At 31.1% G+C, this 72,089-nt stretch overlaps 1 protein-coding gene and 1 long non-coding RNA gene across 2 annotated transcripts; both read right to left on the bottom strand.

Moving 5' to 3' along the window:
* Positions 1 to 5,088: 5,088 nt before the first annotated feature.
* Positions 5,089 to 10,134, bottom strand: LOC145325570 (uncharacterized). The gene is made up of 4 exons (XR_013881518.1): positions 10,065 to 10,134; positions 8,867 to 8,928; positions 8,360 to 8,399; positions 5,089 to 5,140 (listed from the first exon to the last, which is right to left on the bottom strand). It is a non-coding gene; the product is annotated as an uncharacterized LOC145325570 (long non-coding RNA).
* Positions 10,135 to 10,166: 32 nt separating this feature from the next.
* On the bottom strand, positions 10,167 to 53,821 carry LOC145326610 (uncharacterized). The gene is made up of 22 exons (XM_080169981.1): positions 53,731 to 53,821; positions 52,250 to 52,345; positions 51,734 to 51,809; positions 38,920 to 38,989; positions 38,502 to 38,548; positions 37,978 to 38,047; positions 34,565 to 34,589; positions 32,046 to 32,105; positions 30,870 to 30,940; positions 30,242 to 30,289; positions 29,724 to 29,820; positions 28,136 to 28,172; positions 27,084 to 27,127; positions 23,733 to 23,853; positions 21,894 to 21,960; positions 21,254 to 21,309; positions 20,675 to 20,780; positions 19,950 to 20,011; positions 12,244 to 12,276; positions 11,562 to 11,649; positions 10,619 to 10,684; positions 10,167 to 10,190 (listed from the first exon to the last, which is right to left on the bottom strand). Exons 1-22 carry the CDS (start codon positions 53,810 to 53,812, stop codon positions 10,167 to 10,169), a joined length of 1,446 nt encoding a protein of 481 aa, XP_080026107.1. The 5' UTR covers positions 53,813 to 53,821.
* Positions 53,822 to 72,089: the final 18,268 nt, after the last annotated feature.

Here is a 72,089-nt window from a genome sequence, read left to right on the forward strand (position 1 = left end):
ATTTGTTTTATTTTGTAAGCAAATAAAGGTTTTTCGTTCTCTCCAGAGGCAAGGATTCCTAATAATCCACGCGTAAAGATTTTTCTTCATTCCGAGAGCAGAGATTCGTAGTATTATATGTACCTAGCGATTTCGGACAGGGCAATTTTAAACCTTGAGAAGTATTTTATAGCAATTATTTTCCTAGGTACATATATTTTCGTTCATGTTTAAATATAAACTCTATTTTCTATGAGATAAGAATTTATAATAATGAACACGATGTATGATATTATTAAATTATTGATTATTATTTATATGAATATCACAGAATTAATTTAAGATAAACTATGCATATTTTAAATTAACCTTTCCTTCATTTTTATCGCAGATATTAAAATAAAAGCGGTTATTAAAAAAAATTATGATCAATAATTGATTCTTATTTTATGAAAATTGAGAACATTTTTTTTAGAAAAAAGCCACATTTTCATATGCCTATTTTATGCCTAAAATAAGAATCAACCGAAATGCGATTAATTTTTATTCTATTTCATATGCTCAAATTTAATTTTATTGAGTTTAGTTTCTTTTCAAAAGTACAATTCATTATAAAACTTACCTGAAAAGTTCACCAAAAAGAATAAATGTGTCGAGGTTGCGTGATTCGATATTTATTCTAAGAAAAAAATCAAGTATTTTTTTAGCAGATTTTTTTTAAAAAATTATATATGAATTTCAATCAAGTAAAACATTTTATTCAGATCAAGGAATGATTGAAAATTCATATTTAAAGTCTCATATTTTTTTACAAAGAAAAATTGGTATTTTTTTCATAATTCCGATGAAAATTCTAACGAAGATATTATTATTTTGCTATTCTTTAAGTATTAAAAAGTTTTATTGTTGATTAAGATAGTACAGTTCTTATTCATTAAGTTTGAAAAACTTTCTGCCCAAGGATTTTGAAATATTTTTTCTTACTACTCTTTTTGATGCTTAACAAATTTAATTTTAAGTACCTATAAATCTTAATTTTCTTGTCTAAGATTTATTTCGTTTTATTTACCATTATTGTTTACATTTCGACCTGATTTCGTAGGTACTTATTGATTTATTAATAATGATTTATTACCTATTGATTATGAAATGATTATTATTTAGTATAAGTTGTTATATTTACAACATCATGATTAATAGGATTATCCATTTTAGGATTGTGTATGTGATCTTGTGAGTGTCATGTGCCTGGAATATTGTATGGTACAAACCAATCCCCATCCTTCTATCCTAAAATGTGAGGTATTATGAGTCCTAGTGAGGAGTATAATATTGTGTATGCATTTCACGGGGTTTCATTTAGTTAGGAGCAAAAATTGTCATGTTTTTCGGGATGTGGCTATTCTCATGTGATTATGGTGAGTTGAGTTTAGTGAGAAATGTTGCTAGTGCTCAGCGCAAAAAAACCTTGAATCTCGTTAAGGAAGTTAATTTGACTTTCAAACGGGGGGTGTGTCTTAACCTCTTTTCGAGGAAGCTTTGTGTTTATCAAGTTCGAAATTAATTCCTTATCATTATCCCAAATTAAGCGCAAATGTCGTCTTGTTTGACTTTCCTTTCATAAAGTGACGCGGTATAGATTGATATATGTTGATGCGCCACGTTTCTTACTTTTGAATGAGATATTAGTGTGTGAAGATTTCGGAGAACAAAATTGGGCCTATCATTGGTCTCATAGTGCGTGAACAACCCTAGTATACCAGGGATTTGAAACCATAAGAACTTCAGGTAGAATTTGTTAATTTTATTAAGAAGAATGGTGTATAGGACGATTATATTTAGTTTAAAAGGCTTTAGCCAGCTAAGCATGAAACTTAATTATGATTAATATATGTTTTAGTAATTTTTTATGTGCCTTTAGTTTTGCATTTAACAATGATTTATTAAACCAAATAATTTTCCTTTAAAGCCAAAGTTTCCAAAGATTCTTAACCGTAGAGAAAATGATTTTTAAAAAGCAATTAAGATTACGTGGTTATAAATAACTGGAATTATGAATTAATTGATTTTGTAATTTCAGGACTTTGAAATAATTTCATCAATAAATCTATAATCAAACCTGCTGTTGAAACTTGATGGTTCCTGGTATTGGGGGTTTGTATGTTCGCCAACAGATCTCGAGAACTTCCCGCTAATTCGGAAGTCATACTCAACCAAAGTGTCATGGTTGAGACAATATGGAACACCTGCCAAAACTCTAGGCCAGGGTGATGTAATAATTGAGTAGCTTCCACGAGAATTGCGGGTCAGCTTGTAATGTAACATAGAATACAATCAGCTGTGCGCGAAGCTCACCAATCTAAGATTGGCCAAAGGATTCTCACTTCCAGTCTCCATGTGCATCTGAGTCCTAACTTCAGAGAATCATGGCTACAACAACAACCATCCAGCATACACAAACTTTCACAGAACACTGCCAGCAATAGTAGTAGAGATTATCTTGAGTTGAAAGTAAATAAAACAAACATTTCAATGATGTTCTCCATTTTTAGACAGGAAAGACTTCACAATTTTCAGTTTTCTTCAAAATGTCCAGAAAAGTGTGTCAAAGATAGATGCCAATAATGTAAATGTTAGGCCTTGCAAGTTCTACAACTTTGTATTTATTGTTATTGTTGTAGCCCTGATTCTCTGAAGATAGGACTCAGATGCACACCGAGACTGGAAATGAGAATCCTTAGGCCAATCTTAGATTGGTAAGCTTCTCGCATAGCTGATTGTATTCTATGTTACATTACAAGCTGACCCGCACTTCTCATGGAAGCTACTCAATTTTTACATCACCCTGGCGTAAAGTTTTGGCATGTGTTCCACATCAAGCCACACTAATTAATGGCACTCTCATACAAGAAGCATAGACAAGGGAAAGCATGGTTAAAGCTGCTTGATATGTAGAACTTCCTACAAATCTCTCTCCTTACAAACTTAGGGCATCTCAGGGATGGTTGTGCGATCATAATCTGACAAATTACAGCAGCATTTGTCAATGAAGTGCAAAGTCTATGCTGGGACTTGAAATTGGTTTCTCCCAACCACAGCATAGTGCGCTAACCATCACTATTGGCAAACCATCATAGGCAGGTTCAAATTTTTGGCTTAAATTCTGTTAGGTCTTCATTGGTTTTATTTTTGTGTCTGATGTTCAGGTCCCCCCTAATATGAGTCCTTCTTGTCAAAAGATGGGCACAACGTTGCTATGCGCTGTTTTATCTATTTTTGATTTAGATATTCGCCGCCACTGCAGTTTGTCTTAGGCAGATGCCCTTCTTACAATTATTGTTAGGCTTGGCCAGTTCTACAACTTTGCTTTTCTTAGTCAAGTCCGAAAAACTGCACCTTAAATGTCTTTTCTTGTTAAAAACAAATATGTCTATGTTTAACAGTTAATAACGGTCAAAACAGCAGGTATATTTTTATTGATTCAGTTAGATCTTGTTGGCATTCAAGGAATGTATCATTGTATATTCTAAGGTGTGTTAGACACTTTTTGTTCACTAAAACATGTTTTGAACAAAAAATTGTATTAGTTATTTAAAAAATTATTGAAAAATCAGTGACAACAGTAATTTGCATTTTTGGAGATCTTATAGAACAGCTAGGATTTCGGGAAAGATATTTTTGGAATCGGGGGACAAAAATGTATCAGGAAATGAAAAAAACTGAATGCGCATGTTTTTTTTAATAAAAATTTTATCCAGGACAGGGGTGCCCGGAATAAGGTTAGTTAAATGCCAAGTGCGGGCATAGAAGTAAAAAATGGGGTAAAGAACACCCTATATTTCCACTTCACGCCCACAATTTCTGTAGTCAAATTTTAAGCATATAATTATTTCAACATAAAATTCAATTGGCACTTATGTTTGCATTTTCTGTTGCTGTAATCTCAAGTTTAGACATGAAATTTAGTTTGTTAAAATTTACATTAGGTATAATTCTGGAACAAGTAATAATAAATAGAAAATATTATTTTTTCCGTCAACATTTAAAAGATATGAGATAATTTTGATTAATGAATGTTCCATTTGTTTTAACATTTTTTTGTTGTTGAAATTTTTACTCTATTATCCTGTTCCTGCAAGTTTTCATCTTTCACCCTATCCCTATCTCCTTGCTGTTCATATTGTGTACATATAATTGTTCTATCCCTATCTCCCTGGTGTTCATATTGTGTAGATATCATTGTCCTATCCCTATCTCCCTGGTGTTCATATTGTGTACATATAATTGTTCTATCCCTATCTCCCTGGTGTTCATATTGTGTAGATATCATTGTCCTATCCCTATCTCCCTGGTGTTCATATTGTGTAGATATCATTGTCCTATCCCTATCTCCCTGGTGTTCATATTGTGTAGATATCATTGTCCTATCCATATCTCCCTGGTGTTCATATTGTTTAGATATCATTGTCCTATCCCTATCTCTCTGGTGTTCATATTGTGTAGATATCATTGTTCTATCCCTATCTCCCTGGTGTTCATATTGTGTAGATATTATTGTTCTATCCCTATCTCCCTGGTGTTCATATTGTGTAGATATCATTGTCCTATCCCTATCTCCCTTGTGTTCATATTGTGTAGATATCATTGTCCTATCCCTATCTCTCTGGTGTTCATATTGTGTAGATATCATTGTTCTATCCCTATCTCCCTGGTGTTCATATTGTTTAGATATCATTGTCCTATCCATATCTCCGTGGTGTTCATATTGTGTAGTTATCATTGTTAAAATCACAGTTACAGAGTCCAAGTGTTCTACGGTATAATTTATTTCAAACTTTTAAGAAGATGTTAATACTATTTTTATCTAATCTAAAGTAAATTGGAAAGTAGAGCAGTGTCAATCTGTATGAAGCTTAAAATCTTGTAACCGCTAAACTAGATACATTTTACTTTATGGGTGAGACACCCCCTTATTTTTTAAAAGATTGGATCGGAGGGGGGGGGGTGAAACATCTAATCCCATCTCGGGTCGAGAAAAAAAATCTTAAAATTTACTATCGGCTTGTTATTGCTGCACTATTTAAGTACATTTTTATATTGAATGTTTGAAACTATCCTGTTAACATTCTGTAAAAGAGCTTCGCCCCATTCTGAAGGAATCCTGAAAATAATTGAATTTTTAATTGGATGTACGGAGTTGCAACGAACCTAGTAATAGTGTCTAACTTTTTATCTTTGTGACTTAACAAAAATCCATCTCTTTTTTAGGGGTTTCCTTTCCCACCTCCCCTCTCATCCTTCGATTTTTGTTACGTCACAAAGATAAAAAGTTAGACACTATTACTGGGTTCAGTTGCAACGCTTTCTAAATCGTACCTAACTTCTTTGCTTTTAAAAAGATGCATAAGATTTGTCAAAATTATTAACGCACGGGACATTGGCTTTTTTCTTTTATGCGTTACTTATGGGCTGGATTATCCTTGTTTGTTGTAAGACTTCCATCAGATTATTGTACCATAGAAGCTGTAAATTAAGCTTTATATTCGAATGAGCAGAAAAATATCTTAAATTATTATCATAGAATAAGGAGGAATAGAAATGAAAACCTCAAATATTTTAGGGAAAATTGAAGAAAAGTTGCGCTTGCGCAATAAAAACATAATATGAAACTTGAATGGTACACATGTCAAGTTGGGACAAAACTGAAATAATATCTTTTTAATGAAAATATATCGAAAAGTATTAGATTTTTCCTCTAACTTTATGTCTCTACTGCATAGAAATTAAATTTATATTTATCTAATATTGTTTACATTTCACCACTGTCAATGTACTTTATGACGCAACTTGATAATAATTGAAATAATTGAAATTAAAATACTTAAAAATATATAATTGGATATAAACATCTTTTACTCTCAGACCTTAAAAGAATTAAAAATCAGCTGCTAAGGATTTTTTGTAAACAAATTCATGCGCAACCCTAATACAAATGCCGTGATCATTATTTCTTAACCAAATATTTTTAAAGTCATTTTTTTACTAAATTCGTGTTGAAATGAATTTTTGTTTAAAGTTTTGCTCATACTATAAGGTTTTAATCCATTGTGAATAGGACAAATATGGCTGGACGATTGGCTGTATGGCTTTTAGTATACTATTAAAAAAGGCATTTATTTTTCATATCATTTCTCGATAATATCTGAAATCATGTGATTTTACTACAAGCCTTGTAGCCATTTAGGGCTTTCAAAAGTTCCAATTTTATTTCAGGCTAGCCAGGCAGAATCTTCTACCTGGATTCTATTCTATACTTTATCTTCTTTAATTATTATTAACTAATTAAATGCGTTTCTAAAGTCAAACTGTCGCAAATTAAACATTTCCCACAACCCCCTTCTTTGTTTTTGTTTCAACAAGTGACAAAAACAACAAAATTTTTAGAGGTGTGGTTGATTAGTCTTTTTTTAATTTTGGATGTTATCTCTTTTTTAATTACACCAGAAAAAGGAACAGACAGAAACAACCTGGATATACTATTAGAATTATGAAATTAGATTTACTAATTCTCTATTTGAAATGTTTTTTTTTATATCTTATTTTAATAGCTTTTACTGCAGAGAAGATACAGCTAAAGTATTTATACATTGTGACATTTTAAATGTTCTTGAAAATAGCCAGAAAAACAAAAACTATTAATTATCCTTATAAAGTAACTGGATGTTTGTTTGTACCGAAGGATCTTGGTAACCGCCTTTTTTTACTTTTTCAAAAATTTAATTTTAAAAAATGGGTTTTGGAATTTGAGTGCCCCTGGCTTCTCAAAGGTCTATTGAAGGTTTTAAACTACTTAAAACTTGACCCCGCCCCCCTCAAAGCTTCATAGAATGCTCTGGGGGCGTAGTGTATAGTTAGTTCTAAAGTATCTATAGTTATCAAAGCCTTTGAATAAAGGTTAAACTATTCTATTCTATTCACTACCCTAGAGAATAGGCTAAATTCACAATGTTCGCTGTATTGCTGGGTATACGCGAGAAGGAAATTACTTAAATTTAACCATTACATTGCTGTCTTGGAATTTAATTCCATTGCTACATATTATCCCCAGGGAAATAGTCAAATATTCAGATTTTTTAGATTTATGATTTTTTTTAGATTATCCCACAAATATGTGTATGTGTTTACATCCGGCAAAAGTATGAAAAGTAAAATTGCCGATATTGGAGTTATATTTGACAATTGTATAGATTAGGCGTACCGCATATGTTTCATTTTTACAAATCATGGATTTTCAAGTTTTAAGTTTTAAATTATAAATAATCTGGCAAATACACAATTGACAAAAGTTTCCATATTTTTGTCAACTACATAACAAAAATTTAATATGGTGTAAATAAATCCCTTATCTTTTTAAGCATTCGAAAAAAATATACTAACTAACATTTGGGAATTCTTAGTTTATGTCCAGGGAAGGTTGCAAGGCTTCATGCCAAAGGTGGCGATTTCTTGAGAAAAAAGGTACTAAAACAATTTTCTCCTCTGATTAAAAAGTGTTACATTTAGCCTTTAAAACATATTGGAATGACTTAAGGATTGACGTCACGTGGCTGATTTTTGAGTGGCTTTATCCCCCTACTATAATTTCCCTGCTTTTTTTTGGATAAATAGTTTAACTTGTTGAATATCTTTTACTATTCCTAATTATCCCATTCAATGCTGTGCGTATTAAGATTATTTGAATGTAGATTTAATTTTATTGCCGCATAAGAAATTAATTTCAGTGTCTTTAGGATATGAGAAATAGTATTTAATTAAAATCGAATTTTAAAATAATGTTTTTTTTTCCTAGCGGGCAGATTTGCAATTATAGTTTGGTCAAGGTATTCCCCTCTCCATATGTGCATTTATATAATTTTAATATCTTTAGTTATGACGCGTTTTGGGCAGATATCTCCGAGACGTCAAGCGAATGTGCTACGTGTTACATAACAGTCGCTGTTAAAATCTTTTGGTTAGGTCAACATTAAATCAAAGTAAAAGAGTAAAGAGGAAAGAGGAAAGGGGTTTAATAACAGTTTGTTTCCCACCCTGTGGACACTGTGCCGACTTTCAATTTTTTCTTTAAATATCAATCAACAGCGTTATAAATATCAATACATCCAAGTCACTACAAAAGAGAAGAAAGCTATTTGCAATTAGACGAAAAAGGTCCTCAACACTGGATCCTGGTAGTTGTATTAAAAATATATCTATATTTTTGTATTTATTAGATCAACTACCCCATAAAATAATTTTAAAAATCAAGTTTTTCCGTATTTTCTTTCGAATTATTTTAAAAAGCATACTTTTTTAGCTTAAAACTCTTAAGAAATAAACTTACCTTTTATCAACTATATAATTACTGTTAATACAATCATCACCTAAAATAAAATATTCTTTTTACATTAAATATTGTTTTTTTTAATTTTCTGCATTTTAACTTTCAATTACTTGCTTTAAATACAAGAAAACTAAAATAAGATCAAATAATAATTTTATAATCTATTGTATAACCTTATCTATATGTTGGTAAGTATGTACTTAATTCAATAGTTACTTTCATTAAACAATCAATTAAATCAATCAATTAAAAACCCGTTGTGTTAACCCTGAGGGTCCGAAGGCTTGGGCTAGCTAAACTAATATTATTTCTAAGATTTTCATTTTAATATCAGTGGAAAATTTCTGTAATATGATACTATACATTATTTTTCGGTGTGGCTGAGAACTGGTTCTAATCCAGCGGTCACTAATCGGTTTCGAAGCCATATTGGAATATAACAACTATCATTTAAAAGTTCAGTATCATTAATAATTGAGTTGGGTCTAAAAAAAAGGCAAAACTTACCCCCAAATTCACAGACTCTATAGTGATGAAGGAACCCCACACTCGTTGGGACATTAAGTGTTCTAAAAATTAATATTATTACTTGGATCTTACATCAGATTTTCATGTTCTCTAATAAAGAGAAACTCGCAGCAGGCTAACAAGACGATTCTCCCCTTCCAATAATTCAATAAAGTTTCTGAGCCAATGAATAATGAAATCTTTGGATACCAGTGTAATTTTGAAATATTGTCCTAAATAGCTTGTAAAAAATTGAAGGCATAAAGGGTTGTGGATTTATTTATGTACCAAGAAATTCTCTGAGTTTGAAAAGTTGTAAAATAAATATTCTTTATAGTGAATGAAGAAAGTTTGATGCGTCTTGAATTTAAATTTTAACAAAAGAACACACAGACAAATGTTCTAAAATAGCAGGGATCTAAAGGGATAAGGCAATGGCCGATAAACTGATGTACATCCGCAATGATGATACACAAAAATCCCTATTCTATATAGTTTAGAGTAAATGCTAAAATCTATAAATGATAATATTGGTATTGAATTACTCTATTACAAATCTAATCGGTTTTTTTAGAACAATTAATCCTGTTCTTGCAAAAATAAGATCAATGTCTGAAAAAGTTTTTGAAATATGTACTCCAGTCTTTACTTTATCGCAACCATACTTTTTAGTTCAGCTAGTTAGATAGACCAATTTCTCATTTCGAGAGAGAAAGACTTACAAATAACTTTATTACTTATAAAAAATACCATTAAATAAAAAGAATAGTTATTTATCGCATCGTTTATTGACAGCTTTTACAACAACAACAAATCAGCAACCTATAATAAACAGCAGCCAAGAAAATTAAATTTTCCTCCAAGCGTTACGGAATAACAGACAAAGTTAATTATAGAGTAGCTTCGCTATTATGAAGAAATTGCGAAAGAGTAAGCTTGAAAAAAAGGTTATTTATCGAATCGTATCACAGACAGCTTTCCGCGGTTAACAATACGATAAATTACAGAATTCAATCCAGTTTTGTTAGACCTTGGGGCCTAAGTCCCGGTCTAACAAAACTGGAATTAATATTATGATTTTTCATTTAAATATTTTTATAAAATTGTCTATAATACGATAATTTAAGTATGGCTGGGAACCGGTTTTAATCCAGAGGATATTAATCGGTTTCGAAGCCATACTAAAAAAACTGCATACCTTCCTCTACTAAATTCCCAAATAAAATGGTTCCCTGCTTCTTTCACTAGTGTTGGAATACAGATATACTACAATTTCAAAGATTTAAAAAATTATTTTTTTCTAAGCAAAGATGACATTGACCACCTCCAAATATAGGGAAAAATGTAACAATAGCCAAATCATGCTAAAAAGCTTCATAATGATGGGAATGTTGAAAAAAAAGTTTCAGCCTTCTATTTTAAATATAACCCGCGAAAATCACGCTTCCCCATTTTCGTGTCTTGCGGACGGACAGACGGGCGGAATTTTGGAATAGCATCGCTACTAATGAGATGAGAACACCTAAAAAGCGAAGGTCAAATAAATATTAACAATTTAATGACTATAATGACTCACTTATGACTTGATTGCTTATTTTATGACTATTAAATTACATTACTTTGACTGCAACATCTATGACTTAATTACATTTCAATTAGTTTATTAGTATTTTTTTATTTATGACTACTCATTTTTTTCTAATTTATGAATTTATTTTATAAATTGATAATGATTTTATATCTTTTAAATACTATTTTTCTTAATTTCTTAAATCTTTCCTTTGATCTTTGTTTGGGTGGATGAAACTTTTCTTTTCTCTGAAATAAATACATCGACATCGTTATCTAATTGTTATCTAATTGTCTGTCTGTCTGTCTTTGAATATGTTCGTCTGTCTGTTTGTCTGTCTGTATGTTTGTCTCTTTGTCTGTCTGTCTGTTTGTCTGTTTGTCTGTTTGTCTGTTTGTCTGTCTGTCTGTCTGTATGTTTAAAGTTTGTCTGTCTGTCTGTCTTTTATATTTATATGTTTACTGTCAGTAGATGCCTCTTAATTGAAGTAACCAAATAAGCCCAGCCTAAGTTTCCCTCAGCCGAAGCCAGACTTAGCTGCAATAGCAAATTTGCTATGTGATTACTGATTATCTATCTATTTATCTTTTGATTTTATTGAAAAATAAGTTATCTACATGTCATCACTTAGTCTGTCTGACTGTTTACAATTTATCTATATTTCATGCATCTAGGGGCGTTGCCCCATGAGGTTTGATCAAACCAATTTTTCGTATTTTAGATTTAAAATAAAAAAGAAAAAAAATATTTTTTTTTGGGGGGGGGGAGTAGTCGACCCCACTATTTTAATTTTAGTTTTAAAAAGAAATTTTTTTTTTTTTTTTTTTTTTTGGGGGGGGGTTATTTTTCATTTTTGGGGGGGTTAGGGGTGTCCCACCCCCCAAGAAAATAGTTATAAACCTTCCCAGGAACTATGAGAAGCTACCCTGTAAAGGAGAACCCGATCGGTTCAGCGGTTAGCGAGATCCTTTGCTACAAACAAACAGACAAACAGACACACAGACAAACACAGAGACAGACAGACATCGTTCTTCTTTGTATTATAGATTAAGCCTTATTTATGTATGTTTTCTGTCAAACTGTCAATTGAATCTACCTTTATAACTTTCTATCTATCTATCTTACCTTAGTTTTGGTAAGAGCTGTGAGATATGAATTAGAAGTAAGAGAAGTATCATCAGACCAACCAAGATAGAAGAACACATTTTGAAAGCTAAAAAAAAACGAGGATAATTAAATTCATTAGTAACACAACTTTATTAAATCCTATAATATGTAGTTATTTATAGCATCGTATTATATGCAGCTTTCCGCGGAATTTAATATGATATTGATTTCATGACTTTTATTTTAATATTTGAGGAAAATTGTCTGTAGTAAGAGGCTATACATGATTCAGTATGGCTGAGATCCGGTTCTAATACAGCGGATATTAATCTGTTTCGAAGCCATATTAGATAATTTCTTACACTTTAATATAAGTTTAGGGTTTCTTACTTATTTCACATATTCCGTTAAAATATAAGGCTAAGAAAACCCTTCTAGGCTAGGTAGAAAATTGTATAGGATTTGGTTAGTTTTTTTTCCAATGCTACATCCTGCCGTAACTTGTAGCAATCTGACTGCTTTAAATAGTTTATAGAATAATTATTTTTATTCTAAAAACATTAATTTTATATGGTAATAAATTGAACCTGTTTATTCAATTTCTATAATCCACATTGTATTTCTAGCAACAGAACGGAAATATATTTTAACGCTTATAGTTATGAAATGTCTCTAATGGAATTAAACATGCCAACTATACCTGTAAGAAGAAACATGGGAAGGTGGTATTGGCTTTCCTAATCATTTATATAATATATTTATTTTAATTACAAAAATTATATATTTTTGTTTAAAAGTTAGGATTTTCTACACTTATGACCTGTACGTTCATTTATACGTCCAACACAGTTTACTATATTGTCATGTATGTTAAAAAAATCTAATGGAATTTAAACGATGCATGAACATTCCTGTAATAATGAGGTATAATCTAGAAAGCTTGGCTCTTACAAGAAATTTATCACATCGTAATTCAAACAGCTTTCCGCGGATAGAAAAATAGAAAATTATAAGATCAATACCAGTTTTGTTAAACCCGAGCGAACAAAACTGATATTAACATTATGATTTTTCACATGATGATATTCGTAGAAAAATAGCTATTATTTTTTTGATACAACACAAGATTTTTCAGCATGGCTTAAAAACGATTATAATTTAGTGGATATAATTCGGTTTCAAAAGCATACTGAAAATTGTATTATTTTTCATAAGGTATTACAACCATAAAAGTTAAATTATTTTAAAGGCCTCAATGTCATATCTCCGTATCCCTGAAAATATTATGCAGCACCAGGGAATAATATAAATCAATTTTCATATCAAAAGGTTGTGGCAGAATGTTTATAGGGTTGGAGGGATAGATAAACGGATGATAAATAAAAAATGCTGAATCGAAAAGTACTTTACCCTGTACCTTTCTTATATTTCAAAACTTTGCTTTTTCAAGTTAGATTAAATAATGTTATGTAAAGAGTAAGATTTTTTCTCGTATTCATTCGAATCCGGTGGATAGGAACCGGTTCTCATCCATACGAAAAAACTATGTCTAGCATCGTATTATATCCAGCTTTCTACGAATATAAAAATGTACAATCAAAAGATTAAAACCAGTTTTTTAGCCCGTGCCTTCGGCACCTCGGTGCTTAAAAAAACTGGTTTTAATCTTATAATTGTACATTCAATATCCGCGGAAAGCTGTTTATAATACGATGCGAGAAATAACTATTATCTTCCTTTTATCTATCCCTATATCTTTGCCAGTAGCTGAGGATGTATGACTATGGTGTATATTAGACAACAAATATTTGACCTCTCTTTGACCTAATAAAAAATTGGGTGGGATGTCTGACTGTCTGTCTGTCTGTCTGTTTCCTATCTAGTACAAATGGATGTAAAAAATACGTTGATATTATGAAAGGGGGGCCGGGATATTGTCGTCAATTTAGCTTGCTAACATGGATCTCGTTATTGGTCAGTTAGTTAATCCTGTAGGATGGGGTAAAATGTGTGGAGGGGGAGAATCACTTCATTGGAGAACAAGAATATCTTTATTTAAAAGGGCACTCTAATTTTCACTCTAATGTAGGATAAAGAACAGATGGAATTTATGTTTATTAGAGGTATAAAAATATGTATTAAACATATAATACAAGGACAATTGCATCCAGTAATCGATATATTATTAAGTGGATGTTTCACCAGATTTTCATGTACCTTGTGTAACCCATTCCCTCCCCTCAGACTGGATGAACAAACTGACTAATAAATGAGGTCTATATTAGCAACCTAAATTAACGACAAATTTTTCCTTTTCACTATATCCACGTTTTCTGACTATTCGTCCAACAGATGTAAAATTAACAAATTATTTTAATAAGGATAAAAAGACATTTAAGCAGATAAAAAAGATTTCAAAGAACAAAAATACTAGAAAAAAAGATAAACAACTATGGCTGTCACAAAAAAAGTTAACTTTGCATAAAGTAAAATAATCACACTACAGGTTTATATGCGCCCAGGGAGGGATGGGACATTGAGCTTTTTATTACACTAGTCCCCATAGTTTCGTAATAAAGTTTTCTTATTCGTTGACTTAACAATTTTGAGGACTTCTAAAAGTGACATAGAAACAAGAGGAGGGATAAACAGTGGGGTTTAGTCTTTCTATAAATTAACTGCGATACTAATTTAATTTATAGATGATGTAATTTTGTTTATCATCAATGAAGGATTAACACGAGTTAAATAATGAAAAACCAACAGATTTTTTAAATAAGCTTCTATTTTATAACTTTATTAGCTAGTGCAATATTTTATAAACATAAATATTGTTTAGCATACAACAGTTAAGCCATTGCAATCAATTTTATAGAAGAAGAAAAAATAAATCCCAAATTAGTTTTCAAAGTTGAGAGATAATAGCCTAAGATTATCCGAAGACATTAATTTAAAACTTGAGTAGCCTAAAACTATCCCGGAACCTGTATGAAGCTTCTCAATCGGTTTAATGAGTTGCGAGATCTTAACTCAAAAACAAACTATCCTACTTTACAACATTAGATAGTTTACTTATAAACCAAAATTGAATTAAAAATAGGCTACAAATGTATTATTGACGTGCATCTGACATAAATACGAAATCTTAAGTCTCGATTTCAAGCTCCTAACTGAATAAACAAAATATAGAATGTAAAAAAATGTATATTCAAACACAGGCACCCATAAATTTGAATTTGTAAAGCCAACTGCTAAAATTGCTTGAATCTTTTTTTCAAAAAAAAAATGCAGAATGAAACTCAGTTGTATGTCGTACGTCGGTCATGCTAAAAAATACATAATATATTTTTTTAGATAGAAGTTTGACTTTGTACTATGTATCATATCCTTATTTAATAGTTATTTCTCGCATCGTATTATAAACGGCTTTCCGCGGATATAGAATGTACAATTATGAGAATTAAACTAGTTTTTTTAGCCCCGGGGTGCCGAAGGCACCGGCTAAAAAACTGGTTTTATTCTCATAATTGTACATTTTTATATTCGTAGAAAGCTGGATATAATTCGAAGCTAGACATAGTTTTTTCGTATGATAAGAACCTGTTCCTATCCACCGGATTCAAATATATACAAAAAAAAATTACACATATTTCAAAAAGTTTGAACGTTATAACATAATCCATAACTTCCTTATTTATTTACTGATTTAAAATCATAGATAAAATGAATAATGATAGGATAAAAATATTTTACATTCAGTAATTTGCAAACAATACTTGCTAAAAATATTATTTTACTTTTCATTAAGAAACCGGTTCGTAATATCATGTTTTAAACATATGATGAAACACACATATTTTATAAAAAAAAATCTAGCTTTTTTTCTTTATCCTATTTATTCTAGACCTACTTGGTATGTAAATCTGTAAGATTACTGGAAAATATTCTGACTCAATATTAGTTATAAACACTTCATATATTCATTCAGATTTACATTTTATATATTTTTTTTTTATTTTTCTTAAGAGAAAAGAAAATGAACGATAAATTGATGTACACGTATCCACGAATATTGAAGTAAAAATTTAATATCCGTGGAAAGCTGAACAGATTAAGTTGTGGATAATCCACGGATATATTTACTGGTCCCGTGGTGGTTTTAAGCTATTTTTCGGAGGTGACACACAACCATTCCGAAAATTGCCCCCCGGCCCCCTCTCTATTTTTTTAGTATTTTTATAATTTATTTTAAACAAAGATATGAGGGGAGAAGCCCCCTTTATCCTTATGTGAAGCCCCTAGAAGTTTGGGTTGAAGCCACTAAATCTACAGTAAATAACAGATACATTCTTGATAATAAGCTGATGTTCAACACAAAATCTGATTATTTATCTAAAAATAGAAAACTTCAGAGTTCTAAAAGGATAAGACAATGGCCGATAAATTGATTTACATCCCCAATGACAAGACACAAAATCATCCCTTCTGTTGATTACGAATAGGGGTTGAAACGTCTAAACACTAAATTCGAACCAACCTAGCAATATTCAATAAAAGTCCTCAAAGTTGTTAATTAAGAAAACTTTAGGGGCTAGTATAATATACGGACCATTATCCCCTCCCTCCCAGGTAGAAAACATATTTTGGCGCATTGATATTTGTATATTTAGCCGCAATATTTATAGATTATTCACTTTATTGAAAGTAATAATGGTATATGGATATTCAGAGATTTAAAGGGGTAAGAGAATAGCCGATAAATTGATGCACATCACAAATAATGATGCACATAATTACCCCTTCTGTAGCGTAAAACTTGTTGTTGAAACGTTTAAACACTCAACTTAATAAACCAACTTATTATTAAGTATACGAAAAAGAAAATGTAATTATAAAACTTTGGGGACTACTTTAATAAACAACGCATTGTCCCCTCTCTCTCCGAAACAACATCTATAAATGCTTAACATTAGGCTGTCAAACAAATGAGCCATAGAAAGTTATATTGACTTTTATAATTAATATTATTTATAAGTCTTAAAAAAACACACACTTACGTCAAAATGTAAAAAAATATCACAAGCTTTTTGGTTATGATTGGTTTTGATTTCTAAATCAAACTGTTTAATTGAAAAGTTTGTAATCGATAGGAAGTTTCTAAAATGCCAAAACTAATTATTAGATCTTTTCGTTATAAAATGACCGACCATAAAATAATCTTAAAACACAGTTCCATTACAGCATCCTATATTAATATTTGTATTTTATCCATGACAAAATATCAATTAGTTATAAAAACATGAAGACTAATATTCAAAAGTTTTTATGTGTCTTTATAATACTTATCCAAACATTTTCCTTTTTACCACAATAAAAAAGTAAAATAAGCACATAAGTAGCGCAGAAATAATAAACCAACATCTTTGATAAAGTATGAAGTGCAATTTTGCTTAAAGCAAAATTATGTTATTTTTAAACGTTTTTTTTGTTGTTCTCCTTGAAAATTTTTGTTGTTCTTAATTTTGTGTCATATGAGGACATATAACCTTTTTCATTTATTAAAGTTTTCAAGGAAGCTATGATTATTTTTTGTAGCCAATTTTTTCAAATTCAAAGTAAAATTCAAAGTTTTAATTAAAACCTATCTTAAAAATTTATATAGAATATATGTGGATATTTTGAGAGGAGAAAAATTGTCGTCAATATAGGTTGCTAACATGGACATCATTAATTGGCCAATTGGCTCATCCAGTAGGGGGGGGGAATGGGGTACAGAGTTGATGTTGGGAATATTATTTTACCCAGCTACAAGTTTCACATTATTAGAGTACATGATAATCTGGTGAAAGATGAAGTATTTTCTAATGCTTCATTTGTCAAATACAAACCAGCTGCACAGATAAAAAGCAATAGCTTTAACTTTTTTATCCAAAATGTACGTACAAAATCACTTAAAATGACAATTTAAAAATTTAATTTTATAAGAGTTGCTGCACAAAAAAAATCTAGGAAGAATTTGTTGCTCAGGCTTTCTAGTGCAGAATTTACTGGTTTCTGATTTGTATGACCGGCTAACATTACAGGTTTTTACTTCTTGATGTTGGATAGCTTTACCAAATATTTCTTTAATACCATATAAGATGTAATACCCTCACCCAAAACGGTCAATATATTATTACTTGGAGGTTGCACCCAGGGAGTAAGGGAGGGGACAATGGATCGAATATTCAATTTTTAAGTAGTCTCAGACTTTGGGGACTGGCTTAAAGGGAATGTGCACGAATACAGCAGATTCTTACTGATTTTGGGGACTTGCGCATCAATGCCCCGCTAACTATCTGAGCTAGTTTTGAATATGCAGACAGAAAAGTTTGTTATTTATCGCTGGTGTTAACAAATATTTTTTCCCAAGAAAATGTCTTTTCATGTATAGAAACTCTACTGTGATATTTATGTATTAAATAATTTAAGAACTGCTTGAATTTTGGGGTCAGTTATAAATATATTAGAAGGGTTGAGGGTGGTTTAAACAAGATTTTTCTAGTGATTAATTACAGAATGTTTACTACATTGTGATGTGTTGATAATTTAATTTTCAAGTAAATGATTTTTTTCTTAGAACTAATTTTGTTCTAAATTAGGTTACCATGATCCCCTTACAATTTTGGTAAAATTTTCTTGAAAAATCTGGTTTTCGTTGCTTTTCAGCGAACCCTCTTAAATTGAATTAATTGCCCATTGTCCCCTCCCTTACTCCCTGGGTTGCACCAGACTTTCGTGAACTCAGAAAGTGATGCTCGCAGCTGCTAAAAATAACGATACCCCGAATTCACTACCTGTATTCCCTACCCTCACCTCCTACTGCATGATCGAATTGAGGTCCATATTGGCATGCTAAATTGACTACAAATATCCTTTATCCATTACTCAAACTTTAATGGAAAGCTCTATACGCATTACCTATTAGTTTGTGTTTTTAATATAATTACTGATAGCCACAGGAATCAATAGTGCTTTTTAGTCGTAAATATATGAATATTAGCTAAAAAAAGAAGGTGCAACATGATGAGAGTGAAGCAAGTTTGTTCTGTTGTAATAATTTACTATTAGCTAATGTGATATATTGACGACATTGTATGGACACCACTTGTTATTTGTGGATGAACTGAATTTAGTTTCCGAAAGTGTGCGTAGCTTCCGCGTCCTATCTCAATATTTGCTACTAGCTAAAAAAGCTTCAAACTTCAAAAAAAATCTAAATTAAAATAATTAAAATAATTGAATGTATAATGTATAAATCGTTTATACATTAAATCGCTTTTTCATTTGACCGGAGTCGCTGAAAATAGGGTCTGCAATAATTGGGTTATCTGCTGTACACTTTGGGAAACTAGGGCTCGAATAGGAAATTTATTTCAGCTGATCTATTTGTGTGTCTGTGTGAAGGATAGATATAGTATATCTAGATAGTCCAACTGACCCCATTTTTCGTCAAAATTTAAATGCGATTTTTGCAGACAGAAGATTTGTTTAAATTTTATTATGTACTAGATACGGGCGACGAAATTTGAGAGAATTTATTCGACGATATAACTTTTAGAAAGCTAACTACATTAAAAGAGTTTAATAATAAACCTATATATGTTTCGTCATATGCTTTGAATTATACAAAAGTATTTTTTAAACGAGAAGCTTTATATAAAATATGCGACAATTTATAGCTGACTCATAATACGAACGAAATAAAAAAATATGCCCATACGTATACATAACAAAATGTGTACACAATTTCAACCAATGAGATATCTTGTATGTTCCTTTAGTATTCTCCTATTGGTGGAATCAGACAGTATGTCTCTTGAGTAACTCTATTGTGTGAAGCTAGATGCCAAATCAAGATGGATAAACACACAAAAACAAAACAGAAAACAAGGATGATATATTACTTAGTTACGTTTCTGTGGTGAGTTTTTAAAAAGCATAGCTTTTTTATACTTATATTCGGTCTATTTGGAATGGATAGCTCTGATGGTTAAGAATTGTCATGGTGATTTCAGACTTAAGGATTCCTTTGGTGATTAGTTGTATTATAGATGTATACTAATTATATGATCATTACCAAAAAAGTCAGAAGCTGTTTATAGTGTATATAAAAAATGACGACATACTAAACAAATGACAAATGATAGTCCAATACACCGAATAAATTACCAATGGCAAGCCAGTACACATCTAATTGACCAATTGTTTATTTTTTTTATTTTATTTGAAAATGAAATACTACTTAAACCCCAAATTTACAAGCTTCTAAATTTTGTATTTAAATCTTTTTGAGAAATACATTTATCGTTCATTGTCCCATCCATAAAATTGTGTAAGTTTGTTAAAATAAATATATATATAAAATTTCCTGCTTGTATAAGAGTTCTCTGTTGTAAATTATGTATCATATCCAATAAATTTGATTCCTAAAATAGATAGATAGATATACAAATAAATAGATAGATATAAAAATAGATAAATAGATATAAAAATAAATAGATAAGTATAAAAATAAATAGATAGTTAACTTGATAATAAATGAAAACAGTAAAAGTGTCGAACTATGACGTCAGAAAAAATTAACAACTAACCAATAAGAAGCCAGTATTCACTGTGGTAAAATATATAGCGGCCTCTCATTGGTTAATTTTTATTTTTTTCTGACGTCATAGTTCGACACTTCTACTGTTTTCATAATAAATTGATAAATATAAAGTTATGTAGAACTGGATGGTTTGATTTATAGATAGCTAAGCAGACAAACAGATGGATGGATTGATGAATGAATAAATGGATAGATTTATGAATGGATGAATAGATAGATAGATGGAAGGGAGAATGGATGGATAGATGGATAGTTAGATGGATACGTAGATAGATAGTTGGATATATTGAAGGATACATAGATAGTTATATAGATGGATGAAAGGATGAATGGATGGATAGATGGATAGTTACATGGATACAAAGATAGATAGATAGATACATAGAAGGACACACAGATTGATAGATAGATGAATAGTTAGATGGATAGATAGACGGATAGATAAATAAATAGATAGATAAATGGAAAATAGATAGATAGCTACCTGATTTGGAATAACAAATTCATCAAAATCTATTAGCAAAAGATATTTGAATGAATTCATATTTCTGTACAGACAATCGTTTAGAGCTGCAAAAAGACCTTCAGTCCTAAAAATAGATAAAAATTATTTGAATAATACATTTATTACTCTAGATACTCAATCAAATACATTAATCCGTATTCAAATATTGTTTAAGTGACGAAATTCCTCAAGCAAAGCTTTGTCATGAAAAATATTTTCAATGATTTTTTATATGGAAGAAATGTGAGAAAAAAATCACTGCCTTTTCACAAAAGATACGTTCCCTTTTTGAAATATAACTTTTTACTGTACTAATGATCTTAGTCCCTGTATACGCTGTATAACCTTATATTAAAGATATCCTTTTGTGTGTCTATCTTCTTATGCAGAGTGTTTGTTTCTAGCAAAAAAAACCTTGCTAACCACTGGATCGATTTGATTATGTCTTATTAGAAAAGGTTCTTATAGGTCCCGCAAACAGATTTATAGAAAGAGTGGAAATTCTCAAGCATCTTAATTGAATATAGAGTAGCTGCGCTAATATAAGTTTAGGGTAACCTGATTTCTTTTTGAGATTGAATATTTAGGTCCCAAGAAAGTAACTGCACAGTTCCCTAAAATAGATTTTTGATGATATTTATATCTCAAGAAATTAATTGCACAGTTCCCTGAAATTGTTTTGAGATAATATTTAGGTCCCAAGAAAGTTATCACACAGTTCCCTAAAATAGTTTTGAGATAATATTTAGGTCACGAGAAAGTTATTGCACAGTTCCCTAAAATAGTTTTGAGATAATATTTAGGTCCCTAGAAAGTAATTGTAAATTTCCCTCAAAAATTTTTGAGATAATATTTAGGTCCCAAGAAAGTAATTGCACAGTTCCCTAAAATAGTTCTCAGATAATATTTAGGTCCTAGGAAAGTAATTGTACAGTTCCCTGAAATAGTTCTCAGATAATATTTTGGTCCCAGGAAAGTAATTGCACAGTTCCCTGAAATAGTTTGAGATAATATTTAGGTTCCAAGAAAGTAATTGTACAGTTCCCTGAAATAGATTAGATATAATATTTAGGTCCCAAGAAAGTAATTACACAGTTCCCTAAAATAGTTTGAGATTGAATATTTAGTTCCCAAGAAAGTAATAGTTTTAAGATAATATTCAGATCACAGTAAAATCGTCCAAATAAAATTGGCATACCTGTTCAATATAATGGTTTAAGACACAAGAGACTTCTTCACTCATAGAACTATTGTAGAAGGTAAAACTAAAATAAATACTTTAATAAAGAAGTTGTATCAACTTTTTTGCTTTTTATTTAAGATAGCTAGCGGGTCCTTTCAGTAAGTAGTAGATGTAAAATTTTTCATAGAATTCAGATATGCAATCGGTTTTTTTGTAGACCTCTTATTTTTTAAGTAATTTAAGTTTTTTTAAAAATTGATTAAGTCGGTTTTAAGGTACTAAAACGCAACAAAATAAAAGAAGAAAATGGCCAGTATGAACAAAAATAGTAAGATCTTTAATTTGACACCTTACTTTTAAAATTCTGTTGAGTAATTATTGAAAAAATCTATTTTTTTAACCTCGGTTTAATAAAAACTTTAGACCTAAATATTTTCTCAAACAGACATAAAAAACATGGGTTCATATATACCTTTAGAATCAGAAAAATATTACGAATCTATTCTAAGCAAAATTGAAAAAGTTTTATAAAACTATAATAAAAAAAATAAGTTTATTTTAAGAATCATAATTTTCGGCTTTAAAGGGTTAGCTTGAACCAAACCTAAACAAAAGACAATGCAATGTAGCAGATATTTTTTAAACACAAGAAACAATAATGTATTTTTAACTGCATTGTTTTGAAGTTTATAAACAGACTGATGCATATTTGTTCATAATTTTTCATTCTTTACATGTTCTTTAATATCACTATATTTATTGTAGTATCTATTGTATATATTGTATGAACGTTCTCCTTTTTTTCTGGCAATTCTATAGGTTAATTTTATAGATTAAGCTTCCCGATTCGTCAATTTTTGCGATTTGTGATTGGCTAGTTTAGTAGTTACAATTCTTAAAATAACTTTTTTATTTTTTCTATTTTTTATTACAATTTTTTTAAACTTTTTCAATTTTGCTTACAATGGATTCATATTATTTTTCTCATTCTAATGGTATATATGAACCCATATTTTTTATGTCTGTATGAGAAAATATTTAGGTTTAATGTTTTGATTAAACCGAGGTTAAAAAAATAGATTTTTTCAACAATTACTCAACAGAATTTTAAAAGTAAGGTGTCAAATTAAAGATCTTACTATTTTTGTTTATACTGGCTATTTTCTTCTTTTATTTTGTTGCGTTTTAGTACCTTAAAACCGACTTAATTAATTTTTTAAAAAACTTAAATTACTTAAAAAATAAGAGGTCTACAAAAAACCGATTGCATATCTGAATTCTATGAAAAATTTTACATCTACTACTTACTGAAAGGACCGGCTAGCTATCTTAAATAAAAAGCAAAAAAGTTGATACAACTTCTTTATAAATATTTTGATGAATAGATTATAAACAAATTGTTAGAATATACGTGGATATTTTGACATGGGAAAATCGTCGTCAGTTTAGGTTGCTATTTTCCATGCCATTTATTGTTCAATACTTTTATCCAGTGCAGTTGGAGGGGAGAGAATGGGGTAAAGGTGGCATATGGGGGTATCGTTATTTAGCCCGCTACAGGTTTTACTTTATTAGAGAACATGAATATCTGGTGTAAGTAATAATATACTTATTATTGTTAGACAATTTGAAATTTTTTAAATTACCAATAAATCTCTTAATTCCATTTCAAAATAAAATTATAGATCTACTTCGAATAATATATTGTACCTTATCTACCTAGGAATAAATATTCCAAAAATTACACTAATAGAAAAATTATGAAATGGATGAATAAGATAAAATAGAAAGATAAACGATTGAAAATAAAAAATGTTCAAATCATCAAGAAAAAAAAAGACAGAAAATTTCTACCTGGAAGCTCCTAGAAGCTTGTTAAGCTCAATAAATTGTATAAGTTGGACAGTTTTGTTATATTCAAAATGGATGGGCTTCACACACACCCCCAGATTGGTCTCGTTTGTTCCCACCATACCTAGATATATGGTGAGATAATAGTTATTTCTCGCATCGTATTATAAACCTCTTTCCGCGGATATAGAATGTACAATTATAAGATTAAAACCAGTTTTTTTAGCCCCGAGGTGCCGAAGGCATCGACTAAAAAACGGGTTTTAATCTTATGATTGTACATTTTTATATTCGTAGAAAGCTGGATATAATACGATGCTAGACATAGTTTTTTCGTATGGATGAGAACCGGTTCCTATCCACCGGATTCGAATGAATACGAGAAATAAATAGATAGATATACAGTAGATAAATAAATAGAAAGACAGATAGTCGGACAAACAGACAAACAAATAAATAGAAAGAAAATAGTTATTTATCGCATTACGAGCAGCTTTACAGGCCCAGGTTAAAATTTTCTTATTTGTTTTTTGATTAACTGGAAATGTAGTTAACTTAGTTCAACAAAATAATCAGTTTGATAAATAAATAAATAATAAAGAATCTAAATATATATTTCTCTGGTCTAATAGACAGATAGAAAAAAAGACAGTCTATTTTATGAATGATTTATAGAAGATAGACGTATATAGTAAAGTAATAGATATACAGCAGATTAATAGATATATAGATAGTGGATTGATAGATATATAACAGTATATTGATATATTGATAGATAGTAGATTCATAGATAGATAGACAGTAGCTTAATAGATCGATAGACAGAAGATGATAGAAAGATAGACAGTAGATTGATAGATCGATAGACAGTAGATTGATAGAAAGATAGACAGTAGATTAATAGATAGATAGACAGTAGATTAATCGACAGATCAACGGTAGATTAATAGATAGATAGGCAGTAGACCGCAAAGCAACAGATGGATAGATAGTAGATTATAAATAGATATATGGAAGATCAATAAATAGATAGAGAATAGATTAATAGATATAAAGACAGTAGATTGATATACTAATGAAATCTTGATAAGTTTATAAGAGTTGAATTTTAAATTAACCCTGAAAGCTAAACTTTTCCAAAAACTTTTCCTGCATTTTTTCAACATTTTCCACTTAATCTAAACTCAATGAGTAGTGTAGCAACTCTATAACTAAGAAATTTTGTATAAGTTCGTACGTCCAACAGAGTAATTAGAGCTTACAATGTGTTCTTGGGGAACTTTTCCGTCTGCTAGCAAATTGCTTTCTTCTCTTTCGTAGCAACTTGACCGTTTTATTATTTACGATGCTGATATTCAAAGACCCAATTATAAGTCGGCACAGGGTTACGGAGTAGGGACATACAGTTATTTAAACAATTCTCCCTCTATTGTTTCACTCAAATGAGACAACTAATATATAAAAAATAGACCTTTTCAGTTGCTTAGCATGAAATAACAAGTTAAGCCATAAATATGAAAAATTAGAAAAAAAAATATAAACTTTTTGAGATAAATTTTTACTAGGCGAATTAAAGTTAAAGTATTGTTAAGACTAAAAAAAACTGTGTGTTTTTCTGGCTAAAATGTGAAGTTTTCTAATGAAATCAGGGACGTAACAAGGGGTGATAAATAAACCAAACAATCATCATCCCCTATCTTCCTAAATGAATTAAATACAATTATTTTAAATTTTAACTATTTGAGAAAAGCAACCTTCTATAGGTGAATACTTTCAGAGAGGGAGGGGATAAAGTGCGGTTTTATTACTCTAGTCCCCAAAGTTTTAGAATAACGTTTTCTTATTCGTTGGCTTAGAAACTCTGGAGCCTTTAGTGAATTTTGATTGGTTTGTTCATTAAGTTGAATATACATACTTTTCAATCAATAATTGTAATCTAAAGAAGTTGGTAATCATTGGGGATGTACAATGTACATCAATTCATCGGCCATTGTCTTATCTCTTTAGATCCCTGGAATACTTTAGTTTGCTAAGTTAAGGGAAATTAGGTCTGAAGATAAATTGTATTATAACTGGTGGCTGTGTGCCTAGAATCTGATTGAAAAAATAGTCCAAAACCATCCCATAACCTTAATATTAGAAAAAAAATAGCCTAAAACCATCCAAGGACCTATCTGAAGCTTCCCTAAAAGGAGAAATCAATCGGTTTAGAAGTTGATGAAATATTAAGCTTTAGGCAGAAAAACTGCTTTGAATAATGGGATATTGGCTAAATTTATGAGCAGAAAAAAAATACATTTCGTTTTAAAAATAAATTACTTTATATTATTGAATGATTTTTATTTTACTTACTTTTTCTTTATCCTAAACCATATCAAGTATTTAAGTAATTAAAGTTATGGTTTTATAAGGTATGTACAGAGAGAGAGAGGGGACAATGGACTGTTTATAACACAATAAGTTTTCAAATAAAAAATTCTTATTCGTTGGCTTTGGGGTCTTTAGTGAATTTTGATTGATTGGGTCATTAAGTTAAGTGTTCAAACGTTTTAACCTCAAATTTTAATCTACAGAAGGGGTAATTTTTTCTATAATCATTTGGTATCTACATCAATTTATCGGCCATTGTCTCATCCCTTTAGATTCCTGAGTATGTAATAAGTGAAGGACAAAAAGTTAAAAGTAAATTAAGAGCAGATGCTCAATGGTCATAAAAAATTGAGGGGGGAAAAGAAAAAAAGAATCATTGATAAAAATCTTTACATATCAATTCATATTATATGCAAATGTCTTTTGTAGCATGACCGACAGACTGACGGACCAAGTAAATGTTATACGAGATGATCTTTGGTAAGATTACAACAAAATTAGCAGTCATCCTTAAATAAAAGCCGAGAAAATCTCATTTCAACATGACGGAAGGACTGACAGCGTGAATTAAAGAGTAGCTTTGCAACTGAAAATAGAATACAGCTTATGACTCAATATAGCTATATTTTATTTTACATATATTATATAAAAATAGAAAGTTTGCTTACTAAAAATAGATACAATATGAATAGATAGATAGATATACTATGAATAGATAGATAGATATACTATGAATATATAGATAGATATACTATGAATATAAAAATAGATACAATATGAATAGATAGATAGATATACTATGAATAGATAGATAGATATACTATGAATAGATAGATAGATATACTATGAATAGATAGATAGATATACTATGAATAGATAGATAGATATACAATGAATAAATAGATATATATACTATGAACAGATAGATAGATATACAATGAATAAATAGATAGATATACTATGAAAAGATAGATATAAACTTACCCTGATCATAATAATGAACACTCAAGTGATTACTCACGGCCAAACTAAAAAATAAAAATAGATAAAAAATTTAATATCAATAAATATAAAATACGTGGATAGGTCAGTTTATTCATTCAGTAGGTGGGAATGAGATGAGGTAATATGGGTGGATCGGGGGTATATTTGTTTAAGCTAGCTGTCAGTATTAAAAGAGTACATGAAAATCTGGTGCAACATCCTAGTATAAAATATAGATTTAAATATCTAATGTTGATGATTTGCCTATTTTCTATCTTTCTATCTAGTAGCCTTTCCATATATCTGTGTCTCTGTGTCTGAATGTCTGTCTATCTATACTGACAGACATACATTAATATAAATTTGTCTATCTAACTATCTTTATATATTACACACACCTAAATTGATTAGAAAGATCTATATATTTTAACCAAGTGCGATTACAGAATATTATTACGGGGTGTTTTAATTTCTAGGCTTATGGGGTAGTTATTTAGGCATAAAATACCCTCCCCATTAAGATTTTTTAGGTTACAACTTAATGAAAATGACAAGAAAAAAGTGTGTGCCCCCACATACCCCCCCGTGTGCACGCCAATGATTTAAACTAGCTAGAATCAGTATTTGGTTGTATTTACCTTTCATTAGGTGTGTGTTGACTCAACCCCTTCCTTACACACACACACACACACACACACACACACACACACACACACACACACGCTCTATCAACACAACACAATTTAAATTTACAAGATAACAAGAATGATAACGTCCAATTAAGTAATCATCTCTCCCAATCTATTAAGTTCTTACTGTGAAGGCCTGACCTTTTAAAACTCTGTAGGGTTAACTAGCGGCTACGCCCGTAGAGAGGTGTCTAAGCTAAGGACTCTAAACTTTCAGTTTTAGTTTTAAAAAGAAAAGGAAATTTTTTTGAGGAGGGGGGGGATTTTTCCAGGGGCGAAGCTTCTCGAAAATTGTTTTGCCCTCCTCTATGATAGACAGACAGACAGAATTCCTTTTATTTTTACATAAGGATAACCACTTACTTTAGTTTGGCCACTACAGAAAGACTTAAAGGAGCTTCTGAAAAAGAATAAATAGTAATGTTTGTCAGGAAGGAAGGGGACATTGGGCTGTTTATTACATTAGTCCCCGAAGTTTTATATTAATGTTTTATATTCGTTGGCTTAACAACTATGGGGACTATTATTGAAGTTTTATTGGTTGATTTAAGTTAAATCGCACTAGAAGTTAGTGTTCAAGGGTGTTGTTAAGCAAAAGGTGTAAAAAAGTAAATCCAATTCTATTATATGAAGTAGTAAGGTTTTTTTAAAAGAAGATTTAGATTTCAATAATTACTGCAAACTTTCTTTGTTTTTAGATAAGTCTTGTAATGGCTTTAGGCTATTTTTTGCCTCCTTATCCCATTATTTACAGGGCCTCTAGTATTTATATACATCGTTTTCTCAATAATACTGTTTTCCTTCTAAGAAACATATAACATATACAACAGTATGTACAGGGAGGGAGGGGACAAGAGGCAATAATTATACTGACCCACCAAAATTAAAGAACACGTTCTCTCTTTAGTTAACTTAAAATTATTGAAGTCTGGATTATTTTAAAATTAAACAATGCAAACTAACTGTGTTTAAACTTAATCTTAATTTACATGAAGATATTTTTAATTACATAATTACAAAGTCCATAAATTATCGTCCATTGTCTAATCCCTTAAGACACCTGACTAAATAAACATAGTCCAACTTTGTATTGAAAAAAAAGTTTCAGTAACACTTTTTTTTTCTTCCCGTTACAAAAGAGCAAAACTTTAAGCATATATTATACACATGATATTTTACTCTATATTAGTTGGGGTGTTAGATAAATAGATAGATAGATAAATTAACTGATATATTAGATAGATAGATAAGTATACAGATAGATAAATAAAGATGGTAAAATAAAAAGATAGACCACAAACAAATAGATAGATAGATAGATACAATAGACGTCCAAGGGGGGGGGGGTCTAACGTGGGAATACCCCCCCAAATAAATTTTCATTTTACCCCCTCATTTAAAATTTACCCCTACCCTGGAGGTTCCGTAGGCACCCCCAACCATTTAGGAGGGGGTATTTACCCCCTAACAATTTTGGGGGGGTAAATACCCCCCCAAAATAAAAAATCTCCAACAAAAAAAAAATTTTGCGCGTTTCGCGCGCATTTTTAATCATAATATTTAATAAAATTTAAATTACCCCTGCCAACAGATTTCAGGGGGGTAAATACCCCCCCCCCCCCCCAAGGAAATTTTACCCCCGGGGTAAAAATTTTAGGGGGCTAAAAAAAAATTTGCGGCGAGCTTCGCGCGCCATTTACCCCCCACCCCAAAAAAAAACCTTGGACGCCCCTGATAGATACAGATAAGTACTCAAATAGATAGATAGATAGACATACAAATAGATATATAGATAGATAGATAGACTTACTTAGTAAATTTGTTAGTTTGAAGACACGTAATAAAGGAGATATATTAGATAGATAGATATTCAGATAGTTATACAAACAAATAGATAGATAGATATACAGATAGATACACAAATAGTTAGATAGATATAAGAAAAACCTACCTAGACTTGTATTAGTAGATTTATTAGTTAGAAGACACGTAATGAAGGAGGCAGAATAGTTTAAATTCCAATTCTCTCTGACAGGATTAACACCAGCCTTTATTAATAAATAATATTAGAAAAGAATAAAAACTGTATTGATAACAAATATTTTAATATTATTTTTAATTCAAGTTTTTTTTTTAAAAAGCGGTTAATTTTTTTCTTGGGGCGATTTCTTTTTGGATGGTTGTGGTACCCTCCCTTAAAATAGTTATAGACCTTCCTAAGACCTATGAAAAGCTACCTCCCCCCCCCCCTCGACCTCTAAGGGTTAAGAACAGTTGCTAGGCATTCTAAATTGGTCCTAACTATTACAGGAATCATCATGGAAAATATTTAAACCACACGACAATTATGACATTACTAAACTAATAATCAAAGTATCTTTTAAGGTCATGAAATGGCGGACAATTAGTTAAACATTCAGACAAACAAACCCTAATTGTAGAGTAACTTTGCTATTATTAATAACTTACTGGAACAATTATTGGTTGATGGTCCTTATAGTACAGCTTACACCAAACCTGAATAGAATAAAAATATTACATTTGTCATGTTATTAAATTTAAACACAACGTTACTTTTCAGTTAAGTAATTTTAAGGTACTTTAAACACCCGTTGAAAAAATTACGGCGTTTGTTAGAGAAAAGATCCCTCTTCCCCCTAATTTTGAAAGTTTTTTATTTTCAATTATGTTAATCATATGGAGAAGGGGTTATTTGCTCGGTAAACACTTTGAAAGAAAGCACCAAATAAATTTTAAAATTTGGGAATAGTATATACGTGATAGGGTACGACCACACCTTAGACCAGTTGAACGTAGACCCTTCTATTCATATTTTGAGGTTTTTTTACAGGGATCTAAAGGGATAAGACAATGGCTGATAAATTAAAATGCATCCCCTATGATGTTACACAAAATTACCCCTTCTGTAGATTACAATTAGTAGTTGAAACGTTTGAACACTAAACTTAATGAATCAACCAATTAAAATTCCCTAAGTCCCAAAGTTGTTGACCCAACGAAAAAGAAAACGTTATAATAAAACATTGGAGACTAGTGTAATAAACAGCCCATTGTCCCCTCTATCTCTGTTTTTTACCTTATCTGCTTTTTTAGTTTTTGTAGCTGCTATGACTCTTACTAAAGGAACTTCTCTGTCATCATAAAAGGCTATAAATTAAACCAAGATTTTTAATCATTTTTGTTGCTCTACGTTTAAAATAACAAAATAGCTAACTAATCCTTGATGATAACCTTATCTTTACCGTTTCATAAAATAAAAAAAATAAGAAATTAAATCAAATTATCAAAATTTCCTGAGCTTAGATGTGAGGAGGGATCTTTAATCATGCGCAACATTCTGCCTTTGATAGCTATACTATTTTAGGAGAAATTAACGACTGACATTGGCCCATCCCCACTAGATCAAAGTAGATTGCATATTGTCAGGGATCTAAAGGGATAAGACATTGGCTGATGAATTGCATCTCCAATTACCCCTTCTGTGGATTAGAAGAATTAGTGGTTGAAACGTTTGCTTAATCAACTTAATTAAACAACAAATCAAATTTACTAAAGTCCCCAAAGATTTTAGCCAACGAAAAAAACGTAATACAAAACTTTGGTGACTAGTGTAATACAGCTCATTGCATTGTAGAGATATGTGATTTGATGTCAAGTGCTTTATTGGAGTCAAACTGTACTTAAATACCATTCTCAAACATTGAAGCATCAAAGATTCAAATAAACTTTAAGTTTGTACCTCGGGGGGGAGGGGGGATAACAAATTAGGACATCCCTAATTCTAGCTGGACAACCAACCCTTTGAATGAAAACGGTTCATTTGAAAGCAATTGGTAATTAGTTGCGCCTGTTTAATTTCCATTTTGTCTTTGAAACAGATTAATATTAACTGGATTTGAACCGGTGCTTAACCATACTGAATAATAAAAAAAGACAATTTTCTTTATAATAATGATAAAAAATCATATTTTTTGTCTTGGATAATCGGCCCTTCGAGGCTAACAAAACTGGATTTAATCTTATATTTTTTTATTTTACTTTTCTATAATACGATGCGATAAATATCAATTCACCTTTTTTAGCAGATAACATACAATTTTTTCAATGGCTTTAGTTATAACGTGTATTTTTATATCAAATGAAAAAAAAACATGTTAAACGAATATGTTTAATTTTTTTTCTAAATATTTTGCTTGATTATCCAATAAAATGTTGTCATAATATTGGTTTTAAAAATTTAAAATCTTGGTTCCTGAATAAACATAAAATTTGTGCTTTGTCCCATTCACAGGCTGCCACACTCCATCTAGACCTAGATAGATAGATAGATAGATAGATAGATAGATAGATAGATAGATAGATAGATAGATAGATAGATAGATAGATAGATAGATAGATAGATAGATAGATAGATAGATAGATAGATAGATAGATAGATAGATAGATAGATAGATAGATAGATAGATAGATAGATAGATAGATAGATAGATAGATAGATAGATAGATAGATAGATAGATAGATAGATAGATAGATATAAATAGTAGATAGATAGATAGATAGATAGATAGATAGATAGATAGATAGATAGATAGATAGATAGATATAAATAGTAGATAGAAGGATAGATAGATATATAGATCTAAATTGTTTTAGTAAATAAATAATATGTACATAAATTCTCCACATGATGTCTCCACGATTCGCGCCATATTGGACTAAAGAAACCTGACCACAGATTAATATAAATTTATCGTTTTTAATTCATTTATCTGTGAAAATAGCAATGATATACATATAAAAATAAAAATCAGAAATGAATCGTATTCGTGCTTTTTAGACGACACTCTATGCTTTACCTTATAAATATTCAATATAAACTTTAGCATGTTATAAGATCTGGTTTATGCAATCTAACATGGAAAAATCCGTGAATATCCTAATGTGTGTGTGTGTGTGTGTATGTGTGTGTAAGTATATGAAGATTGACTGGTATTATGGATTATAGATTTTTTTCTTATATTGAGTCCTGCATGTAGATTAACTGATATTTCTGGGAACAAAACTTCTTTATAAGCCTTAATTTTGCATGCATTAACAGAAAAAGCATGTCAGAAAGTACCAAGAGAAATCATTATTTTGAGATCATTAGGATCTTTTAAATTCATCGCTCAATAGCCTAAAACATAAAACCTGCCTTTTATTATTATCAAATATGGAATATTTGACCAGCACACACACAAATTATCCACTAACACACACACAGGGGGTATGGCATTGTGATGTTTATTACACTAATCCCCAAAGTTTTATAATAACAGTCGCTTATTGGTTGGCTTACAACTTTTGACTTTTACAAAATTTTGATTGTTTGGTTCATTTAATTGAGTGTCCTAACGTTAATAACCACTAATTGTAATCCACAAAAGGGATAATTTTGTGTATAATCATTGGGGATGTAAATCAATTAATCGGCTATTGTCTTATCCCTTTAGATACCTGCAACATACTACTTAATTCTTTTGAAAATAATTATTCTTGTTTATTATTATTCTTTATAAGTGTACATAAGTAATAATATTGCATTAAATAGTATACTACTATCATATTAGTTCATATGCTAATGCAAAAAATGTGGACTTAATTGCATAGGAAATGTGGTTTTGATTGATTAATGGATTGGCTATAGTTTCTTCAAATCAAATGTTCTTGTTAATAGATGTAAGTATATTTTTTATAAAATATGCTCTAATTTTGTCAATTAATATGTTAATGCAAAAATGTGTAGGTATATCATTGAAAAATTTTCACCTATGCAATAATCATCTATGACAAATCCATATGCTAATACGTATATGAATATCTTTCTTCAAGTATCATTTTATTTATTTTGTTATCAACACTACTCTACAAATTGACCATGATTATTCATTTGTTTAAATTAAAAAATTTTGGAAAAGAAAGAAAGAATATACAAAATTTTATGTGGTTTAGATACATATACGTCCAAGGGGGGGGGGTAATGGGGCGATTATCCCCCCTCCCCCCCCAAAAAAAGAAATATATTTGGGGGTGCCGTAGGCACCCCCAAAATTTTGGATTTTCAATTTTTATCCCCCCCCCAAAAAAAAATAATAAAATGCCTCTATAAAATAAAGATTTTTTACTTAAACAAAGCATTTCATGTTATCTAATACTAAAATATCCTATAGTCGTACATCCTCATATGGATATAGGTGTTCAAGTCGATTTCAGGTTCCAGGAATAATCCTGCAAGTCGTGAACCTCCAGGTCTCCAGAAATCTTTAAACGGTTCCAGTGACCGCAATTTTTGACTTGAAGACTTTAAATTTTAAACTTAGGCTTTTTTACATATCTTCATGACATATTACAATTTCATAAAATCCGTTGCCGTTTACCTGCCAACCGTCGGTTTGCGGCTGGCACCTGCCAAGTACTACTGCCACCACCAAAATTTATGTTTTGAGATTTTTAATATAAAATTTACACAAAGATAAACATATTAAGAAAAAAATTGTTCTTCTAGCTTCAATAATAAGAAAATTACAGCCATTTAAAATTTAAAAAAGCAGAGATTTTTGTTGTAAAATATAAAAGATTATATTGCCGGATATCCGGCTGGATAGTTTCAATATCCGGTAACCGGCCGGATAGTTAAAATGGCCGGATATCCGGCCACACCGGATATCCGGCCCAACCCTAGTACAGACCCAAATTATAATAAAGCTTGGCTTTTAAATATAGTATATTACCTTTTGAAGAATACTTGTGCTCTACCTAAAATAGAAAAAAAGGTTTAAACATTTTATATTTAATCTTTTATTTTCTTAGAATTTAAAACTTAAAACAAGTTTTTATCTGCTGTGGTTTTTGTGGAATGTATTTCATGTTGAAAGTGGTTTCGTGGTCACAATTGTCTGGAAGAAGAGAGAAGACAATGGGCTGTTAATTACACTAGTTCCCAAAGTTTTATGATAACGTTTTCTTATCCATTGGATTAATAACTCTTGGGACTTTGTTTGGTAAAGGTACATTTTTATAGATAAATAATATGTCAAAATAATCTGAAAATTTCCATAGTAAAAAAGCCGAGCCTAAAAAACCCTCCCCCCATTTTATGAAATAAATTAGAAATAAGGAAGCTTGAGGCAGTGTTTCTATTTTACCGTCTAGTTTAGACTAGATAAGATTATATTTGATACAAAGAAGCCCGCAGAGCTGGGACCTAACGCAGGTTTCTAGGCATAATTTCCCCCCCCCCCCCATTATTTCAAAATTATTTCAAGTATAAGTGTTTGTGAATTTCTGTGTTTGCCAGGGACTTTAAGGGAAAGCACCCCTTACCTTCATTTTTTTCTGGTACTTTTCATAAAACCTATCATTTTCATTAATACAAGTGTATATAAGATAAAGCGTATGTACAAAAAATTTATCTGAAACAGCTACATAATACAGCATCGTATTATAAACGGCTTTCCGCGGAAAGTACAATTATTAGATTAAAACTAGTTTTTTAGACCCCAAGGTACCGAAGGCACCGGCTAAAAAAACTGGTTTTAATCTTATAATTGTACATTTCTATATTCGTAGAAAGCTGGATATAATACGATGCTAACCATAGTTTTTTCGTATGGATGAGAACCGGTTCCTATCCACCGGATTCGAATGTATACGTGAAAATTCATTGATTTTTTTCCATTGTCTTATTACTTAAACTTACCATAGTCAAATTTTCCTATAAATCTTTAACGTAAAATCCGATTAATAATCATGATAGAAAATTATAAACTAGCGGATACGCCCCCCATGAGGCCTCTAGAGGCACTTGAGGAGGGGGGAGTAGAATTAGAGTAATTTTTCTAGGGACGATTTCTCTTGGGAGGGTGGTGGTACCCTCCCTAACAACTTTGTTTTCTCATTTTATTTATGAAATAATTGTTTAACTAACAAATAGCTAATATGTTCGTCAGTTAGGATCTCATTGACCAATAAACCGATCAGTTTTTTTAGGGAATCTTTTAATAGGTCCCGTGATGGTTTTATGCTTTTTTGTTTCTATCTTAAAGTCTTAAATGGTTTTAGACTACTTTGTGTTGTCTCCATCATCTTTTTTACACATCCTATATAGTAAACTGGATGTATGTCCGTATGTTTGTCTGTGGGTATGTCTATGAATTTTTGTATTTTATGTATGTAAGCATGTACGTTTATATGTTTGCAGGCATGTATGTTATAACAATACAAGTCCAGTATATTTATCTATGTATATATTTTTTCTCAATTTTTCTATCTTTGCAAGAACAGAGTAAAACAATAGAGGGGGAAGGGGTTAAATAATTGTATGTCTCCACCCCGAGGACTGGTGTCGACTTTCAATCGGGTCAACCAATAGCGTCGGGATTAACCACACAGCCAAGTCGCTACAAAAGGGCATAAAGCAATTTGCTAGCAGACGAAAAAGGTTCCCGACAGGGGGATCCGAGTAGTTATCTCGCTATACATCTATATTTATAGAATTATTTTGCATGTATGTATATGTGTAGATAGTTATGATAAATATGGTATTAGAGTATTACTGGTAATCTTATTATTGGAATAAATAATAGGCCAGGTCTATAGTCATAAATACATTGTAACATAACAGTATGGTTTTGCATAAGCTTAACCTGACTTTTGATAGATTCAATGTTTTATAGAATAAGCAGGAATAAATCAATGGGCGATAAATTATCATACACCAAAAATATCTAATATGTAGATTTAAATTATTTATTGAAAACATAAAATGGATATATGTAAGTACCCAAAGCCAACGAATGACAAACGGAGTTTTTTTTAAACTTTATGTACCAGAGTAATTTACAGCCGAATATCCCCTTCCTCCATGAGAATATGTTATTCTCGCATCTTTCTATCTTAATCGTTTTAGTGACGTAGCTACTCTATAACTTTTATGGTTAGTCTGTTTAAGTTTGTAAATTATTTATCTTCTCATAACTGATACATTTAGTTGTTATATATTTTTTAGCTTTGCTTCTAACTTCTGTTGTCAACTTTGTTTGCAATTTTTCTCTCTTTCCTTTTCTCTTTATATTTCTTTTTTTTCTTTATTCTCCAAATTTTTGTACCTTATGAACTGTATTTCCTTTATTTTTCCGCAATATACTTATCTGATATATATAATGAAATTATTATTCATCTATTTATCTATCTTTATAAATGACTAGCGGCTTTGCCCCAAGAGTTTAATAAAACCAATTTTTCGTATTATAGACTTAAAGGAACAATTTTTTAAAAAAAAATTTGGGGGGGGCGTAATTTTTTTTTTTTGGGGGGGGGGGCAGTAGTCGACCCCACTATTTTAATTTTATATTTAAAAAAGAATTTTTTTTTTTTTTTGGGGGGGGGGTAATTTTCTTTTAGGGGGGGGGAGGTGTAAAGGAGAACCCGATCAGTTCAGCGGTTAGCGAGATCCTTTGCTACAAACAAACAGACATTGTTCTACTTTGTATTATAGATAAGCAGAGATGTTAAGCAGGAAGGGAAAGGACATTGGGCTGTTGTTTACACTAGTCCTCATTTTATTGCAATCTTCATTGGTTGGTGCATTAATTTAAGTGTCTAAAGTGTACAACCACTAATTGTAATCTACAGAAGGGATGATTTTGCTGATTAGCAAAACTACCCGTCAAGTAGATTAAAATCATTGATTGAAATATTTCAACAAAGCTAGTTGGAACTAACCAAAATATAAGTAACAAAATTGATGAATAAGCAAAGGAATATATCTATCTATCGTTTTATCTATCCATCTATGTATCTATCAATCTATTTATCTATCAATCTATTTATCTATAAATCTATTTATCTAACAATCTATTTATCTATCAATCTATTTATCTATAAATCTATTTATCTATCAATCTATTTATCTATCAATCTATTTATCTATTAATATATTTATCTATCAATCTATCTATCTATCTATCTATCTATCTATCTATCTATCTATCTATCTATCTATCTATCTATCTATCTATCTATCTATCTATCTATCTATCTATCTATCTATCTATCTATCTATCTATTTATCTATCTATCTATCTATCTATCTATCTATCTATCTATCTATCTATCTATACATTTATCTTTCTATCTATCTCACCTTAAATCTTGGTTGCTCCGAATATTTGTGCATATTTTTAGCTGCCGCCATTTGCTGGACTATGGGGTGCCTACAAATAATAAAGAACAAAATTATTTAAAAGGTCAAATGCCTTATCCAGCTATTAAACACACACATCTACCTCTCTAGAATCTGTAGCACATTTGATCCTTTTTTCATCTAGCCCTTTAATTCCACGTCATTTACTCTCATTACGATAACTATGTTATGAATTGATGCGTCCTATTGAATGATTTTCAGTCTCTTTTAGTATTAATTACACTTTTCTAAATTAGTAGCAGTAGTAAGCAATAACTTAGTTTCAGTAGCAATACTATAAAAAATAACCCGATAACTGTGATAAAAATCATTGTTTTAAATGTTTTGACATTTGACCAAACAAGATTTAATAAAAATAATGAGTGTTTAGTTAACTATCGGTATCAGAATAATATGCAGTCTATTCTCAATTTCATATCATAGTCTGGAACAATTTTATGAAGGACCCAAAAAGAAATTTCTACCTGCTTATTCCTTCAGAAATATTTCTAATCAACTGCTGAAGTTCTACCTAAATTATAAAGTATTTATGAGTAGACTTGTCACACAAGATTTATTTTGTTCATAAGTTCATGATTAGAAATTGACAACCCCAATAGTTTTTAGCGGTCGTAATTTAAAGTCAGTAGTTTTTACAAATCAGGAAGATTTTGACATATCAAGAAAATATAGTGAGTTTTCTATCCACTAAAAAAATCAGGGATGGGGGAATTGCACCCCCTAGTAAAGTTTACCCCCGGGATATACTTTTTTGTACACCACCCCCCCCCCCCCCTCAATGAACGTCAGGTGCCTTTTATGGACGTACAGACGAGTAATATATTGAACTATTTAAAAATTATTAAAAAATAATTAAACACCTCATAAATTATGTTTGCTTACCTGTTTTGAAATAATTCTTTTTCTAAAATTAGTTCCGGCTACTATGGATTCACTACCACTTGTTCGTAGTCTAAATAAATATAGATCATCTATGTATAATTCTAAGTAGAATGATGTCTGTCCGTCTGCCCGTCCGTCCGTCCGTCTGAAGCTTAAGATCTCGGTAACCACTGAAACGATCAGATTCTACTCTTCAGGGTATATACCTACTGGTCCTGTGGTGGTTTTAGACTATTTTCTTGGGGGGTGGGACACCCCCAACCCCCCCAAAAACAAAAAATCCCCCTTCATTTTTTTTGTAGAAGATTTCCTTGGTCCTTTTATGTATTCGCCAAAAAAATTTGTATCACCTCGTGGGGCAAAGCCCCTAGAGGCTTGGGGCGAAGCCGCTAGTATTATATAATGTAGTAAGGTTTTTATTTTTGTCCGGTTGTCTTGCTCACTATTAAACAGAAAAAGTTCTTCGTTCTATGAAAGTTTCACATAGTCCCAAGATGGTTTTAGGCCCTCCCCCCTTAACTATAGAGCAAATTCGATTTTTTTTAAATCCGCAAAAGATTTCATCAAAATTTAATTTAAAATTTGTTGAACCTTTAAAATTTTGTATTTGCACAAAGGGGAAAAACTTTCAAATGTTTTCTTTATAACAAGAGAGGGCGACAATATTCAAAACGGCGAAAATCAGATGTAAAGATAGACTATTACTAAAAAAAAGAGAGTAAATTTTCTTTTAAAGTTTTAAAAAACACATTGCATATTATTTCAAGAGAAATATTTCAATGTTCAAATGTAGATATGCTACGCTTTTAACATAATTTTCAAATTAAGATATATATTTTATTTTCATATTAAAAGACCTAAAACATCAACCAGAGACGTCCAAGAGGGGGGGGAAAGGTGTATATTTTTCATCTTAAAATTTTCCCACCAAATAAAAATTCAATATGTTTAAAATAGACGTATAGTATGTCTGTGAATTATGATAGAGTAACCATACTTTCCAGATTATACCTAATTGTTACAGGAACTATCATACAAAGTTTCAATTCTATAGAAGTATTCTTGCATAAAAATATTAACTATACGAGCTATCCGATAGTACTAAATTGATACGAACTAAATGTAAAAAGCTTTGCTTTAAAAAGGAGATTTTACAACGGCTGATAGATGGATAGAAGAAAAAATTGCAATGATAATAGATAGATATATTTTACAATGGTGTAAAATGCAATATTTTTTGCAAAACTTGAGTAAAACAAAATATTTTAAAAGGTAGAAATTTACATTTTTAAACAAAATGTTCTAATATATATGAAATTTTGTGAACATTTTGAAAAGTATAGATTTTGTAATGCTCAATGGTGGGTTTTAGGCTATTCAAAGAATATGATTTCCATTTTAAAAGTTTTCGCAATTAAAACAAAATTACTTCTTTTGATAATAAATTATTGTTTGAAAAGTTTGGACACTCTTTGAACAAAACAAACAAAATTGAATAAAAGTTTTGAATCCAACGAATAACATAAATCTTAAGTCAGGGGTTTGTACTAACCTATCCAAAAAGGCAGAGAGAGACATTATTTCACTTGTCCCCAAAGTTTAACTTTTTCTCATTCGTTGGCTTAACAACTTTGGGGACTTTTAGTGAGTTTTGATTAGTTAAATAAGTTGAGTGTCCAAACTTTTCAACCACAAATTGTTATCTAAAGATAGGGTAATTTTGTATATCATCATTAGGGAATGAGGATGTACATCAATTTATTGGTCAACGTCCTAATATCCCTTTAAATGCCTGGCAAAACCATTAGCATAAAGCATTGATATAACCATAATGTACCCAATTGTCCTTGTTATCACATAACAATAGCCCAGTACCTATCAAAGGAAAAAGCTAAACATAATAGGATAGGAATATGAATATTGGGGGGAAAAATCCTTTCATAAACTCAGGGATCTAAAGGCATAAGAAAATGGCCGATAAAATTATGTACATCCCAAATGATGATACACAAAATTACCAATTCTGTACATTACAAATTGTGGTTGAAACGTTTGGAGACTCAACTAAGTGAATCAACAAATCAAAGTTCAATAAAAGTCAATAAAAGGTTGTTTAAAAGCCAACAATTCAGAAAACGATTTTATAAGACTTTAGGGACTAGTGTAATAGACAGCCCAATGTCTACTCTTTCTATAAGACATTGCTGATATTGCTGTCTTGGACCTCATTGTTAGAATTTTGGTTTAAAGACGTTGGAATTTTACCAACTTTTGCTATGTTAGATGCGTGACATCAATTGTAAGAGAATATGGAAAGCATTAACAGTCTAGTTTACTATTTACAGTTAGAACTTCAGGACAAGTATCGTGCGATCGAAGGTTGATTGCCTGTAATAGTATAGATGTTAAAAAATAATGTACCCTAACAAACTGTAATTATTTATCAGAATATATTTCATTATCCTCTAATATAATAAGAAAAGAGTTTGGTATCTCTCAATGGAAAATTGCTTTATATATGTACATATAACGTATAACATATAAACGCATTATTATGTGAAGAAAAAACTTGGGGAAAAAAACAAAAATATTAATAAGCTGATATTTAATATTTTTTCTAAATAACTCAAGCCGTTGCTTTTGAATAAAATATCTTCATAAAACACCAAATTGAAGGATTAAAGATTATTTACTGATTTTAAATATTGACCTTCCCAATTTAACAGTGTCCAAACTTTTTACAAAATTATGATCTAATTTTTGTTATTATTAATTTTGTTGCATATTAATTTATTGTCCATTGTTCTATCCCTTAATATTCCTGAGTAGGAATATAACAATAACGACTAACCATCCTTTTCTTTGATTAGAAAAAAAACATACAATACTTGCTATTTATATTATGATTCTTAAGGGAAAAGACTCTGGACGATAAATTTGTATAAAAGCCAAAACTCATAGATGTAGACATTTTAATATAGACATGGGTATTAATAATAGAATTCCTTCTTTTTGAAAATTGTAATCACTTGTCTGCCTATCAAGGCCGTGCGGACGGAACAACCCGAAATGAAGAAAAAATAGACATACTATATCTAGATTACGCTTCTAACCCGATTTTTCGTCAAATCTTTAAAGGAACATTATTAGCAGACGATAGTATTGTTTACTTTCGACTTAAGCTGAGGTGGATTCTTTAAAAAAAATAGACTCGCTACTCGATGGTAAGGCAAAATTATTTTGTGAAAAATCATCCAAAAGCTTATTAAAAAGCTACAAAGATTAACAAAATCCTAATAACCATTTTATGATTCTATTTAATTTTTGTAGATTTTTATGCAATATTTGAGGATTTTTCACAAAAATAATTTTGCCTTACCAGTGAGTAGCGAGCGTAATTTTGTTTAAGAATCAACCTCTGTTTGAAGCTTTCTCATTTATGACGAAATTTTTGAGCAAGTAAGTTTGATTCAGTAAAGCTTTGTATTAAGAAATTATATTGTTTACAGCTGACTTTTGTCTATGTATGAAATTAAAAAAAAAACATGCGTTTTACTTGTCTTATTACCTTTATTGAAAAAAATATTTGCTTTTAACAACCTTACAATACATATGATTGAAAATATTGTATATTGTACATTGTACAATACATTGTTCAATACAATGAAGGAAGATGCTGCCTACATTTTAGTCATGCCAAAAATTTAATATTACACAAAAGGAAAGATATAGTAAAAAAGTGAAGCTATTCTTTAATTCAACCATGTTTGCAAATCTGTTTGTATCAATAATATTTATTTATCGCATCATATTATAGACAGCTTTATATGGATATTAAAAAAAAAATTATTAAGTTGAGAACTTGTTTTGTTAGACGAAGGCTTGGGCTGAGTTGATATTAATCTCTAATAAATATCAAACAGCTGTTTTTAGCCGTTTTAGAAATCTAATTGGGACCTACTTTGACCACCTACTACTTACAGAATAGATGATATTTGATAGGAGGGAATGGACATTAGGCTGTTTATTCCCTATTCCCTAAAATTTTATAATAACGTTTTACTACTCTTTGATAACTTTGGGGACTTTTTGGGTGTCATAACGTTTCAACCACTAATTGTAATCTACAGAAGGGGTCGTTTGAGTATTATCATTGAGAATTTACATAAATTTTACAACAATTGTCTTATCCCTCTAGATCCCTGGGATATTTGTCCATATTTGTATATTTGTACATGGATGACTGTGCTTCAAGTAAATGATATCAGAAACAGAAATACAACATGGATTAGGGGTTGGACAGTGAAATATAAAAAAAAAACTTCTTTTTGGCTGATCAACTTTGGTGGGGGAACAAAGAATTGTAGATTAAATGTATCAACTGTGTACCTTCCTCCCTGGAAACAGATACAATGTAAATATATAACATTATTTTATTTAAAAATAATCCAACAGCAAAATTTAATCTCACCTCAGTAAAAGTTATAAAAGTTTCAAAATTGATTTTTCATTTGCTTTTAAACCGTTCTATTGTGTTTGGAATAGTTATTTATCGCATCGCACTATAGACAGCTTTCTCTGGATATTAAAATGAAATTTTTTAAGATTATAACCAGTTTTGTTAGACCCAAGGGGTACAAAGGCCCGAGTTAACAAAACAAGTATTTATTTTATTATTTTTGTTTTATTAATTTTGGAAAATTGCAGTAATCTATCTACAATATTTTCTGTGAAAAGAATATTAATTTTTTGGTTGTGTTATGTAAACATTACGAATGTTAGGTTATCTGCATATGGGTGAATACAGAAGCCCTATAGTCCATTTATCATACTTATCTACCATACATCCACTACTATTCTCAGGGAGGGAGGGGACATTCGGCTGTTTTTTGCACTAGTCCCCAAAATTTTGTAGTAACATTTTCGTTCGCTCAATAACTTTGGGGACTTTTATTGAATTTTTATTGGTTGTTTCATGATTAAGTTGAGCGTCCAAACGTTTCAACCACAAATTGTAATTGCAATAAGTGGTTATTTTGTTTTTGTATATCATCATTGGGGATGTATATCAAATTTTCGGCCATTGTCTTATCCCTTTAGATCCCTGACTATTCTTCTATAAAGGAAGATTTATAGGGGAAAAATATAATAGAAAAATTTATCTACAATACAAAATGGATGGATGTCTATCTATTTGTCTGACTGTCTCTAAGTCAGTACAGAAATTTCTTGGTAACCACTGGACCTGTTGGGTTCTGCATTGCAGAAAATATGTAAACAAGGATGACAACATCCATAAGTAGCGAAGCACAAAAAATCGTCGATGGGAATACGTACAGGTAGATTTACAAGGTTTTTACTAAAATCAAGAATATATTTATTGGATAAAATAGACATAATTATTAAAACGACAAAAAATTTAATTTTTAAATCCTTAACTTGAAAATTTGGAAAATCGGACCATATACACTGAAGATATGGAAAAAAGTGTTAAATATATAAAAATAGCCTAAAACCTGTCAAAAAGGCAGTCTGGCAGTCTGGCCGTCATGGTTATTTTGTTTAAAAGACGGGAAATTTAATTTTGATATCTATAACTGAAAAATTTTGAAAATCGGACTATAAACACTGAAGATATGGAGAAAAATGTTAAATATATAAAAAACAGCCTAAAACCTGCTAAAAAGGAGTCTGGCCGTCATGATTGTTTTCTTTAAAAGACGGGAAATTTAATTTTGATATCTATAACTGAAAAATTTTTGAAAATCGGACCATAAACACTGAAGATATGGAGAAAAATGTGAAAAAAAATAAAAATAGCCTAAAACCTGCTAAAAAGGCTGTCTAGCCTTCATGGTTGTTCCTTTAAACGACGGGAAATTTAATTTTGATATCTGTAACTGAAAAAATTTTAAAAATCGGATCATAAACACTGAAGATATGGAGAAAAATGTGAAAAATATAAAAATAGCCTAAAACCTGCTAAAAATCGGTCCGAACGCCAATGATGTTTTATAGTCAATTGTGCTCCTTAATGATGGGAATGTTGTCAAAAAATTTCACCATTCTATCTTTTATAGGAGCTGAGTAAATCCTATTTCCCCCATAGCGTTACGGACTGACTGACTGACGGACGGACTGACTGACGGACGGACAAAGTGAATTATAGAGTAGCTTCGCTACTAAAAATAGATGATAAGGGAATCAACCACTACTTTTGAAACTTTCCAAAATATAAGCATCCAAACGTACTGCTAACAACCAATACTTAGATTATACAACTTTTGTCAGGAAACCTTAAATGTGCAATAGTGCATGGTGAAGAGATTCGAACCAAGTACCAACCTAAACAATAATGGATACTCTATGTGTTATCACGTTGACTCACATGGACTTTTAATGTAGCCTTCACTTATAAAAGTAACTTTTTATTTAGCCAGGCTTTAGCCACATGCCTAATTTACTTTTTGGGCTTTTTTGTAAAGATAATTAATATAATATGTATACAATGTTTATTGTATATTAGCAGAAACATTTACAATAAACTTACAAGATAGATAGAGGGATAAGTAGTAAGTACAATGTATACAGTGTGCGGCACGTAAATCCGGACTTTTTCTAATTTGAAAACAAATGAACATAAAATCCTCAATGATTACGATTTTATTGAATTTTGAAAACTGAGAGGCAAAATAGGCATATGACTATTAGATTATTCAATAAAATCGCCGCCAGCCTCATTTAATACCATATATTTTTTATTAGACTGAATAAAAGCAATTTTATGTTACTCCTCTAAAACGAATACCTCAGTTATTACATTCATTTGTTATTAGACAGAATAGAAGCAATTCTATGTTACTCCTTCTGAAACTAATACCTCAGTTATACCCTAACTGAACTAGATTTATCTTTAAATACATCAAATCTTAAATCCTCCCCGGGGGGGGATGGCATTAGCATTAAATTGATCAATGAATTTTGGGCTTTTCTTAGAATTCCTCTGCTAAATGCTTTAAATTTTATGATAAATAAAGGGAAATTAAGCCAAAATATGAGAAATTCTAAAATTACTTTGATTAAAAAGAATGGACAAGTAGATAACAAAAAAATTAAAAATCTTAGGCCTATTGGTAATCTTAATGCCTGCTATAAACTTTTTTCGGGTGTAATTTCTAATAGATTGCAAAAGGTTATGCCAACAATTACTCATAAAAGTCAAAAAGCATACAGCAATATAAATTCAATTCAAGAGGGCATTATACATACGTACGAATTAATTGCTAAAACACTGCATTTCAATACTTCTTTGTCTATTCTTAGTCTAGATTTTAGTGCTGCATTTGATACTTTGAGCCATAAACATATAATTGAATCCCTTAAGTTTGCAAACTTTGGTAATTTTTTTATTTCTCTAGTTAAATTAACTTTTACAGATAGATTTGCCTGTATTTCCACTCCAGAAGGTGTCACAACTTCTTTTAAAATTAACAATGGGACCACCCAGGGGGATAGGCCGTCTCCTGACTTATTTAAAATAGGACTTAATCCTCTCTTGCTTAAGATAACTCTTGTAACAGAAATTTCACTTCCAAGAGAGATACATTTTAATATTCGCGACAATGACCCCAAACCCGATAAAGTATCTGCTTTTGCTGACGATGCAAACGTTTTCAGTGTAATAACAGTTGAATCAATTCAACTCTGCACACTCATTTTACAAAACTTCAGTGAGTTGTCAGGTCTATGCATCAATAATAGTAAGACTAAAGTTTGTAACATAGGACAACAGCCCCCTCCAAATAATTTCTTAGAATTTTGTAACAACACGGGCTATCAAATAGTCAATAGTTTCACTATGCTTGGCATTAAATTTGATAATAAGCTAGAAGAAATGGATGCAAATTGGGATAAAGTTCTTACAAAAATGTTAAAAATTGTTAGATTTTGGCATATTTTTAATCTATCAATAGTTGGCAAAATAAACATAACCAAATGTTTTATACTCCCCCAGCTAAATTATATAGGATCTATACTTACACCAAAAGCTGAAACCATTAACCATATAGAAGACATCATTACTAATTTTATCAATGTTAACAGTAATATTTCCAAGGAAAAAATCTTCTCTCCAGTAAATCAGGGTGGGCTTGGCATTCCCAAAGTAACAATATTTCTAAAAAGCTTAGACATTTTACTTTTTAAAAAATCTTTGTTCATTAAAGATACCTGGCCAAAAGAAATCCAAAACTGTGCTCTGGTTTATGACAACCCTTTGTATTTCACTGATAACCTTAATATCAGAACTAACCCTGTCCTACATAGAATTATTAGCTCATTCATATCTTTTCAATTTGAATTCTGGGTTAAAGGTGAAAATATAAGAGATATGAGAATTTTCAAAAATAAGTATTTTGTAAACCAAGAAGGGGGACAAATAAGTAGGGTCATATTCACGCTCCCAACATGGGCAGTTTTTGAAAAACAAATTAAAAGTCTGAAATTTAATGATATCTTAAATGATAATAACCAATGTATAAGTTACAATGAATTCAGACTAACAACAGAGATTGATTTGAGTCTTAATGAGTTTTTCCGTTTACAAACAATCTTTAGGCACAATATTAATAAATATAGAGAAATACTGGGGGGGCCTCAAAAAACAATGAGTCATATATTTAGTAAACGTGCTGCTAAATCTAAATATTACAGAAAATTTTTTGAAATAGGTCAATTCAATATTGAAAACACACGTACCACTATAAATAGACACTTATGGGTTAGTAAAAATTTTGATCTAGAAAGAGAATTGGCCTGGCAAAATTGCTGGACCATTAGTTTTCTGCCAATGGAACTTAAAAATTTTTCTTTCAAACTTTTAAATAATTTACACAAACTAAATGCACATAAACATTATTTTGTTTCAAATACAAGTCAAGAATGTACGTTATGTACATTAAGCAATCTTAGGCCAGCTCCAAAGGAAACTCTCCAACATTTTTTTTTCAACTGTCCTATCAACACTAATTTTGCGACCAATTATTTTGATGACTTTCTACAAAATTTTCAACTAAACTTCGACTCCTCGTGGTTTTTAACTGGTTCTCCTATTTTACATAATTTCAAACATAACTTTATTATTAACATTGAAATATTACTAGTATGTTATTTCTTGTTTAATTGTCGGGCTAAAAAAACACTTCCATTGATGAGAAATCTTGTTTTGTACATAGGTTGGAATAGGAGACTTCTGTTAAGAAATAGCAGATATGAAATTTATTTCAACATATTTTCTAATCCCTATGATCCTGGATAAACCTATGATTCTCCTATCTCACTTCTCTCACTTTCTCATTTTTTTGTTTCTCACCTCTCTGTATTTTGTGCTTTTTTTTATAAAAAGGTAATAAACAGAACATGTTTTAGAGATTTCGGATGAGTTGGTGGGAGGGGGGGGGGGGGGTGCGGGGTGCGGGGGGGTGTTCAAACAAGCTCCTATCTGCCAGTCATTTTTTTCTTTTTTTCTGGCAAAGCTACTCAACAATTCAAAACGTCCGCCTTTCTGTCCGTCGGAATTCTGATAGCCTATAATGGTTACTCTTTATTTACAATTAATTTTATTAAAACAATCTGCCACCTAAAAATGTTAAATCATGTGCTCTAGCTAATTGTATTTTTTGTTTCAGGAGCAGTGGCCAATGACAACTACAGACACCAGAAGAAGGCCCATGGCACCAAGATGAAGACCCCTGCAGGGCACAGCAGCAGTACAAGTCGGCGCTTTCCAACAACCCCAAGATTCATCATACCTGACCAGCCCAACCTTGCCATCACCAGGAACTGTTATCTTCGTATTGGTCAAGTCAATGGACACGTTGGAAGTTATAAAGTTTCGTATGAGAACCACAATGCACCCAAATTTTTTGGTTCAAATATTACAGAGAACCTTGCCTGGATACTGCCAAAACCAAACTTTTCATTAGATGGGTTCCCTACAAATACTGCAGTTACCTCCACGTTTTTTGGCAGCTGCTGCAACACCTGCTTTAGTTCAGGCGAAGGTCACCCAATAAACGACGCCCCTAGACTGCTTATCTTAGCAGATGAACACCTACCCTCGGTTCTAGGTAGTCGGGGCAGCTGCCTCCCCACCCTCAGAGTTGAGTCCGGCAGCTTTGAACAACTGCAATTTCTCCTTGATTATCAGCGTAGCCGCGGTTTCAAACTTAAACAAGGCAGTTTTGCCATAGTATGTCTCCTGTCACACCTTGCTCGCGTCGGCCACAGCGTATACTGGTCTGAATACTTAATTTTTTCTTCCTGGGCACAAAGATGCCTGAACTTGACTGTGTTGCCAGCGATGGTCCCTTTCCCTATGGGCTATAGCACATCTAGCTTAATCTCGTTCACACAACTTTTTGTTAACATACAAGCAGCAGATGTAGGCGACAAGTCTGGTTTAGGCAATTTCAAATTCTGCCTATGGAAAGCCTTTCTATCTGCCTCTCAGAACTTTGGTGCGGGTGTAGCGGCTATACCCGCACCGCCAATTATGGTAAAAGAGGCGGGTTCTCTGTGTGAGTGTAGTATGGAATTCGTGACAGGATTCAGAGGCAACTGGCTGCTTGGACCGCCAAAACACATTGCTGCACAGTTTGTGGAATGCGTTATATCCACACTCAAGGAGAATGACGTCACCAACACCTTTGGACGTATCGTTCTACCAACTGCAGAACTTGTTCACAAATCCTTATTTAACGCTCGGTATCTTGGCAGAAAAATATTTCTGCTAGGCAACTCCATCCTGAGAAATATTGAAAGCTGCCTTCGTTGTATTTGCGCTGAATCCGGAGTTGAGACGGTCAACTGGTCCAAAGGAGGTAATTTTTTTGAGTCGTTCAAGAAACTTGACTTGTCTGCTTTAAAGGAGTGTAACAAAGACGACATTATAATCCTCCATGCAACTGGCAACAGTATGCTTGTCAAAGAGCAGCACCAATTAGTTAATGGACAGTACCACCTTCTTCACCCCCAACTCCTGAATGACGAACAAGCTGCCCTTCATGTTGTACATCTGTCACAAGTACTAGTAAAACTAACAAGTACCTTCACAGGGAAAATAGTCATGATTGGTCCCTTTCCCCGACACATAGAGACATGCTGTGACAACCGTGATCATGCTATTGTTGACGTCACAGGCAGCCCTGTTAACATGATCAACTACACACTAGCTGTCTCCAAATACATCGCCTTGTCACCTGGTCTCAGCCATGAACATGTACACTACATTGAATATCCTGCTGTGTTTGGTGATAACTTTGCTGGCGTCAACCTCACTGATGGCGTCCATCTACAGGATAGCGCCACTGAAACATTGTCTAATTTCGTGTTTGGTCTGCTAACAAAACTAAACAAACCAACTTCCAGATATAAGAAGAGTCTACAGGTACAACTCTCTTCCCTGCTATCAAAGAAGAATATCTTCAATAGCGACACCATCATCAACACTAACGACGATGCAGAGGATGACAACATCAACATGGAAAATGGAATCGATACAGCCATCAAACTCATTAACCAGTAGATCTATATCCCACCGTTTTTTTTTTATTTTACTTTATCTTATCATGTTTTAATATATCATATGCGTATTTTATCAATTTTTTTATGTTTATTTTATAGAAAACCCAATAAATTATAGAATAATAATAATAGTTATTACATGCATTTGTTGTTAGAAAGAATAGAAGCAATTATATGTTACTCCTCTAAAACTAATACCTCAGTTATTACATGCATTTGTTATTAGACAAAATAGAAGTAATAATATGTTTATGCTCTATAGCTTATACCTCATTTAATACATGCATTTGTTATTAGACAAAATATAGGCAATATTACATTCCTCATCTATAACTAATACCTCATCTATTAAATGCATTTATTATTAGACAGAATGGAAACATTTCTATATTAACTGTCTATAGCTTATACCTCATTTAATACATGCATTTGTTATTAGACAGAATATAAGCAGACAAGACAAATAGATTATATATTATTTGTACATGGTTCCAAGTAATGAATTGTCTATAACACGACAGCTAACATGTATTGGATGTTTTTCCTCTGCTATGCATAAATAAACAAGGATAAGTTGTTGAATTTTAGCGCAGCAACATTAAGTATTACTCAAGTTTTGTTAAAGTTTATTAAACAAACAATAGCACCATATTTGAGGAATGCGTTAGCGAAGAGAAGCTCATTTGAGAACCTCGTTAAAGTGTCGAACTATGACGTCAGAAAAAATTAACAATTAACCAATGAGAAGCCAGTATTCACTGTAATTGACCAATGGTAAAATATATTGCGGTCTCTCATTGGTTAATTGTTAATTTTTTCTGACGTCATAGTTCGACACTTTTACGACGTTCTCATTTGATGTTCTTTTAGGAACTGACCTTCGATATAATACATACTAGCGGCTTGGCCTGATAGAAGCCTCTAGGGGCTCTTAAGATGGAAGGGGGGGGAGTCAACCCCCAATTTTTATTTTGAGTTTTTTAAAAATAAATGGTGATTTTATCTAATATTTGGAAGTGGAGATAGCCTCTCCAAAAATAGTTAAAAACCATCTCTTGACCTCTAAGAAGCTTTCGTATAAAGAAGCATGTTGGTTCAGTTGTTAGTGAAATCCTTCGCTGCAGACCAAAAAAGCTTACTACTGTACGTGTACATAATAGGATTGTACTCTAAAATATTCTATAAAAGGATATCAAATGTTTGGCAATTCACACCCTGTAAAAACAATTACCCGGAATAAGGCAAAGGGCGAGGAGTCTCCCATTTTTGTCCCTCGTCATCATAAGATCTGCTCTCCTGGAGGAAATCTAGACAAAATTTATGAATCATTATTTGTAATTTAAGATAGGGATCTTAAGGAATAAGAGAATGGACGACAAAATTTGCTCTTTTGCAAAGTGATCTGGTGAAGTTGTAATAGTTGTTTCATCCTCTATCCTTTTACTTTAATCTTCCAACGCCAACATGAGGGGTAAGATTTACCCAGAAATACACCTTAGCTGGATCTTTAAATCATTTTAGTGGTGAGCCAGATCGGGGTGAGCCAACTTACCACCAATGAGAGCACAGCATTTTAAAAATGCCGCGCTGTGATTGGCTGAAATTCGGCTCACCCCGATCTGGCTCACCACTAAAATAATTTAAAGATCCAGCTCAGGTCATCATTGAAAATAATGTTAAGGGAGGGGAAAGGGAGGAGGGTCCGATGTCCCAATTATTAAATCTTGGAAAACTAATGAAAATTTACCTGATTTAGTGAAGTCAACAATGAATAGTTCAATAAGCAGTAGGAGGGTGAACGACAAGGCCACAAACACCACCAGGGACGTGCTTAACCGTCGCACTATGTACAAATAACAAGCAATAAGTATTTCAAAAAGTAGCTCAGCAACAGAAGCTTAATTTTTGAAATGCAGATTATAATGCAACAAGGATGACAACATCCATAAGTAGCGAAGCACAAAAATCATAGATGGGAATACGTACAAGTAGATTTTAAGGGTATTTATTAAAATCAAGAATAGATTTATTGGATAAAATAAACACGAAACCTTGTTTTATTTTGTATGATGACGATGGTCAAAGTAAATTGCATTAAAGATGCACATAACAATGGGGAAAATTATTTTGATCCTGATATCCCAAAAAAGTTGGATAAAAAAAACAAAGATATGAGGAAATATGTAAAACATATAAAAATAGCCAAAAACCTGATAAAAGGCAATCTGGCCGCTATGGTTGTTTTCTTAAAACGACAGAAAATTAAATTTTTATATCCTTAACTTTAAAAATTTGGAAAATCGGACCATATACACTGAAGATATGGAGAAAAATGTGAAAAATATAAAAATAGCCTAAAACCTGCTAAAAAGGCAGTCTGGCCGTCATGGTTGTTTTCTTTAAACGACGGGAAATTTAATTTTTATATCTATAATTTAAAAAAAATTGAAAATCGGACCATAAACACTGAAGATATGGAGAAAAATGTGGAAAAAAATAAAAATAGCCTAAAACCTGCTAAAAAGCGGTCCGACCGCCAATGATGTTTTATAGTCAATTGTGCTCCTTAATGATGGGAATGTTGTCAAAAAAATTTCAGCATTCTATCTTTTATAGGAGCTGAGTAAATCCCATTTCCCCCATAGCGTTACGGACTGACGGACTGACAGACGGACATAGTGAATTATAGAGTAGCTTCGCTACTAAAAATATTATAGAAAATGTAAGTGAGTGATAGAGGTATATATAATGATGACTTCTAGGTTCGCATCGGGTTCTAGACCTCTCCACGCACCTTGAAACACACTCCATAATTGCGGTGTAAAGTGTCCATTGGCTATATAGACAACCAACCCTTTGATTAAACGACCTTTGTCTGATAAGTCCTAACTGTGCATGGTAATGAGTTGTGCCTGATTTCGGCCAAGGTATTCCCCCTACTCTAACTACTTATGTCGTGCACGAGACATAGCAGCAGTAGGAACCATTTTTAACGTCATTACTAAGGACATGTTGAGCCACGGTCGCAAGTTATGTATGAATGGGTTACAGACTGATGGGGGATGAACATTCAAACTCTAATTATAGAGAAGCTGCGCCTAAAGAAATTGCTGGGCCTTCAAGTTTCCTGACAATCAAAATAACGATTATTTTTCATATCAATGAATGAAGAGCATATTAAAACGAAGGAAAAGTTTTCTTTTAGCATAAAATATTTATAAATTTTACCTTTTTCAGTTTTTATGATGGTTTTGTGTTTGATATAGACCGCCCCAGACCTACCCCCTTGGCCACCCCTACCCCCAGACATACCCCACCCCATGGCTCCTCCCCTACCCCCAGGCGTACCCCATACACCAGACCTGACGAAGTCGAATATATAACTGTTAGAATAAGTGATTAATTCAAAATGTTCTGAACATAATATAAAGTAACCATTGAATTTTATATACATAATTTTTAAGTTAGATAAACATGTTTTCTTTGAAAACTTTGGGGACTTTGTTTTATCATGATTGGGTGGTACAAACTAGAAATATAAAGTATTTAACACCGATATTTTTAGATAATTTGTGGTGTAGTACGTACATCTAATTATAGTATATTGTCCTATTACTTTTCCCCCAATTATCAAATTACTGAATGATTTTAGCAAGCAAAGTTTTCAAGAAAAAAATATTATACATGTTTTTATATCTTTATATAAAAAAAAACAAGGATGACAACATCCATAAAAACGAAGCTCTGAAACGGTAGGACAGACGAACATTAACACTTCTAGTGAATAATCAGAATATAGGTAAATGTATAAAAGTCGAATGAAACAAAATTGTAAGTAAAGCTGCTGAATTACTGCTTTGATACAGAATATTGGACATTGGAATAAGGACATACTTACATTTTTAGGACGTGATTATAGAGAGTCTTCGCTTTTTCCAGTGTACTTTGTTGTCCTGGGATTCAGTATCCCAAAAATAAGACCATTTAGATAATTTTATCATATAAAAATTTTATATTAAAAAGTCAAAAAGCAACATGTTTAAAATGGACGTACTGTCTTTCTGGTAACGATAATAGAGTGCTTCGCTTTCTAACTTGTACCTAACTCCTACAGGAATCATCATGCAAAGTTTGAAATCGATAGGACAATTATAACATGCCTAAATTAACGAAAAGAGCTATCCGTTCCGTACGGACGGACTGACGGACCGACCCTAATTATAGAAAAGCTTCGCTTTTAAAAATATTTTAACAGTAAATATTATCTGCCTGCTGCCAGGTACGGACCAGCCACCTGGAACACCCATCCTGCAGAACACACATTTTTAGAAATAGCCAATAAACAAATTCAATTTATTCTGCCTAATTCACTAATGGATATAGAATATACATGGATATTATGACAAGAGAGTTAGAATGTGCACTGTTATCTTGCAGTTTACATAAACGCACTAAAAAGACTTATCAAGGGCGTGTTTTCATATTGTCATATAAAAAAATGCGTTCCTAGTTTTATAATATTGTGCTGTTAGCCGTTATCTAGCTCCATTTTTTTTTTGTCTGAAATGAATAGTTATCCTCATAAATAAGGGGGAAAAATAGTTTTGTTTAGCTACCGGAATGGGTTAAGGCTTTTTTATATGTAAATGAAATTAGTGGGATGTTTTTTGAGTGGATTTAGAGGCTAAGGTTGAGGACATTAGTTAATAATAAACTTTAATAAAAAACGAAAATGAATTCTTAAGCTACGGGAAGACATTGTTAAAATTTGCATATTTGAGAAGCAGCTTATAGTGCCTCATAAAAAAAATCACGTCATACAATACAAATGACCATTGGGCAGTATACATTGTAATTACCAATTGTAAAATGTAAACTGGTCTTTCATTGGTCATTTGTATTGTACGACGTCATTTTTTATTAGGCATTATAAGCTACTTCAATTTTTGTTATACCATTTATAATATATGACGACACAATGTTTTTAGAAATGACCAAAAAAATTAGATATGCCATTATTGCGGAGATTATAGAACACCAAATTTTACAGAAGAATAAACATTAAACACATTTGCTGTATATACCTTCCCATCCGCATATATATCACATTACAATAGATATAAAATAACTAGATGGTCCATTTGTTCCAGAAATTTGTCAAACTTAAGAGGGAAATTCACAATATAATTTAACATAGCTGTATCCTAAGTAATGCGACTACTTAATCTACTTATAACAAACTCATTATGCGAATGAAATTTAAAACTAACTAAAATCTGTACACTTTTTAACAATTATTTTGAAATCCGAACCAAATATTATCACAACAGCACAAGATGTTTCACAAATGGATATAGAATATACGTAGATGTTATGACAGTGAAAAAATTGTCGTCAATTTAGGTTGCTAACATGGTACATCACTTATTGGTCAATTTGTTTATCAGGTAGAAGGGGAGAGGGTAAAGCTACAAGTATTGCTTTATATTAAAGTAAATAATAATCTGGTTTAAAATCCAAGTAATAATAAATGCATTACTTCAAATTGCTTTACTTACATAACATAAATATAAGCACCCCTCTAATATATTTTCTAGTGTGGCTTCGAAACCGATTGAAATCCGCTGGATTAAAACTGGTTCTCAGCTTTACTGAAATATCATGTATAGGATCGTATTACAGACAATTTTTCACAAATATTAAAATGAAAATTGCTAAATTGATACCAGTTTTGTTTTTCCAAGGCCAGGGGCCGAATTTTTCTTTTGATATCCGCGGATATCTGTCTATATCTACGATGCGATAAATAACTTTTACATTGGGTGTTTTTGAAAATGTGAAACAATATGCGAATATGAATATACGGAAGTTAGATCACACCAACACATTTACATTTACAATTTAAAGTAATTGCACAATATACACAAATTTTAGCACTAGCATTTTCAGCGAACCTTTTCTACAATTAGGATGTGTACTACACAGTCCATATGTCAAGAATGAAACAACAATATCTACCAATGACATCGCCATTAAATTAGTATTTATATTAAATAGTTATATACACACATACATAGTGAGGGGTTCTGATGGAAAGTTCATAGAACACACTCTCATGCTTTGTATTTTAAGTAGGATATACTTCCATTTATAAATTTTAAAATAACCTAAAACCATCATGGTACCTTTAAGAAGCTTCATTACAATGCATTACAACACCCCTCCCCCCTCTCCTTCCCAAAAGCCTCTAGGTGCACTTGAGGGAAGGAGGGGATCATCTCTTACATCCAAAAAGAAACAGTAAAAAATCTTTATATTGTAAGGGAGCGGGTATTTTTTTCCAGGTCGATTTCTCCAAAAAGTTATAAACCTTCCATTAACCTATGAGAAGCTTCACTGTAAAGGAGAATCATATCGTTCCAATAGTTAACAAGTATTAGTATTGGTAGGCCCCTAGAGGCCTGGTACGAAGCCACTAGTAACGTTGAATTATTAGTAAAGTAACAGGTATAAATATTCATACACACACTAATATAGAAATATTAGGAAGAGAGAATTCTACAATTTTTCTCAGGGATAGAGCAATGGATTCTTCTTTTTTTTATAAAATCTTTCGAAATGCCAAAAAAAAGTCATGTGCAGATGAACAAACCCTATTGAACAGCCGTTTTAATCTTATTGCATATGGACCCCAAAAGAAATTTAAAATTCGCATATTTCATGTTTATTTTTCATTAAGCTGGGTTTTGAAAAGGTTAAAAGAGCTCTACTGAGATAGAACCCCGTGGGGTTAGGATACCATCGTAGGGACCATAAATAAGTTTTTTTTTAAAGTACTAATAAGGGATCAGAGTTTAATATGTGTTGAAATAGGTTAAAGTGAAAGCATTCTTCAACAAACGGAATTCATAACACGATTACATCTTAATGAACATCAGGAAATATTTTTTTAGTATGGCTTCGAAACCATTTAATATCCCCTGGATTAGAACCGGTTCTCAGCCATACTGAAAATCATGTATATCTTATTTTGAATTTTATATACACTGAAAGCTTTTTATAATACGATGCGATAAATAACTATTCATTACTTTTGAACAAATAAATTTAAATCTGATACTATATATTATCTAATACAAATAGACAACTTGACAACCTACTACTTCGAAATATGGACATATAAATACTTCATAGAACGACCATGAGTGTTCTTTGTTACATTAATTTTTAAAATCTTATTATTGTTGCACTACCTATATAAGGCAGGGAGCGAGGGGACTGTTTGTTACACTAGTCCCCAAAATCTTATAATTACGTTTTCTTATTCGTTGACTTAAAAAGATTGGGGACCTTTATTGAATTTTGATTGATTGATTCATTTAGTTGAATTTCCAAACGTTTCAACAACTAATTGTAATCTACAGAAGGGGTAATTTTGTGTATCATCATTGGAGATGTATATAAATTTTTCGGCCATTGTCTTATCCCTTTAGATCCCTGTATTTATGGACATAATTGTCCTTGTTAGAACAACCCCCCTCCCCAACTTTCTGACACACTGTTGAGAGCTTTAGTCCTGCAATGGAGGAAACGTGAGAAGAATTTTAAATTAACAACATTTTCAAAACTGATATATTAGAATTAACTTTTTTAAAAAAACTAGGTTCTATTTGTTGTATTTTGTTTCTAAAGGTCGATAAATTAATGTTCATCCACAATGATGATACACAAAATTACCCCTTATGTAGATTACAAGTAATGGTTAAAACGTTTCAACACACAACTTGATGAACCTATCAATCAAAGTTCAATTAAAGCCCAAAGGTTATTAAGCTAACGAATAAGAAAACGTTATTATAAGCTTTTGGGGAATAGTGTAATAAAAAGCCCAATGTCTTCTCCCTCCCTAAAGATACTATTATTCATGGGCTCTATTTAACAACCTTCTAAAAATAATAACTTTATTTACTTTAAGATTCTTTGTGTCCTTAAAATTTCATACTATACTTTGTATATATAGTGTGAAGTAGCAGATAGAGGGGACATCGGGCGTTTTATTACACTGGTCCCCAAAGTTTACATAATATTTTATCTTATTAGTTTGCTTAAGAACTTTGGGGACTTTATTTGGTTGGTTCATAAATTTTACCGTTCAAACGTTTCAACAACTTATTGTAATCTACAGAAGGGTTAATTTTGTATTTCATCCTTGGGTATGTACTGTACATCAATTTATCGGTCATTGTCTTATGCCTTTATTTCCCTGGTGAAAAAGTAAAATAGAATGAATAAATCCATTAAAATGAGGCCCTAAAAATCAGGCAATGATCATAATCAATGAAATAAAACCTTAATTACTTAATTTGGAAGCCCTTAATTATAGATTAAAATACTGTACCTTATCGTATAATGAATCTTTTTTTTAATTGCACAATAGACTTTGTGCATAGTGTTTTCCTCGTAAAGGACGTACAGACTTACCATAACTATATAAAAGCTAGCTACGCTTCCTAAAAGTAGATTGTTTGCAGATGAAAAAGCATTGCGCAAATATTATTCATTCATACACAAATTTTATTTTACTTTAAAAACACTCTTACACCCACCCACACCCAAACACATACACATATAAAAAGAACTTCGCATATAATTTAGAACAAAATCATAAAATTCGGAGGTATAATATCTACGATTTAAATATCTTTTTGCATAATCGATATTTTATTATTTGGATCTTACACCAAAGCTTGGTGTACTCTGAAAAAGTGATACTCGCAGCTGACTAAAATAATGATTCACCCCCCCATACACAACCTCCCCTCCTTCTAGATGGACGAACAGACCAATAAATGAGGTCCAAGTTAGCAATATAAATTGAGGTCAATATATCCATGTATATTTTATATTAGCATAAAAACCTAGAAACAAACAAAAATATAAAATCTTCCAGTTTTTTGTTTCTTTTTTATTGAACTTTTTATGGTTATGGACCATTTTACAGGTGCTCAGAAACATAACATCCGCTGAACATACAAGCCTTGTTCAAATTGCTTGTAGTCATTGTAATTTAGAAAATTTGGGATGCCAAAAAAACAAGAATTACAACATGACGGGATATGTCAAACAAACATAAACACTTTTTTAAAATGTTGTCAAAAAAGATAAAAATCTGTGTATATTAAAAAGACGTATGGACTATCTGGTAAAGATTATAGAGTTGCTACAATTTCTACAAAGGAAGAAGAATATTTGGACAAGGATTACAACATCCATAAAAGCGAAACTCTAAAATTACACGGGATATAACAAACGGACATAAACTCCTTTTAAAATGTTGTGCTAGAAAAGTTAAAAATCAGTCTGTCTCTGGTTCCGATAATAGAGTTGCTGCGCTTTCTAAATCGTACTTAACTGGTAAAGGAATCATCATGCAATGTTTGAAATTGCCAGGACAATTCTAATGATAAGATCTAACCATTATGTATGTACGGACGTGTTCTTTAATATAATCTAAATATTTTTTTATCCAAATAATATAATATTTTGTATAATTATGGAATGAAACTGTGGAGATATAAGTTTACGTCCATATTTTATGTTCTTTTCTCACGAAACTTTTTTTTCTTTATGCCCATCTCTCTCTCTCTCTCTCTCTCTCTCTCTCTCTCTCTCTCTCTCTCTCTCTCTCTCTCTCTCTCTCTCTCTCTCTCTCTCTCTCTCTCTCTCTCCCTCTCTCTCTGTATATCTATGTATCTTTTATCTTTATAGGTATGGTATTCTATCTATCTGATTTAAATTATCTTTTTCTTCCTTCTTCAATTTATCAATCTATATTTTTGGGTGTCCTTAAATCTAGACTATAAACCTTATTGATTTACATAATAAGATGATTTCAAACTGCATTAATTTCTTTATACACAATATTTAACTTAAAATCCTGTGATATAAAGTAGTAAGAATTTTTGTCTGTAGTTTAAGATTATCTATAATTATAAATGAAATAAATGCTAGTGGCGTAGCCAATAATCCTTATATAAAAGAAACAAAATGTATGTTTGTAGCTCTAGATCTCGTTAATTGCTTGACAAATATGGATCTCACAGAGTTAAACTCGTTTTCCAGAGAAAAGTTTAAAAGATGTTGTATTATGAACATGTATTAACATGTGGGTAAATTCCCTAGAGAGTTGCGAACTTGATATGTCATGATAAAGGAACCTTTCTCTACTAGAGTCTCTTTCTTTATTCCTCTTTCCTCCGTCTGTCTCTCTCTCTCTCTCTCTCTCTCTCTCTCTCTCTCTCTCTCTCTCTTCCTCTCTCTCTCTAGGGATATAAAGGAATAAGGCAATGGTCGAATAAATTGATGTACATCCCCAATATTAATGCACAAAATGATCCCTTCTGTAGATTACAATTAGGGGTTGAAACGTTTGAACACTCAACTTAATTAATCAACCAATCATGATTCATTAAAAGTCCCCAAAGTTGATAAGCCAACAAATAATAAATAATAATAATAAAACATTGGGGACTAGTGTAATTAAAATCCCAGTGTTCTCTCTCTCTCTCTCTCTCTCTCTCTCTCTCTCTCTCTCTCTCTCTCTCTCTCTCTCTCTCTCTCTCTCTCTCTCTCTCACTCTCTCTCTCTCTCTCTTTCTTTCTCTCCGCTCTCTATCTCTCTCCCTCTATCTATCTTTCTCACTCCCTTTTACTATGCGATAACTATTATTTATGTGTTGTTTGTATTGTAAGAATTATTAGAAGCGAAGCTTCTATGAAATATTCTCGACTTTTATTGAAGATAGATAGCAGAATCTTTTAGTAAACTAACTAACTGAATTATTCATTTGGTCTGTAGGTTGCCTGTAATGATCTTGAACACAACAAAATTCTCTGGGGAATTGAGTTTTTTTGTTGAGCTGATATTGGCTGAATTTTCACATCCGAGCATTTGCTTTATAATTCACTTTATCGATGATTACTGCGTGCTTCACTAATATTGTCATCCTTGTTTATATATAAAATGTAAAAGAATGATAACATATTCAACTAAAGAAAACAAATCTTACTAAGAATTGTAAAACAGGAATAACAACATTCATAACAGCAACAGATCAAAATCATCACTTATAAATTATATTAACTGAAGAAAAAAATATAAAAAACATTCATTAAGCCTCTATCCTTGTAATAAAGTAAAAGGAATTCTGTGCGTACCAAAGGATCTCGCTAACAACTCAGCTGATATGGTTCTCCTAGGTCCAGGAAAGATTTATAACTATTTTTGCGGAAGGTACCACCAAGAGAGACCTCCCCCCAAAAAAATAAAGAAATCCCCCAAAACCCCAATTCTTTTTCATTTTCTCTCTAATCCTTCTTGTGGTAAAAAGTAAACAACACAACAATACTTGGTATTGTTACATTTTAGTTTTTTGTTTATGCTTATATGTTCATAATAGACGTAGTATGTAGATGACTATTTCAATGCAGTACAATTAAATATTAGTTTGTTTTTTGAATTTTTTTTGTTACAGAAGATTTTTCTATAATACATTCATTTCCTTGGAATGGTTAATAACCCTTACAAAATAGATGAAAACCATAGTATAGTAACCTTCACTGTAAAGGAGAAGAAAATCAAGAGCAAATGTTAAAATTTATGATTTCTAATATTATTATTATTTCTATGTATATTTGATAAAAGTTCTTTTGTGTGGATTACTCCATCTGCCAAAATCAGGTGTTTTAAAAAAACCTACAAAAAATAATAGTAGGATGTATGTATGTATTAAGATTTTAGGATTGCTACGCTGTAATTTCAATTCAAGATTGTTAGGAATCGCTGGAAAGTGTCATGTGAGACGTCATAAGAATATGTCCAAAAAGGAGGAATGAGAGGAGAAATTGGAAAGAAGCCCCTAAAAAAGAGATGGCTTTGGACGTATTTTTATGACGTAACACATGACACTTTCTAGCGCGCCGAATGTTAGAAGTAAAACTACTCTTTAATTATGGCAATAAGTACGTCCATGATCTAAACTTTCATTTATTTATTAAGGTATATTAAATATTGACTACTTTATGATTGCAATACTTAACAAATATTGCATAATAAGCCTTATTAATTTCATTTCAAATACACATCAAATGTATTTCTTAATTTTAAATGTAATTAAGCTCGAAACTTTTGAATTTATTGATCTTGTCCGAGCTTTAATAACATTATCTACTTTTATAGATATTTTTTTGTATTTTTATATAAACACAGGGAGGAAAATGTTCATTTCACGTCAAGTTTTATCATAAAAGGTCGGAAGTCCGTAATGATTACATATACAGGGTGCCAATGGGAGCAGAATATACGTGGATATTATGTCAGGGAAAATTTTTGTGGGTTTAGCTTGCTTATATGGAACTCAATTATTGGTCAATTTTTTCAAACAGGATGTGGGGAGGGTAGAGGAGTTGATGTTATATTATTTTTCTTTCCATTGCTTCAACTAGAGACCCCCATAGATGCTAGGGGTGCAGCCAGTAGTAGTATAAAAATACATAAAATAGTAGAGGTGCTTAGGAGATCATGTTGTACACACACACAGACACACATTAAGCTACCTCATTTATTGGTCGGTTCTTTCATCCAGTAAGATGGGAGGGTATGGGGTAAAGTGGGTGGATGGGGAGTATCGTTATTTTAGCCAGCTGCTAGCATCACATTATCACAGTACGTGGAAATCTGGTTCAATATCCAAGTAACAATATTTCGATTGCTTGTATATACATTTGTATAGCTTTTTCTTATTTTTTATTTCATCACCCTGTATAAATATTATATATAAAAGCGGGGACCATTATTATAGAAGTGGGGAGTAAAGCATACACCAAAATGGCTACATTATGGTAGCAGTTTTGGAGTTATACGATATAGACCAACTTATTTGGGTCATTAAGGTTTATAGAGGGTTTTTTTATTTTATGAATAAACCTTATAAAAAAATTACTAAAAGTGAATAAAAAATTATTTTGCCTTTAAGAATAATCTTTCAAACCTGATTGATATCCGGTTCTCAACACTACAGAAAAATCTAGCATCGAATTACAGACAATTTCCCACAAACATTAAAAAAATTTAATTGACACCACTTTTGTTAGTCTTAGCCTTCGGCCTCTCGGTACTAACACAACTGGTTATAATATAACGATTTTTCATTTTAATATCCGCGAATGGCTGTCTATAATACGATGCATTCAATAACTATTCTTATATTTGATATCAGCAAAAATACGTGCAAGATAAGTTTTAAGGGTTATTGTTTTCAAACCTTTTCCATTTATTATTTTTTATAACAAAAAACCTTATTAAAACAAAGAAATAAAATACTTTTAAAATCCTAATAATAGTACAGAAGACTTTACATCAAGGGAAACTACACAAGAAATTTAAAAGGAATATCTTACAAAGCTTTGTTATAATAAAGGATGAAAGCATTCTATTAAATGTCTAATGTTAAGAAAATGATGGAAAAGTGTATAATGGACAATATAATCAACATAAGTTGAGGTCGTTAATCTTCATCTCAGGGAGATAGATAGATTAATATATCAAGAGGTAAATTTATAGGTAAATTTATATATCAGAAAGTATATTAGGAGATAGATAGATTAATATATAAGAAAGTATATTGAGAGCCAGATAGATCAATATATTATAAGTATATTTTTTGTTAGATAGATTAATATATCAGAAAATATATTGAGGGATAGATAGATTATTATATCAAGAGGTAAATTTATAGGTAAATTTATATATCAGAAAGTATATTAGGAGATAGATAGATTAATATATAAGAAAGTATATTGAGAGCCAGATAGATCAATATATTATAAGTATATTTTTTGTTAGATAGATTAATATATCAGAAAATATATTGAGGGATAGATAGATTAATATATCATGAAGTATTGCTATACATAGATAGATTAAAATATCATAAAGGTAGATTAATAAAACGATTGATAGATAGAATAATATATCAAAAGTATATTACTACTCTTTTGAAATCGTGCTTATTACAGGAATCACCATGCCAAGGAATTCTAACATATCTAAATTAACGATAAGAGGTACAATATAATAGTTATTTATCGCATCATATTATTGACAGCTTTTCGCGAATATCAAAAGTAAAAGATTAAACCACTAAATGTGCGAAAATTGAAATTTGAATACCTACATGATTTAGATTATTTCCTAAGCTTTTATTATTGAATAAATGATGGATCGATAAAAAGTACAATTGATAGATAGATGGACACACAATAGATTGATTTTGTAAATGAAGTTATCACAAAATATTTTTGCAGTGCCAGCAATCTTTTAAACAATAAAGTTATAAAAGAAAGACTTTTTATAGAAATGCATAAATCAAATGCTTTCCTAAAGTCAAACTGACTTTTATTATTTTTTTCTAATTTTATTTTCTTATTCTGCTTAAAAGAACTCTAAAAAGGCCTAATTAAAGGAAACAAATAATAATTGTTTGGCTGACGGCTGGAAACGGTGTATAAAAAAGCCGCCTACCCTCCTTTTTCGGCATAGATTTTATAATTTACAAAAAAAAATGATTAAAATGTACAACAAAAAAATATTTTTTAATAACTTTTTTGCAAAAATTCGGTATTTAGTTTGAACAAATCTACCCCATATAAAAATTGCATCCATTTATTTAATTAAATTATTCTATTTGCCAAAATTTGAAAAAGTATAGTTTTGGTATTGCAAAAGCACGGCTTTTCTACATTTAGGGTGCGCAAATGTCCGAACGGCAGTCCATACGTCTGGTTTTAGTTTGTGAATATTTAAATGCTTTTCTTACGATGAAATAAATTGCATTTGTGCATCTTAAAGGTATTAAACTTATTTAAAGGTTCATAACGAAAAAAAACAAAGTTTTAATAACCTTACTTCAAATTTTGAGAAGAAAGAAAAAACTTTAGAAGTACTTTCATTGAATTTTTTTCCGGATTTTAGCATCCATAAAAGCAAAGCTTGAAAATGAAAAATCAGATATAATAACTTAGAAATTAGAGTAATTTTTTTTATATTTAAAATTTGAAAATGCCCTTTTAAAATTCTGAAATTAGATAGATAATTAGGTTTTAACGGATAAAGTTAAAATGTACTATTACCATTACCTCATACGGGCGAGATTCTCCTTCGATTTAAGTGATCATCTAGAGAATCCAGAGCATCATAAACTTGTAATGGGATGCGATACTCTAACACCCAAGGATATTAGGTTAAGTAACATCCATCAGACAACCAACCCTTTGATTGCACTACCTTTGTCTGAGAAGTCCTAAATGTGCATGGTAGTGAGTTGCAGCAGTAGGAACCATTTTTATTGTCTTTAGTTATGACACGGTGTCGGACCGAGATTCGAACCTATCACCTCCCCGACGACGAGCGGATGCGCATCGTGTTTGAGCCACGATCGCGGGTTAGAGAAAATGTAACTATAGTAATAATGCAGTTTGCAAAGGCCATAATTGCATAATCGCTGCGCTGCTACTGCTGGAAAGAAAGATAGATTGATAGATGTAAAGTTAAATGTAAAGATTCAAGTTGGGATAAATTTCTTGTGTTCAATGGCATCCAAAAGAAAATATTATGCATCTACTCCTTAGATAGTATATGTTCGTTTGTGAAGTACTTCTTCAGGCTAATAATTTTGATTATAAGATTTAAGTGTTACTTATTGTTCTATTTTAAATATGAAACATTTGACATTTCTTTAATATACTTTGCTTTTCTTAAAGCTTCTTAATGATTTTAAGTCAAATTTAATGAAAAATTAGCTGAATTAAGAATTATGACAAAAATGTAATTTACAGAAATTAAAAAAACAATTTGAAAATAATTTGTGTAAAAAATTGAGAAAGCCCAATCTGTCCCAATTTTGTATCACTTTTGAAAAGTGAGATTCCTGTGACGTCATATAAAAAGGGAAGTTGGGAAGAAAATCTCTTCCCTTTTCTCCCATCTCTTTTGAAGAGATTTTCTTCCCCCCTTCCCCTTTTTCTTTCCCGAAACGTATATGACGTAACTGGAATCGCACTATTCAAAGTGATACAAAATCGGGACAGATTGGGTTTTCTCTAAAAAATTGATCTAACATTTGAGTGCGGAAGTGAATAAACAACAAATTTATCGGTGTGACTCAGCTAGCCTGCAGTTTTACAGGGATATGATAATGGAATTAAAAAGACGATTTCCCTTAAAATTTTCTATGTCTCACTCTTCAAAGTGGAATTTAGATTAATTTAAATCGATGCTGCGCAAAATGGTACAAAAAAAATGACGTCATACTATAAAGTTGTCCAATGAGAGGCCAGTATACATTGTAATTGACCAATGGTAAAATATATACTCGCCTCTCATTGGTTATTTTATCATATGACGTCAATTTTTTTGTACCATTTTGCGCAGCATCATTTAAATCCCATAGCTGCCCCTGATCCCCAAAGTTTTATCATCACGTTTTCTTATTCGTTGGCTTAATCTTTGGGTAATTTTATTAAGTTTGGTTCATTAAGTTTAGTGTCCCAAATCACTAAACTTAATCTACAGAAGGGATAATTTTGTGTATTTTATTGGTGATGTATATGAAATTATCGGCCATTGTCTTATCCCTTTGGATCCTTGGGATTCCTGCACAAGCAGATGGAGAGGAAGATAAGCTTTTAGTTAGAATGCATTTATATACAGGGACTAAAGGACAGAATAATAAATATTTCTCCAAAATATAAAATGTGAGACACAATGTGATATTATGACTTTGCTATCTGCAGGGAATGAGGAGACATTGGGCTGTCTCCAAAGTCTCGTTGAATTAATAACCTTAGGGATTTTATTGAATTTTGGTTGATTCATAAGATAAGCGTCCCAACGTTTCAACCTCTAATTAAAAGCTACATAAGGATAATTTTGTGTATCATCATAGGGGAGTACATAAATTTATTAATAACAGTCTTATCCCTTTATATCATCTGATAAAAATTGGGGAGAAGAAAGGTATGTAGATTAATAAAGCCATCATTGTCCTTTCACTCCCTGATTTATAGATAACTAGTCATATATATAGAATTCTATATCTATCAATCAACCAATATTTAATCATTTCAATTTTAAGTATATAACCATATTACTTTTAAATAACGCCTCTAGCATCTAGGGGCTTAGGTTTATTATATATTTTCGGGGTTAATTTAATCCCATCCCCCCGACCCAAATCTGTAACGGTTAAAACGGCTAAATCTCTGGGTAGGAAATGGGTTCGAACCGTGTAATACATAAAGAAGTTTAAGTTATATATATATAATAATACTGCTGTTTTTTTCAGGGGAATACCTTAGCCCGCGAAAGGCACAATCAGAACTTTAAGACAAAGATCATTCAATCAAAGTGTTGATTGTCTGCACTAGTTTGGATGTTACAAACAACAAGTGATAAAATAATGATAATCATTTTGTCTTGATAAATTTTTAACTAAGAATTCTAATAATTTATATAGATTTGTCTGAAATGTTGAAATTTAGTTTGAACCACATTTTCAGAGCAAATCAGAAAATTAATTAAACTTAAAAGTAATTTCCAAGTAGTTCAAAATTAGGATCTATCTATCTATCTATCTATGAGTATGTATAGTAGTACTTAGTTGTTAGTTATAACTGACTATAGGCTTTAGAACTAACTTCTGCATGCCTCTCTATATGTATAGAGTATATCTATATAGATTTTATTTAATAGTTTTAACCGAGTTGCATATTTACATCAGTATTTTTGTATTGAATTTATTACATCATTTAAATATCTGGGGGCTCATCCTATCTTATAAAGTAGTTTTCTTTGTTTGAAGCTTAAGATTTCATTTACTACTGAACCCATTAAGATCTCATTTTCAAGGAATCCTTATATAGCTCCCAGGATGGTAGTAGGCAATTTTAATTTAAGATATAAGTGTTAGGATGACTAAGGCTATTTTATGTCACTTAGAAAAGAAAGCCCCAGGCATCTGCCGCTAGTTTTCAAATAAAAACATTTAGATATTTTATCTCTCATAAGATAATTGTTTTAAAGCAGATGGAACTGTAAGTTTTTAGTAGCGAAGCTACTCTATAATTCACTTTGTTTGTCAGTCCGTCCGTCCGTCAGTCAGTACGTCAGTCCGTAACGCTAAGGGGGAAACATGATTTTCTCGGCTCCTATTCAATATGGACAGCTGAAATTTTTAGTGAAGATTCCTATGACATATGCCCATCTAATCTATACCTTGTTTTGTCCATCTGTCTGTTACTTGGGGTGCTAGATCGATTCCTAGATTTTCAAGTTTTGTGATTTTCTTTATTCCTAACCAAGATAGAAGGCTGAACTTTCAGAGATTAATTTATTTTACATTAAAAATAGTTTCACCAAGTTTTATTAAGATTTGTTTATTAATTGGTGTGCTAGATCTATTCCTAGATTTTTAAGTTTTCTTAGGGAATTTTAGCAAGAGGACTAAGTGTAATTTCTGACAGGCATATTGAGTATTTTCCCAGGGATACAGTGATATGATAATGAAGGATAAAAAATATACATTTCTTGTTCTAAGGATATTATTCGAGGGGGAAGTTAATGTATTTTTCATTTTAATATCCGTGAATCCTTGGAATATATGCCATGTTGTATGAAAGGGTTGTAAATGAATATATTATTACTTGGATGTTACACCAGATTTTCATGTTTTCTAATAAAATGAAACTCGCATCAGGCTAAAATAACAATTCCCCCTTTCCACACCCTTTACCCTATCCACTCCCCTCTTGCTGGATGAACGCACTGTCCAATAAACGATTAAACTTAAAAGTAATTTCCAAGTAGTTTAAAATTAGGATCTATCTGTCTAACTACCTATCTACCCTTACCCCATCTCCTCCCCTCCTGCTAGATGAATGAACTGACCAATAAACGATTACATGTTCCCCTGTTATAATATCCACGTTTATTTACATCCATTGCATTGGGTTGTAGGCAGAGGGATGAAATTTTATAGGATATAATATCACTAAGGAAAAAAATATTTTAACACTTAACAGTCGTGCCCCCTTCAGGACCTTTACCGGATAGGGAGGTCTAACTCATTCTCCCCCCCCCCCCCACGTAAATATATCTCAGCTCCTACTAGAGATAGAAGGCTAAATAATGCTTGTGTATTTCCCCTGTTAAATATAAAGTTTCAGACCATTCATTTTACAAACTTAGTTTTTAATTTGTATTTTTTTTTCTTTTTAAGCTATAGTAATTTGTTAATTTTCTTTTTTTAAAGCTATAAGAACATTATTCAACATTTTCTTATTTGAGAGGCTTTTTTGAGATGACCCATATAAGCACGTTTTTTTTAATTTTCGAATTTTTATAGCTATTTTGACAATATTTTTAGGAAATGTTTATTATTTATATTAAAAGTTTTAAGACATAAATTTGGCTGGAAATTTTTCTGTATGAAAAATAATCAAATTACAACAATTTAGAAATATCCAAATACTTTTCACAGTATTGTAAGGCAGAGGGTGTAGTCAGTATTGAAAAGGGTTGCAGTGGCAGTACATACATTCTAACAAATATTTAGAATAGCTGCACATTATAATTATAATTAAAATGTTACATTTGAATCTAAAATTTATGTTTTTTCTGAATTTATATTGTATAAGTTACTTAGAAACGTATAGTTAAAATATAAATTCTTATTATTTTTGGCATAACAGAATAATTTTATTATTTAAATTTTTGAAATTATGATTTTCTTGACAATTATACATGAAATCATACAGCGTAGCATTATATAATAAAAGAAGTATACATTCATATCAAGAATTCTAATTCTACGACATATTAACCATTATGTTTAAGTATAAATTTAAAATCCACACAACTACCTGGTGGTGGAGAACTTTTTTCGTCTGTTAGCAAAATTATTTTGTCATTTTAAAGGGACTTGCTTATGCTTATATTTATATTTCCAACGCTAATAGCGGATTTTAAAGACCCAATACGAAATCGAGAAAGGGTCCCCACCCTGTGTACCGAAGTGCTGCTTCTCTATAACTTTTTTGTATCAATTTTCAGATAGGTTGTTTGACGGGAACACTATATTTTTGGGTGGAGGGGGTGGGGGGAGTTATTGCATCTATCCAAGTATCTCCATCATCAAAATGCATCCTCTTTAAACATATCTATCTAACTATCTAGTTAGCTAGCTATATATCTATCTTTCCATCTACCTAACTTGCTATCTTAATATCTAAATTTTAGGATTGAGTTTATTTAAGATGCTTTTAAAATGTGGTTTAATATTTCTATAATTGTACTACTTGAATAGTCATTAAATGGTTTTTCCCTTTAAATATAATACAAAAAATCAACTAAATACTAACTAATTATTATTTTTAACTTGGCGTATGGCATATCTTTTTATTTATGATTTAATTAATTTTAACTCCTAATAAAGTATAAAAGCTTTAAATTGAAATCTTAAAAAGATATATAGTTGTTAGATAACTTTCAGATATGAAAGTTTTAATATTTTTTTTTCATTTTTGTTAATATTCATTTCAATTTATTTTCTAATTATCAAAATTGTCTATGATAATATGACATTTTTATCCAATTTTTAAGTTTTTTATAGTCATTATTTTTACAAAAATTTCAACATTTTAATTCTTTAAAATATGATTCCTTTATGTAAATTATGTAAGGCATTTGATTACTGAAAAATAACTAATATCCTTTAAAACAACGATGAAATTATTTTCCTGAATTTTAAAAAGAGAAATCAAGATTTTTGCCAATTGCGTTGCAAAGTAACTTTTATCAAATACTACAACGAATGTTTCTTATTATTAAAAAATATTTAAAATTTATATTCCATAAATAAAGAAATGTTTACTGATGAAAAAACTTAGTATTTAAGTAAACACTTATCTTCTATCAAAAATCATCCAAATAAATAATAAAATAAATTTTAAATTGATATAAATCATAAATACTATAACTCTTTTCATGTACTTAGAGTACTTATTTTTATTTTTTCATGTCTATTTATACTTTTAAAATATATAACATAAATTATATTTTCTTTAAAATGATAGTAGTAAACTTAAAAGAAACTATCCTCAAAAAGATAGTTTTTCTTCAAAAAGACCCTGTGCCTATGTTCTAACGTCACCGGTGTTTCTAACTAACTAAACCATTTTAGACATTCTCTCTTTCTTTTTCTCTCTTTCTTTTTATGTTGTTGCTCTTTATTTATCCTTCCATTTCTCTTCATCTCTGCATCTTGTCTCTCTCTCTCTCTCTCTCTCTCTCTCTCCCTCTCACTCACTATCTCTCTCTCTCATCATCCATCTATCTTTCTATCTCCCTGAAATCATCTCCGACCCTCCCTTGCTTTGAGAGATACTCTTCGGAGTTACATACACATACATATATCCCCCTCCCACCTCCCCGGAGAAACTAGGATTCTCCCAATTTTTGCCAATCCCCTTCGA

This window comes from Acartia tonsa, chromosome 8 (genome assembly GCF_053477335.1).
Source record: "Acartia tonsa isolate MP-2025a chromosome 8, ASM5347733v1, whole genome shotgun sequence".
Classification (NCBI taxonomy): domain Eukaryota; kingdom Metazoa; phylum Arthropoda; class Copepoda; order Calanoida; family Acartiidae; genus Acartia; species Acartia tonsa.

Coding starts and splice junctions, on each gene's coding strand:
- LOC145326610 (XM_080169981.1), bottom strand. CDS start 53,812: ATGTCTGGGGGTAGGGGTGGCCAAGGGGGTAGGTCTGGGGCGGTCTAT. Junction 38,549..38,919: donor AAAGAATTATTTCAAAACAG/GTAAGCAAACAT, acceptor TTTATAATTTAG/GTAGAACTTCAGCAGTTGAT. Junction 28,173..29,723: donor ATCTACTAATACAAGTCTAG/GTAGGTTTTTCT, acceptor ATTCTTTTTCAG/AAGCTCCTTTAAGTCTTTCT.